General features: G+C 36.7%; 3 protein-coding genes, 1 long non-coding RNA gene and 1 pseudogene across 8 annotated transcripts; 3 read left to right on the top strand and 2 right to left on the bottom strand.

Annotated features, from left to right (window-relative positions):
• Positions 1 to 22,564: 22,564 nt before the first annotated feature.
• On the top strand, positions 22,565 to 22,987 carry LOC132169594 (uncharacterized). Its single transcript, XM_059580607.2, has one exon. It carries the CDS (start codon positions 22,565 to 22,567, stop codon positions 22,985 to 22,987), a length of 423 nt encoding a protein of 140 aa, XP_059436590.2.
• Positions 22,988 to 25,191: 2,204 nt separating this feature from the next.
• On the top strand, positions 25,192 to 46,460 carry LOC132171866 (uncharacterized). 2 transcript variants are annotated; one of them, XR_009439083.2, is made up of 4 exons: positions 25,192 to 25,426; positions 25,504 to 25,592; positions 44,246 to 44,339; positions 44,857 to 46,460. It is a non-coding gene; the product is annotated as an uncharacterized LOC132171866 (long non-coding RNA). The 2 variants fall into 2 exon arrangements; XR_009439084.2 differs by having other exon boundaries at positions 44,250 to 44,339.
• On the bottom strand, positions 35,311 to 37,292 carry LOC132171732 (berberine bridge enzyme-like 8 pseudogene; annotated as a pseudogene).
• Positions 46,461 to 57,906: 11,446 nt separating the features above from the next.
• On the bottom strand, positions 57,907 to 60,663 carry LOC132167790 (uncharacterized). Its single transcript, XM_088514616.1, has 6 exons — positions 60,394 to 60,663; positions 59,310 to 60,277; positions 59,163 to 59,196; positions 58,981 to 59,043; positions 58,797 to 58,871; positions 57,907 to 58,662 (listed from the first exon to the last, which is right to left on the bottom strand). Exons 2-6 carry the CDS (start codon positions 60,269 to 60,271, stop codon positions 57,907 to 57,909), a joined length of 1,890 nt encoding a protein of 629 aa, XP_088370742.1. The 5' UTR covers positions 60,272 to 60,277; positions 60,394 to 60,663.
• Positions 60,664 to 65,059: 4,396 nt separating this feature from the next.
• Positions 65,060 to 70,079, top strand: LOC132171309 (inositol-tetrakisphosphate 1-kinase 6). Of its 4 annotated transcripts, none has more exons than XM_088513084.1 (6): positions 65,060 to 65,347; positions 67,079 to 67,122; positions 67,248 to 67,400; positions 68,557 to 68,625; positions 69,057 to 69,259; positions 69,803 to 70,079. In XM_088513084.1, the coding sequence occupies exons 4-6, from the start codon at positions 68,593 to 68,595 to the stop codon at positions 69,969 to 69,971; spliced, it is 405 nt and encodes a 134-aa protein (XP_088369210.1). In that variant the 5' UTR covers positions 65,060 to 65,347; positions 67,079 to 67,122; positions 67,248 to 67,400; positions 68,557 to 68,592; the 3' UTR covers positions 69,972 to 70,079. The 4 variants fall into 4 exon arrangements, with proteins under 4 accessions (XP_088369210.1, XP_088369215.1, XP_059438578.2 ...); XM_088513089.1 differs by having other exon boundaries at positions 65,060 to 65,343; positions 68,554 to 68,625; XM_059582595.2 differs by having other exon boundaries at positions 65,060 to 65,343.
• The last annotated feature ends 853 nt before the right edge of the window (positions 70,080 to 70,932 follow it).

The following is a 70,932-nucleotide window of genomic DNA, read 5'->3' on the forward strand; positions in this document are numbered from 1 at the left end:
CAATTATACATATATATATTACGCATATACCAATTAAATTTTTTTACCTAATATAGTTACCAATTAAATTTTGTTATCTAATTTTTTTTAAAACAAATAATTAATATTATTAATTAATTAATTTTTTACGTGTGAAATAATGACACGTTAATAATTATTGACGTGCCAAAATGCCACGTCAATAATTATTGACGTGTCAAAATGTGACACGTCAAGAAATTATTGACGGGTTACATTTGACATGTCAAGAAAATATATTGAAAATAATAAAAGAAAAAAATTATATGATCACTTATTTTTTAAAAAATACAATATACTTAAGACTAAGATAACACATATGGATTAATATTCCTACAATATTGAAAACGTGATATGTATTAATACTATATCACTTTAATTAATAACCATATATATTTTGTTACCCTTTTTTTTTGACAAATTATCTCTTTATTAATATAACAATCAAATGGGGCAAAATGCTTCCTACAATGCCAAAGATATAATTTGAAATTTTCACAACTCAAATATTATCTGTGACATATACAATAGCCTATCGGGCTATTATAAAACAATATGTATAAAAAGTCACCATCTTAATCAGTTTCAGATCTACAACAAATTTCGATCCGCTGCTAGGTCCTTGATTCTTAACTTTATCTCCGCTACTAGTGCTTTATCAATCGCAATCGCATTCCCTACCTTTACCATAGTGACAATTCTTATTTATGCTCGATATCTCCTCCGTCATCGATCTATGGTTTGCTTCCAGAAAATGAACCATAAAAAAACAAAAGACCGACCAGAAACCAATTCTGTCATTCTTAAGGGTTCGTGAAAACAAAACCTAAGAAAACAAATAAAACTTCATCCTACAGATCGCTATTAAAAGTAGATCTAGAGATAACACATTCTTATTTAAAAATGACGAAAATACAATAACAAAACCCAAATACACCCTCACGTGTTCCACGCTCCCCCTAAGGACCATTGACACACGCGCCCTAATCGATCTACGGTGGATGCGAAAAAAGGGAGGGGAGAAGAGAAAGGGGGCGGGAAGGAGGGAGTTGTAACTCCGTCATATATTTTGTTACCTACTATTAATTAATAGCCATAAATTAAAGAATATAAAGCACATATATATATAATAACCATATATAGTGAAAGCATTGCATAATTTTTATTATTAATTAATAACCATATATATTTTGTTACTACTATTAATTAATAACCATAAATTAAAGAATATAAAGCACATATATATAATAACCATATATAGTAAAAGCATTGCATAATTTTTATTATTAATTAATAGCCATATATATTTTGTTACCTAATATTAATTAATAACCACATACCAATTATACATATATATTATACATATACCAATTAAATTTCTTTACCTAATATAGGTACCAATTAAATTTTGTTATCTAATATTTTTTAAAACAAATAATTAATATTATTAATTAATTAAATTTTAACGTGTGAAATTATGACATGTCAAGAAAATATATTGAAAATAATAAGAGAAAAAAAATTATATGATCACTTATTTTTTAAAAAAATACTATATACTTAAGACTAAGATAACACATATATGTATTAATATTCCTACAATATTGAAAACGTGTACCCACACGCACTACAAGAAATTAGGTCTTTAGGAGCGACTTTAAGTCGCCCCTAAAGATCCTAAAGTGGACGCTGTTGGCAACAGCGTCCACTTTTCGACCCTAAAAGTGTCGACCCTAATAGTCCGACCCTAATGATCACATGTCTGATTATCAGGGTCCACTTAAAAGTCGACCCTAATGATCACTTTTAGCGTCCACTTTATCGCCCCTAAAAGTCGCAATGTTTGGACCCTAAAGATGATGTAAACGGAAGCGAAAGTCGACCCTAATAGTCAAGCAATAGCGTCCACTGTTAGTTAACCATTAGCGTCGACTTTATGGACCCTAATAGCCCTTTTAAAAAATAATAATAATAACTATTAGCGTCCAAATAAAAGTGGACGCTGATAGTTAAACCATTAGCGTCCACTTTTGTGGACGCTAATGGTCCTAAAAAATTAAAAAAAAAAACTAACTATCAGCGTCCACTTAGAGTCGACCCTAATGATGACTTTTAGCGTCCACTTTATCGACCCTAAAAGATACATGTGTTTGACTCTAAAGATAATGTACACAAAAGAATTAGTCGACGCTAATAGTTGACCATTAGCGTCCACAGTTGTGGACGCTAATGGTCCAAAAATATTTAAAAAAAAATTGACTATCAGCGTCCACTTTGAACTGGACGCTGATAAGTTGACAATTAGGGTCGACAATTGTCGACCCTAATGGTCCTTAAAAAAAAAAAAAAAAAAAAAACTGCGATCGATCGCACACTTGTGTGCGATCGATCGCATCATCAGTAGGTTTTCAAAATTTGGAGATCGATCGCACTTGGAGTGAGATCGATCGCAAATTTCCGAAAACCTACTGATGTTGCGATCGATCGCACTTGGAGTACGATCGATCGCAGCATCAGTAGGTTTTCGGAAAATTGCGATCGATCGCACTCCAAGTGCGATCGATCGTAGCATCAGTAGGTTTTCGAAATTTTGGGATCGATCGCACTCCCAAGTGCGATTGATCGCAGCATCAGTATGTTTTCTAATGATGTCCAGTTCAAGTGATTCTCAATTCACACAAATAACATCAAAAAAGCAACTGACTAGTCTTAGCAAAAAGAGTCACTAATAGAGTAAGATCTTGATGGCTTAAAAATATATCATATTTGTAACTCTGACAAATGACAACTAAAACGCCAAAGTGCAGTCCATTCTTATCCATGCAACACATATCAATGATGTTAAAAATTAGACTTTTAGTCAGCTCATTATTTATCAACCCACTTAACTTGTCTCAAGAGTCATGGAGAGATGAAGACCACATGAAATTAGTCAAAATACAACCACCAACCTCTTGTTGAATGTGGACACCGAAATCTCCAAATACAATGTTCCCAGACGCATCTTTAGCATTAGTTTTCTGAATAAAATTCTGCATCAAAAAACAATAACATACTGAATTTTACTCTTCATCTTGGGGAAAAATATAATGAAGAAGTTATAAGATCTATGCAATGCAATGAAATGAACACAGGCAGTTTTTCACAGTATTTCATGAAGCCAAAAAAGAACTGCACAATTTAAATCTCCTGATCAATTAATAGTATTCAACCCAAAAGCGAAAATATGAATTCCTTACGTAACTCACCTGCCGTGCTCCCTCTGCGACACAAATAACAGCCGAACCCTTTGTCTCAATCAGGTATTTCAGATGACTCAAAACACCATGAGGCCCGTGCAAATTAAAAGATACCTTAGATGTGCATATCAGTAGAATCAGTAACAGCTCACAAAGATAACTATCCAATTAATTGCTAGTAATAAGTACCTCATGAATCAAACATATGTCAATTTGTCCACTAGCTAGGGATGCATGCATAGCTATATATCTACTGCTACGGCCCATCAATTTCACAATGCCAACACCATGATAAGCATTGTGCGCCTAACAAGATTGAGGCCAAAAAAAAAAGTTCACTATGAAGAAACCAACACTAAAAGAATTCAGCAGGAAAACTTATCCGGAGAAATATAACTCCATGCATGGGCAAATAAAATGCACGTAGAGTACCTCTATAAGAAACATTGCATTTATGTTTAAGTACACAACAACATTCTTTGATGAATCAATTAATATATGAAATAATCAAACTAATCTAAATGCCCACAAGAAACATAACTCAAAATGACTAACCTCATCAAAATCATAAAAAATATGTGAGAACTGCCCCATTAACCAAACCTGCCAAGGGAGAAAACTCTTAAATATATGTTTTACAATTCATGGGCAGCAAAATTCCAAAACCCAAAATAAAGTACTTATCTGCATTCTCTTCCTTGCCAATTCATCCTCATAAGCAATTTGAGTAATCTACCACAATGAACCAATATATAATATCAAAGACAATGAAAATGAAACCCAAAATGATAGAGAAAGAGATACTAAAAATGTGTTTCTTCATGAAATATATTAAAGCGAGAACCTGCTTGGGCGGTTTAACTTTCTTGTACTCTTGTCATCCTGCATACACTTAAAAATAAAATTTAGAAAGATATTATTACTCCCTTGCATTGTTTACTCAAAGTTCTTTAACCTTGATAACCATGTCAAGGGAGATTTACTAACTCAAAAGTTGTTGAACCAAAAATTTTGCGAATATCTTAATATAATATAAACCAAATAAAAAGTACCAACAGATATACATTACCAAATAGATCACGATCAACAAATAGTCAAATACACATTAGCAAATAGAAAGTACCAACAACTATCCAAATACATAGTATCAAAAAATATATCACAAATAGATGCTATCAAAGAGTACATCCTAAATAAAGTTATTCCAAAGCTCCCTCAATTGTTGGCTTCACTTGATGCACCTCCAAGCAAGCTCCCTCCAGACCTAATAGAATAAAATTTCATATAATGATCAATAAGCTTTTTAACGATTACTTAGTATGTGTGTTTTTGTAAAATTAATGCATAGGTAGAGTTTCACTAACCCTCCAATACGTGACATTAAGAACTCAACAGTGGCTTTTAATTTGTTCGTTTCCTCAACGTTGGCTTGCAAATTCTCTCTGTACTGATGAAGTTCAATTCTAGTCTGTTGAAGCTCGCTTTGAGTATCTTCTTGTCTTTTCCTACACTCATTGTGGTTGTCGAAGTGGGTGAACGCTTGAGATGAATTTCTTAAAGGGGTAGGAATAAGACCGCATCCCATTCCTCTAACGTGCCCAGTTCGTCGGCCCCCTAGTACTTGTGTGACTATTTCTTGCATTCGGTCATCCACACTTGTTCCCTCCACATTGCCTTCCTCTAAGGCCTCACTGGTTGTTAATTCTTGCATTTGAAGCTGCACAAGTCATAGTTGGCTTTAGTTTAACATATACTTCATGCAAGTTTACTATTCATGTTCTTCACTAATCAACTTAATGATCGGAGCGTAAACAGTTACTTACATATAGACTTTTGCATTTGTCGTTCACAAACTCTTTATCCTTTTTTCTTCTATGGGTAACCTCATATAGTTCAACAGGATTAGGCTTCACTTTTGTTTCTTGTTCCTACACATAATACATATAATCAAAGTTTACACTAAATAACGTTACTTTCATTAAATTATGGTACGAGATACTTACCTTTTTGTAAATGACGTTGACAAATGAACAAGTCCCAGCTGTGTGATTTGTTTCCAATTTGCTTCTGTTTAGGGTATTTCGTTCAGACTTTTTCTATGAAATTTGGAAAGAAAAAAAAAACACAATTATTCATAAAATGTCTTCAAGTGCATGCAAATTATATCAATTTGAATATTCTAATCAGTATAATAATATATATTTACCTTCCATTTACCGTCATCAAATGAGTCACATATTAGGTTCCACTGTTGAGGACCATACCCTGCTGGCACGTTTTCCCTCCCAATAGCCTTAGCCTTGGCAATCCCCTCATCATCGTCTTTATCAATGCCGTCAAAATATTTCTTGTAATGATCCCTATACAAGTTCGAACGAAGCCTAGCATATGCACGACCCAATTTATTTTCAACAGCTTTGATGTGCTCGTATCGTTCCATATTCAGTGCGAAGTTTGACTGATACATAATAGATAAGAAAACAATGGTAAAAAATGTGTCACATTAATTTTCCATACGAAACATATTATTAAACATTACATTGATATTCATACCTGAACATGAAACAACAACTTGCTCTTTTCTTCAACTGGGACCTTTTTCCATTCACTGTGATGGAGTTCGCACATGTTACGAATAATCTCCCCAATCTTGCTTGCAAACCATGATGCATTCTCGCCTACAGGTGCCCGGTGTCTATTTGGGATGTTTAGCACTAAAGGACCATGCTTAAGTACGTGGTCACTCAACTTCTTACACTTGGCCTTACCCCTTACACTTCTGACAGACGTGGTAGCTGTTACGCAAAACATGGTAACCTAGTAAGTTATTTTTGGAAAAGTATATTGTCAAATGTTTATAACAAACCAAAATAATACAAAAATAACAATTCATAAATATAAAATTTATGAACTTACAAGATGCAGTAGGGGCGGCTCCCTGTGAATCCAATCCTGCCACTGAGTGAATAGGATTATTAGACTCATGCGAAGGATGCCCATCCACTGACTCGAGGAGGAGGGGGGGCGAGATATCTGTATCACCAAACCCAGAATTGAGAGTCGGACTCTCATGCTCGTCAATAAGGCCCCGACCTTGACCTTGGCCTCGGCCTCGGCCTCGTGCTGCTGGAACACGTTTGCGTCCTGTTGTTGTCATTGTTATGATCAATCTGCTAACAAGTCAAAAACCACAAAATTATATTAGTCAATTTATAACCATGTAGCATGTTCAATATTTTTGACAAACATACAATAATCATGCTAGTAAAAAAAAAAAAAAAAAAAACACAACAATATATATATATATATATATATATAGAGAGAGAGAGAGAGAGAGCATCAATTTCATTAAATATGCTAATACACTTTGTACTTACACCAAATTTGAGCTTATGTGTTCAACACATTTCATCATCAGATTTATATTCAGAATCTGTAGCACTGTTACTTGAAGATGATTGTTCGTGTTCAGAGTCCTCTTCGTGTTCAGAGTCTATATCGTTGTCGCTACATAACTCCTCTTCGTCATCAAAGTTTGTATAATGGTCCTCGTCCGGCAAGTTATCGTTGGCAAACATGCTTGCATCAAGTTGAATATATAATTCGTCAATTGCTATTGTCGCATCATCTCTACGTAATTGAGTGGAGGCTTCAACATTCGCTTCATCAACAAAGACCATATTACCCCCAACACATTCACCTTCCTGGTATACGTCATCACTGAGTCTTTGGTCATCTTCTGTATTATCTCCCTTTTGTACTGTTGGAATATCATAGATGTCTCTATTGATCCACTTCTGCACCACTTTCCAATTACCACCCAATTTGGGATCATCCAAGTAAAACACTTGCGAAGCTTGACATGCTAAGATGAACGGGTCGGATTCACACCATTTACGAGAAGTATTCACAATCGTGAAGCCTTGGTTCATTCGTACTCCTGTTGCACTCCCAGTGTCCCACCAATCGCACTCAAACAAGTACACGAGATTTTGGCCAGGGTAACGTAACTCTAGAATATTTTTTAACTCACCATAATACTCCGTTATTGAGGTTTCGTCCTCACCTGAAACAGAAACACCACTGTTCTGAGTAGTACGAGTTTCTGCACATTCTTTTGTGTGATACCTAACCCCATTCACGATGCAACCTCTATACGATCTAACATGACGATCAGGCCCACATGCAAGATCATATAAGTGTTTTGAGTCATTGGCTGCAGTACGCCCACTATTGTATAAACGTTTATGGAACCAACGTTCAAAGTTAGCTTCATGCTTTTTATCAATGTCACGGCCGCCTTCTCTTTTGATCATATTATAATGTTCACTGCATGAAAAATAAACGTATTGGTAAATGATCATCAACCCTACAATTATAACATGTCGTAACAAGTAAAACACAAAGGCCATTACTAAACTTACTCCAAATATGAGGCCGTTTCGTTACAATTGGTAAGCACATACCATCGTGCCCTGGCAAAATAATTAGCATCCAGTGTTACTAATTTAGCTGCTCCTAACGGCCGAACTCGTTGGGAGAACACATCCAAGCGCTGGCTCATTTCTACAACATCAACGTCAACATTTCTCCGTTCACGGTTCCATCTTGTCTCAATCCCCCGAAGGTACCTGGAACAGAAGGTCAAGCTCTCCTCAGCTAAGTAACACTCGACAATAGACCCCTCTGGACGCGCTTTGTTACGCGTCCACTTCTTATATCTTCCAAGTTCTCTTTCGAACGGATACATCCAACGGTTTTGTACGGGACCAGCAAGCTCGGCCTCCCGAGGTAAATGAAGTGCTAGATGGATCATAACATCAAAAAAAGCTGGCGGAAATATTTTTTCCATTTTGCATAAAATTATTACAATGTCGACTTTCATTTGTTTTAGGATATCAACTTTCAACGTCCGTGCACATAACTGCGTAAAAAATGTACTGAACTCGGTCAATGTTGTTCGTATTTCCGACGTAGAGAAATTTCGAATTGCAACAGGAAGCAAGCGCTGTAAGAAGACATGACAATCGTGGCTTTTCATACCCGAAATTTTACCAGGAAGCTTGTTCACACATCGACCAATGTTAGATGCATACCCGTCAGGAAATTTAACACCTTTCAACCACTCACATAAACTCTTCTTCTCATCTCTTGTCAAGGTGTACTTCGCAAGTGGCATCCTATAAGTTTCACCATTTGGCTGCACATGCAATTCTTTACGTATACCCATCAACTGTAAATCTCTTCGTGCCTTGACTGTGTCCTTGGTCTTCCCATCGATATTCATCAACGTACCTAAGATACTTTCACATATGTTCTTCTCAATATGCATTACATCTAAATTATGACGTAGTTTCAAGCTTGACCAGTAAGGCAACTCAAAGAAAATACTTCTCTTCTTCCAATTCAACACAACATCTGTGTTCTTTCTCTTTCTCCCGCTTGTTTTTCCAAATTGCAAACCCTCAGCATCTCTTAGCTGTTTCAACAATTGACTTTCAGACAATTCTTCAGGTTGCAATCTATGCTCCTCTGTACCATCGAACAAATCTCCTCTTTTGCGCCATGGATGCTCTTGAGGAAGCCACCGACGATGACACATGAAGCACACCTTATGCCCATACTTCAAATACCTGAACGATGTATCCTTATTACATACTGGACATGCAAGCTTTCCAATTGTAGACCACCCAGATAATTTTCCATATGCAGGAAAATCATTTATAGTCCATAGTAATGTCGCATGCAATTGAAATGTCTCTTTCTTTGATGCATCGTACACGCGTATGCCTTCATTCCATAAATCTTTCAAGTCATCAACCAATGGCCGCAAATATACATCAATATTCTTTCCAGGATCTGAAGGCCCTGGGATAATAAGGGGCAACATCAAATTTGGACTCTTCATACACATCCACGGAGGGAGATTGTACACCGTTAACATTACTGCCCATATGCTATATGTTGTACTCATATTACCATATGGGTTGAAACCATCACTTGCTAAGCCAAGCCGCACGTTGCGGGAATCACTTGCAAACCACTCATGTCTTTTATCAAACTCTTTCCATACAATAGAATCGGCGGGGTGTCTGAGAGTATTGCCATCATCTTCTCGACCTTCTTTGTGCCACCGCATTTCCTTGGCCATTTCTTTTGTCATAAACAACCTTTGTAACCTCGATTTTATTGGGAAATACCGTAAGACCTTTTGAGGAATATTACTTTTTCTGCCTTTGCCATCAATCCATCTTGAATTGTTGCACTTTGGGCATACCACTTTGTCTGCATGTTCTTTCCAAAAAAGCACACAACCATTCTTGCATGCGTGTATCTTATCGTAACCGAATCCCAAGTGTCGCCTAAACTGTATTGCTTCTCTATACGAGCGTGGCAATGTCTCTCCATCTGGGAGGGTCGTCTTTATCAAGTCAATCATCATATCAAACGCCTTGTTACTCATGTTGCAGAACGCCTTTATATGAAGCATCTTCAGTATAAAAGCAATTTGTGTAAATTTCTTGCAGCCTGGATAAAGTTCTCGTAAACCATCTTCCCAAAATTGGTAGAAGGAGCTTGTTTGTTCGTGATTATCAGTTGTGGGGCCCTGTGAAGTAGAGGATTCTCCGATGTTAGCATCAACAAATGTCCCCATACATACATCGTCTAACAATTCTTCAACTGCATCAACCTCCTCCATCATTTCACTTGTATGTGTGTGCATGTTTGTAAAAGTGTTTTCCCTAAAATGATCTTCTTCCCCGTGAAATATCCATCTAGTGTATGTCGGAGTAAATCCATTCATATACAAGTGACCCTTCACCTCGCTAATATGAGAATAATATCGATTTGCACAATCACGGCATGGACACTTTGTCATATCACGCGAATCAACTGATTTAACTGCCATTCCCATGAATTCTTCCACACCTTTTTGAAATCGCTCTGAACATCGCGTACTTTCCCGCATCCAACTCCTATCCATATTGATGTCCCTATTAAAGGTTATTCGTTACGTACATGTACGTACTCAAGGGAATTAGAAGATCAGATTCTTAAGAATTGAATTAATAGAATTAAATGGGAGGTCTGTTCTCAAATATTAAGGGGGGGAAAGTTTAAAAGGAGCATGGGTAATGAGAGAATTCCAGAAGTGGGTTACTAGTTTAGAACAAATATATACGAAATGATGCTAGCTCAATGCGATGTTACCTAACAAAATATTCTAGAAGTGGGTTACTAGTTTAGAACAAATTTCTATTTGTAATTTATTTACTAGTTTAGCTCAATGACAGTTTTACATTTTTTAGAGAAATGTTAGCGGTCAATAAGTTTTTGATATTTGGCTTATATTCTCTTACACACTCAAGAGATCAACTATTAGACTTATGTAGTCCACCATTGATTTATGTGGAGTCAACATAAGTCCACAAATCTAATATTTGATTTGTAAGATTAAATTGACTAAATATGGGAAGAATGGCAATGCTAGGGCAACGAGGATGGGTTAGGTGTGAAAGAAACCCATCCATGTGGAGCTAGGGACAAGATGAAAAATTGATTTGGAAGTATTTGATTATTGTCGGGAAATGATTATGCGGAGATAGTACACATAACACAACGTGATTTGACCAATTGATTTTTTTGACACGTGACAAATGGCCCACTAACGAAAATACATAGAAAGATTGATTTTAAAGTGTCAAAAAATACAAGGACTAATTTTACCATTTTTAAAAACTCAAAAACACATGGGCCACTTTCGTATTTAACCCTAATTTTAAAGCCTAATATTAGCAATTACATGAGCAAAGTTCCAATAAACTTTACTTTACTTTAATCCATTAATCCATTAAACTTTACTTTAATCCATTAAACTTTACTTTAATCCATTAAACTTAACTAATCGGAATCAGAGCAAACTGCGATCGATCGCAGGATCGATCGCAGTACCAGAAACCCAATGTGAGGAACAAAGCAAACTGCGATCGATCGCAGGATCGATCGCAGGATCAGAAGCTCAAACTGAGAATCAGAGTACTCTGCGATCGATCGCAGGATCGATCGCAGGATCAGAAGCTCAAACTGAGAATCAGAGAACTCTGCGATCGATCGCAGGATCGATCGCAGGATCAGAAGCTCAAACTGAGAATCAGAGTACTCTGCGATCGATCGCAGGCCTGATGCGATCGATCGCAGATAGGCGTTTGCAGAACATCTTCCTGCTTCTGTGGACACAAACAGAGGACCTTATACACCAGACATTTAGAGGACCTTCCTGCTTTTTTTTTTTCAGTTCATATGCTCTTATATACCAGACATTTAGAGGACCTTAAAGTTGCTAGCTTCATTTAAGGGAGCCAATTCTAACATGACATGTAGGACATTTAATTGGAAGACTTCATCTAGAACCTCTATATACATTTAATTGGAAGATAGATAGTGGGGACAATCTTATTTCTCATGAACCAAACAAATTATTTTTGAATTTTAATCGTATTGATTAGGGAAGAAAACAAGAAGAAGAAGAAGTTGTAATGCATATTATGCATTATGTCTAGCTTTCATTTTTCACATTGTACTCTTTTGAAAATCTTCCAATCACCCAATCTAACCTCGAAAAGACAACCAATATTGGAATACGTTAGCACTCAACCTTGGAAAGGTCATCTAACATTGATATAAGTTGGCCGCTTTAAAGTTTCTGCTTCATCTTTGTGAGTTGTAAAAGTTTATTAATATTATTTACTTAAGAGATACTAAAACTACACTCTCATCCCACCAAGTTGATATGACATTTCCATCGATCCTTAATTTTCGTTTCTTTGTTACCAAGGATTTATTGGTTGATGAACACTACCAAGTTAGCCTAAATGAAATGAAAATTGTATAATTTCAATTAAAAAATCAATAATTTTTTACATAAATGAATATCAATAATTTCAAATTTTAAGCACGAAATAACATCCAAGATCTCACAACATTTGTGCAAATTATCACAATCAACTAACCAACCACTATAAGTCCAATAGTCCACTATCTATCTTCCAATTAAATGTATATAGAGGTTCATGAGAAATGAAGCAATATAAGATGGTGTAAAAAAATATAAGATGGTGTAAAAAGCAACAAGTAGACAATCAAACGTACCATCTAGAACCTCTATTAGAGTTTGAATTTACAAGCAATTTCATGAGAAATGAAGCAATATTGTGAAACTAATTCATTATTTACCCATTCTTGAGCTATTAGAGTTTGCATTTACAAGCAATTTCATGATAAATGAAGCAATATTGTGAAACTAATTCATTTGAGAATGGGTAAAGAAATATTGTGAAACTAATTCATTATTAACCCATTCTTGAGCTATTAGAGTTTGAATTTATAAGAATTGTGATAACTTTCTTTACCCATTCTTGCCCCTTTTCTTTACCCATTTCTTCAAATCACAATTCATGGATATTATTGAGTGATTGAGAGGCATTTAAGGTTTGCAAGGGTTTAGGAGAAACTCATACCTGAGAGAGCTACAAGAGAGTTAAGTTCACTGGAGTGAGAGCTGGCAGTGAGAGAGCTGCGCCGGAAACAGCTGCTGGAGAGAGAGAAACTTGCGTGGAGTGAGTGAGAGAGAGAGAGAGCTCGAGAGAGAGGGAGGGAGAGAGTGAGAGTGAGCTCGAGAGAGTGAGAGAGTGAGATTGAGAGACAGCGTGAGAGTGAGAGTGAGAGTGAGAGACAGCGTGAGAGTGGGGAGAGGAATGGCGGGAGGTCTTTAGATTGGTGAAAATAAACAGTTCCAAAATTTTAGAACCCCCGCCACTTTTAGACAGATACCACTTTTAGTGAACATTTAGACAGATACCACTTTTAGTTCTGCAAAATTTAGTTCACAAAAAAGCTATTGGTAAACTTTTTTGTGCAGCTAAATATTTGGGGTATTTTATTTACAAAAAAAAAAAAAGAGAAAAATATAAATAACTACAGTAGCCTGTCAAACTATCAAATTGTATCAAAAAGTCTACTTATTTTGTTATATTTTTATAATACCCCTATTCTTTTAACAAAGTAAAATCAAATGTACGGTTCTTTAGATATTTTAAAAAAATAAACAGTTTATTCCCTGAAGTCAAATTTTGTACCTTTAATTTTACTTTAATACGATATGAAGAAATTTGTAATTTAGGTAAACACCAATGATTAATTATTTATTATTTCTTCCAAAAAACATTTAATAAAAATAACACACGGATATCCTACGTAAATCAATTCTATTGCAATTTACAAGATGATGCAAAAGCAATCCCGAATAAAAAAAAAAAAAAAAAAAAAAAAAAAAAAGATTAAAAAATAATATTTAATAAAATAAAGAATATGGAGTTGGTATTAAAAAATTAGTAGCTAAAATATAGAATTGTGCTTTGACTAGGTAGAATACATCTTACTGCTGAAGATGCTCTTGAAAGTTCATTGTAGCAGTAATAGGAAAATCTTCTATTTTACAGTGTCTATTGGAGCAAGAAAAGTTAACAAAATAGCTAAATTTAACTAAAAAGCTAGTTTAAAAATACTACTGGAGATGCTCTAAATTTTAATATTTTTTTAAATGTGTGTGTGTGTGTTTTATTTTTTTGCTTTGGTTGTAATATAATATAAAATTAAAAGTAGTTTTTAGTATTTTATATATTGAGATATTTTGTTATTGTTTTTAAATTTTTGTTAAAAAAAAAAAAAATGGCCTGATACGTAGACAGTTGAAGATTAGATTAGTGTTGGAGACAGATGCCCTGATTTGTCAATAAAGGGAAATTCAAAAAGAAAAGAAAAAATTGCACTAGAATTATAGAATGAGAGAAGTGAAAAAGAATAAAAAATGAAGTAAATAAATATGACACTAATTTGTATGTTTATTAGGATCGATCGGATCGGATGTTTGATAGATCAAAAATGAAGTAAATAAATTATAACACTAATAGGATATCCGTGCGATCAATCGAACTAATTCATTAGGATCGACCGGATGTTTGATCGATCATTTAATCATATCGCGATCAATCGAACTAATTCATTAGGATCGACCGGATGTTTGATCGATCATTTAATCATATCGCGATCAATCGAACTAATTCATTAGGATCGACCGGATGTTTGATCGATCATTTAATCATATCGCGATCAATCGAACTAATTCATTAGGATCGACCGGATGTTTGATCGATCATTTAATCATATCGCGATCAATCGAACTAATTCATTATGATCGACCGGATGTTTGATCGATCATTTAATCATATCGCGATCAATCGAACTAATTCATTAGGATCGACCGGATGTTTGATCGATCATTTAATCATATCGCGATCAATCGAACTAATTCATTATGATCGATCGGATGTTTGATCGAACGATTGATCCTATCGCGATCAATAGAACTAATATGTAATAGTATCGATCGGAATTGATTTTAGCAAATGTTTGATTGAACCTTCAATCATGTCAAGTTTTATTGATTGTATCCCGATCAATTTAAGTAATGCACTAATATAATAGAAAATGCTTAGAGTTCAATTAAATGTTCGATCGAACATTTAATTTGTTTGAATTTTGTTCGATTATTTGATGTTATCACGATCGATCTTACGAATGAACTAGGTTGGACCAATTGGATGTCTAATCAAACATTCAATTTCAATTGTTTCAAGTTTGATCTCACATTTGATCATATCATAATTGAAGTTGTTGTACATTATGCAATAAAAATTAAAAAAAAATAATAATTGCATAAAATATATATATATATATATATGTATGGTGATTCTGTGATTGCGATCGATCGCACATTGGGTGCGATCGATCGCAATCACAGAATCAACACGCGGATCCTTGGCCGAGTGCGATCGATCGCACTATGTGTGCGATCGATCGCACTCGGACAGCACACCACGTGACCTATTTTAGGTCACTTTCCCCCCACCCCCACAAAAATTTTCTTCTCCCCACTGCGCCGTACACCTCTCCAAGGCTTGGTCCACGCACCTCCGGCACAACTGACTCGTCCACCATTGCCAATCACTTCTACCACACAACCACCACACGGTTGTCTTCTCCAGCAATCATACCAGGTACTTTTCACCACCTCTAGTACTTTACACCCCATTCCCCATTCCCATCAACACCCCAACCACGAGCACCTTCACGAGATTTTTTTTTTCTCATATTTCTGCAATTGTGGGTGTTCATCCACCCACATTGCTTTGTTGTGGTTGGGTTTGGATGTTTTTGCAGGGGGTTTTGAGCGAAGTTGTGTTGTTTTGCAATTTTGCCTATCTCTAGTGCACGCCAGGTGTTCGACAAAAGTCCCCAATCAAGCTCATCATGCCAAGAACTCGAGCTTCGTCCTCCCGAGGGTCTGATACCCGAGCCATTTCTCCCCCGCCCACTTTTGAGGAACGGGAGCTGCTATTTGAGACCACTTTCACCATTCGCGAAGACTTTGAAAATCTTGAGGGGACTCAATGGGCGGTCGCCGAGTTCAAGCGACGGGGGCTAAAGAAGCTTTTCAAGCCGGTCACCCCCACTGCTTACAGAAAATTGGTGATCGAGTTTTATGTCCACCTATATCATGACTGCAGGAACATAGCTGCCCTCTCTTCGAAAGTGCAAGGCAAAGCTATTGACATAACACGGGCCGACATTGCTGCTGCCCTTCAATGCAATGATGAGCAACCTCCAGAAGCCGCACAACTTGCTGACCAACCGGACAGCTTCTACGTGGCGGAAATTATTGACGACATGTGCGAAGGGATGTATGCCGATGCCCACCATAATGCCGCCAGCCGATCAAAGCTACCTCAACGGCTTTGGTTTGTGGACTCCGTATTACACCGTAATGCGTTTCCCTTGGGGCACAAAAGTCAGAGGCGGGATCAATTTCTTCAAGCACTCTACACCTTCCATAAAGGTGCTTGGTACTCCATTCCCGACATAATTTGGAGGCAAATTTACAAATTTTGGAATGGGCTGCACGTTGGAGGAGCGGGGTCCACACATTCATGGGGGTTGCCTTTCCCATACTTAATCTCCTACATCCTCCGGAAGAAAGGCGTCAAGGGTACCGCAGCTGATGAACCAGTCACTACTACTCCCATATTTGGCATTCGCCAATGGAACAAGAGCCTCTCCCACATGCCCCAGGTAGCTCCAGCACCAGCAGCTGCTGCGGAAGAGTATGAGGCCGAGCCAATGGCCGAAGATGAACCAATAGTTGATTCAGAGGCAGCTGAGGAGGAGGCCCCGAGAATTTTTCGTGAAGCACGAAACCGCTCAGTTAGTGAAGAAATAGCGGGCCTTCGGAGAGAGTTGGCTGCCCAAAGAAAGGAGGCTCGGAAAAATAACGAATCAATGGACAAACGCCTAGGCGCCTTAGAAGAATTGATGCAGTCCATTGTCAACCGGTTGCCACCACCATCTGCAGGAGCATCATCTTCTAGACAACAGTAAGCAGGGACTATTGTCTGGCTGAAGACATTAAACTTAGCGCTCATGGGAGGCACCCCATAGTTTACCCTTTTATTTTGTTTAGTATGTTTTAAGTTAATCTTTTTATTTGTCTTTAGTTTTGTTTCTTTTGACTTGCTTTTGTGTTTTCTTATGGGAATGACCCCGTATTTGCACATGTGGTTGGTTTTTGAATTGCAAGGTATCAATATATTTTCACTTAAAACTGAGATGAATTATTTTACGGTTTAGATTTTATTTTGTTATAGTTAACAGTGTAAAATCTTTCCATAAGGTATCAATATATTCATCATATAATATATATACACTATTAGATCTGTAAAATTTAATATGAATTATGAAATGAGAATTAACTCTTCAAATTAGTCCATATGTAACAACTAACCAAATGGCAAATATATACAATTTAAAATATTTCTTTAGGAGGATGGAATCGACGGTGCATATTGTGTCACTTTATTTAAAAATTTTAAATAATGCAGTGATATATATATATATATATATATATATATATATATATATATATATATATATATATATATATATATATATATATATATATATATATATTTGAGCTTTTCTGCATGGGTGCGACCGATTGCAATAACAGAAAGTTGGAATCAAACTTTCTGTTTCTGCGATCGATCGCACCTTGGGTGCGACCGATCGCAATAACAGAAAGTTTGATACCAACATTCTGTTACTGCGATCGATCGCACACAATGTGCGATCGATCGCAGTAACAGAATGTTGAAATCCAACTTTCTGTTATTGCGATCGGTCGCACCATGGTTACGATCGATCGCAGTACTCGAATATTGGATTTCAACATTCTGTTACTGCGATCGATCGCACCTTGTGTGCGATCGATCGCAATAACAGATGGATTATTTTTTTTTTGATTTACTACCGACTCTTTAGGGTCGACAAAAAGTCGACCCTAATACATAAGCATTAGGGTCGACTTTAAAAGTCGACCCTAATGAGATATCTGCAGCGTCCACTTGGAGTGGACGCTATTAGTGATCTATTTTAATTTTATTTTTTATTTTTTATTTACTACCGACTCTTTAGGGTCGACTTTTGTCGACCCTAATACATAAGCATTAGGGTCGACTTTTAAAGTCGACCCTAATGAGATATCTTCAGGGTCCACTTAGAGTGGACGCTATTAGTGATCTATTTTAATTTTTTATTTTTTTTTTATTTTACTACGGAATCTTTAGAGTCGACAAAAGTCGACCCTAATACATAAGCATTAGGGTCGACTCTTATAGTTGACCCTAATGAGGTATCTGCAGCGTCCACTTGGAGTGGACGCTATTAGTGATCTATTTTAATTTTATTTTTTATTTTTTATTTACTACCGACTCTTTAGGGTCGACAAAAGTCGACCCTAATACATAAGCATTAGGGTCGACTTTTAAAGTCGACCCTAATGAGATATCTTCAGCGTCCACTTAGAGTGGACGCTATTAGTGATCTATTTTTATTTTTTATTTATTTTTTTATTTTACTAAGGACTCTTTAGGGTCGACAAAAGTCGACCCTAATACATAAGCATTAGGGTCGACTTTTAAAGTCGACCCTAATGAGATATCTTCAGCGTCCACTTAGAGTGGACGCTATTAGTGATCTATTTTAATTTTTTATTTTTTATTTTATTTTACTAAGGACTCTTTAGGGTCGACAAAAGTCGACCCTAATACATAAGCATTAGGGTCGACTTTTAAAGTCGACCCTAATGAGATATCTTCAGCGTCCACTTAGAGTGGACGCTATTAGTGATCTATTTTAATTTTTAATTTTTTTTTTATTTTACTAAGGACTCTTTAGGGTCGACAAAAGTCGACCCTAATACATAAGCATTAGGGTCGACTTTTAAAGTCGACCCTAATGAGATATCTTCAGCGTCCACTTAGAGTGGACGCTATTAGTGATCTATTTTAATTTTTTTATTTTTTTTTATTTTACTAAGGACTCTTTAGGGTCGACAAAAGTCGACCCTAATGAGATATCTTCAGCGTCCACTTAGAGTGGACGCTATTAGTGATCTATTTTAATTTTTAATTTTTTTTTTATTTTACTAAGGACTCTTTAGGGTCAACAAAAGTCGACCCTAATACATAAGCATTAGCGTCGACTTTTAAAGTCGACCCTAATGAGATATCTTCAGCGTCCACTTAGAGTGGACGCTATTAGTTATCTATTTTAATTTTTTTTTTTTTTTTTCATTTACTACTTACTCTTTAGGGTCGACTTTTGTCGACCCTAATAACTAACTATTAGGGTCGACGATAAAAGTCGACCCTATTGAGCTTTTATGTGATTTTTTTTTTTTTTCCCCAGCTTATAGCGTCCACTTAAGTGGACGCTATTTGTTAATTATTAGGGTCGACTATTATGGACCCTAAAAGTTTTTTTTTCGCCGCTTAAATTTTTCCCGCCCCTTGGATAATTCCCGCGCGTGTATTAGGGTCGACTTATTAGCGTCCACTATAAAGTGGACGCTAATAGTCCAATTTTCGACCCATTATTAGCGTCCGCTATTTGGTGGACGCTAATACTGAACTATTAGGGGCGACTTTGAAAGTCGCCCCTAATAGTTGAGTATTAGGGGCGACTTTTTAGTCGCCCCTAATAAGTCGCCCCTAATGAACAACTTTCTTGTAGTGACGTGTAAATTTACACAAACGGAATATTGTGGATGATCCGCAGTGCCCAATATGTGGGAGAGAAGAGGAGACGGGCTTTCACATTTTATGGTAGTGCCCATCTGCCATGGATGTGTGGTGTATGGGCAGTAGAACACTCCAAGAAAGTAAATTCACTGGGCCTAACTTCATTCAAGTGGTAGAGGGTGTTCTAGCCAAGTGCTCAACTGATGAAGTGAAACTGTTCGTTGGACTAGCCAGGAGGATTTTGTTGAGGAGAAATGAAGTTGTGCATGGGGGTGATCTTATCCACCCATCAGTTTTGCTGCGATTGACCACGAATGCCATCACCGAATATCACCTAGCTACTGCCACGGAGGAACCAGCCCAGGTCAGTATCGTGGAACACCCCTCACGTTGGATGGCTCCATATGCTGGGTGGCTGAAGATGAATTAGGACGCAGCTCTCAATCATTCCCAGGGCTACACGGGATTTGGGTTAGTCCTCCGAGACAGTAGGGGGCATCTAGTAGCTGCACAATGCGTTTCCAAACAGGGCGTTCTTACTCCTTCAGGGGCAGAGTTAACAGGGGCACTCATGGCTGTCTACTTCTGCAAATCCTTGGGGTTAACGAGGGTTCAGTTTGAAGGGGATGCACAGGCAGCTGTGGACGACATTAATTCATCGGTCAGGGATATGAGCAGTCTGGGTCACGTGGTGGACGACATACGTACTGAATTACAGGGAGTTTCTCTTTGGAAATTCACTTTTGTTCGAAGGGACGGGAACAGAGCAGCTCACCTCTTATCCCGGTTTGCGGCTTCGTATGCGGTGGACAAGATATCGTGTGATACACCACCTGTATGGTTGAGGGATATCATTTGTTTGGAGCAAATTGCTCCGGGAGAATAAGTGTATTAATTTATTCTGTGAATCTATCCCGGCTCTAATTTCGCAGAAACTAATGGGGATAATAGGGGGGTGTAGCCTTTGTGGTGGCGCTACCTATTGTCCGTCAAGGCCATTAGGGAGAAATTAGAGTTTGGTGGATGGATGGCTATACCAGTATTGTACTCATTCTTTGATGATTGATTAATATAAGAACCTCGTTTTATTAAAAACAAATATTGAAAACGTGATATGTATTAATACTATATCACTTTAATTAATAACCATATATATTTTGTTACCTACTATTAATTAATAGCCATAAATTAAAGAATATAAAGCACATATATATAATAACCATATATAGTGAAAGCATATATCAATTTGCACCCACTTGGGTCAAATTGATAATGGAGTGTGTAACAACGACGAATTTTGAAGTGTTAGTTAACGGCTTCCCTACAAGAAAAATTGTCCCAACCCGAGGCATACGGCAAGGTGACCCTCTTTCACCGTATTTGTTTTTGCTTTGTGCCAAGGCATTGAGTTCCTTACTTGACAAGGTGGATAGGGAAGGTGTGTTGACCGGGGTTCCCACCTCTAAGAGGGGACCCGCATCAACCATTTATTTTTTGCTGATGATTGTTTACTATTTTGTAGAGTTGACCTGGAACATTGGGAAAAATTGTCTTCCATTCTCAGAATCTATGAAGAAGCTTCAGGACAAAAATTGAATGCATCTAAGACGGCTATCTATTTTAGTCGGAATACCATGTCAGCACGTCGACAACACATCCGTGCAGCCTCTGGTGTCCCTAGTTCACAAAGGTATGAGACATATTTGGGCCTCCCGGCTTTGGTGGGAAAATCTCGGACAAAAGCTTTCAAAGGGATACTTGATAAAATCTGGAAGAACCTCCAAGATTGGAAGTTAAAACTCCTTTCTCAAGCAGGGAGGGAGATTATGCTTAAGGCGGTGATCCAAGCAATACCGACGTATTGCATGAGCGTATTCAAGCTTCCCAAAATTTTATGCGACAAAATTAACTCCCTAATGCAGCAATTTTGGTGGGGAGAATCGAAGATTCCATGGATGTCTTGGAGCAAATTGGGTATGTCAAAAGCTCAAGGAGGTTTGGGCTTTTGGGATTTCCTTTGTTTCAACAAGGCCCTTCTTGCGAAACAATGTTGGCGATTATGGTATATGCCCGATAGTTTGGTGGCCACGGTTTTGAGGGCAAAATACTTTGCAAATGGAACAATTCTTGAGGCCAAATTGGGCTCTAAACCCTCCTTTGCATGGCGGAGCATTTTGGGATCGTGTGACCTTCTCAAGGAGGGTTTGTATCGACGGATTGGCAGGAGAATCTACACGGATTTGGGGAGACAAATGGATTCCCGTTCCGTCCACTTATTCTATTCACACCCCTCCCCGAGTGTTGGATGCCAATACAAAGGTAAGTGCTCTTATTAACAGAGACACTTATGGGTGGAATACAAGCCTGCTGAAGGCTATCTTTAATTCAGGTGAGGTTGAAGCTATTTTGTCAGTCCCTTTGAGTATCGCTAACTGACCTGATAGGGTGATCTGGCGAGGTAGTGTTAATGGTCAGTTCACAGTGAAATCAGCATATCATTTGGCCAAGGAAATGGAGTTTCTCAAGCAGGCAGGGAGCTCAAATGGGGGGAAAACGTGTGATCTCTGGAAGTCAATTTGGAAAGTGCAGTGCCCGAATGTGGAGAAACATTTTTTGTGGAAGGCATGTAAGGAGATTCTCCCCACCAAGGCCAACCTGCTTAGGCGGCATGTTCTTCAAGATGAATTGTGCCCAATTTGTGGTCTACATGCAGAAACTGGATACCATATCCTATGGGATTGCCCCTCGACACGGGATGTATGGGGAACAAGTCTGAAAAAATTTCAAGAGCTGGTACCGGATGGCCCAACCTTTAGACATGTGGTGGAACTGGTGGCAAAGAGGTGTGATGGTGAGGAGCTGGGTCTCTTTGCTGGGATCGCAAGATGCGTCTGGTTACGGCGTAACGAGTTCAATCATGAAGGCAAATTTTCTCACCCAAGTGCACTAGTGCAGCAGGCTATGCAGGCCCACACTAATTATATGGACGTAAATTCCCCAAACCCATCTTCTCCCCGAGAGATAGCTGAGGTTACCAGCTAGACTGCTCCGTCAAAGGGGTTTATCAAAATCAATTGGGACACGGCGATCTGTTCCAAGCAAGGAGTGGTGGGTATGGGTGCTGTGGCTCGCAATGAACGAGGGCAGGTGCTGGCCGTACGAAGCTTGGTCAAACCAGGCAGACTCTCCCCTCTAGCAGCAGAGGCGTGGGCTGGAGGGCAAGCTCTAATATTTGGAAAAGATGTGGGACTGAGGAAGATCATCTTGGAAGGGGACTCGAAGCTCATGGTGGCCACTGTTAATGGCAGAGATGCTAGTGGGAGGGGTATTGGGCATTTGATTGAAGACAGGTATATTCTGCTACAGCCTTTCAATGATTGGAAGGTGATGGCGGTTCGAAGGTCTGCGAATCAAGCGGCCCATGAGGTAGCAAGGATGGCCATTCGGGCGAACACAGCGTGGACATGGCATTTTGCATATCCTGATTGTATTCATGAGATCATTATAGGGGAGACTCCCTCCTCTAATAGTGTTTGAGTAATAAAAGTCCTACTTCTTCAAAAAACCATATATAGTGAAAGCATTGCATAATTTTTATTATTAATTAATAGCCATATATATTTTGTTACGTAATATTAATTAATAACCATAAATTAAAGAATACAAAGCACATATAATAACCATATATAGTGAAAGCATTGCATATAAGAGACAAGAGCATTAACTAGTTTTATAAAATTTAAATGGGTTGGAATATATCTCTTAATATATGACAACATATACCAATTATACATATACAAATTAAATTTTGTTATCTAATATTTTTTTTAAAACAAATAATTAAAATACGGCAACAGAGTTATTTAATAAAGATCTGGAAAGATTTTGAGTCTCATTTTCATTTAAAAATCCTTCATAATAAAAAACAAAAATTAGATGAAATATATATAATATAAATAAACCTGATATATATATATTTCTTGATGTGTCAAAATTTACCACGTCAATAAATATTTAAATATTAAGTTATTTAAATAAAAAAATTTTAAAAATTAAATTGAATTTAAATTTCTTGACGTGTCAAATATTAACACATTAGGAAATCCTGACGTGTTGTTGTATGTAACACGTCAATAAATATTGACGTGTCACATTCAACACATCAAAAAAAAATTTGTTGACGTGCCACTTTTGCCACGTCATGAATTATTGATGTGGCAAAAGTTGGGTTACTGTTTGCCACGTCAAAAACTGTCCCTTTTTTTTGTAGTGTTAGCGTCCAATTTAGTGGACGCTAATGGTCTTGTAGAAAAATAAAAAAATAAAAAACAAATGAAAGTTGAAGATTATAGGTTCAATTGAGCATCTAAAAATGATAAAATGTCCTTTATACCCTCAAAACTTTTATAAAATTATAAATTTTCTCTTAATTTGAAATTAAAATTAATTTTAAAAAGTGAAAAAAATAAATTAATTTCAATTTATTGTAGTCACGCAACAAACTTGACACAAATTGAAGATTCGATTTAACATCCGATCGATCCTAGTGAATTAGTTCGATTGATCATGATAAGATCAAATGATCGATCAAACTTGAAACAAATTGAAGGTTCGATCGAACATCCCATCGATCCTAGTGAATTAGTTTGATTGATCGCGATAGGATCAAGTGACGATCAAAATTGAAACAATTGAAATTAAAGGTTCGTTCAAACATCTGATTGATCCTAGTGCATTTGTTCGATCGATTGTGATAGGATTAAATGATCGATCAAAATTGAAACAATTGAAATTGAAGGTTTTATCGAATATCCGATCAATCATAATGAATTAGTTCGATTGATCGTGATACGAACAAATGATTGAAACAATTGAAATTGAATGTTTGATCATACATCCGATTGGTCCTAGCTAGTGCATTCATTCGATCGATCATAATAAGATCAAATGATCGAACAAACTTTAAACAAATTAAATGTTTGATTGAACATTTAATTGAACTCTAAGCATTTTATATTATATTAGTGCATTAGTTATATTGATCGGGATACAATCAATAGAACTTGAAATGATTGAAGGTTCAATCGAACATCTGATAAGATCAATTCCGATCGATACTAGTACATACTAGTCTCATCAATCGTAATGCGATCAAATGATCTATTAAACTCTTTGGATTTTGTATTATCTTTATATATTTGTTATATCAATAGTGACAAGTTCAAGAATATTTCACCTATCGAACATCGAATTTGATGCAATATCCCCCTCCATTCGGGTTTGGCGTTAAAATGTTAAATTACTACATATCTTAAAAATTTAAGCTAATAATTAATTATAAGATAAATATCACCTTAATGATATTTTATACTAAAAATGTATTAATTTTGAATTTGTAGTTAATATTTTAATAATAAAAACATATTTAATATTTCACTCATCGAACATATAATTTGACGCAATATCTCCCTCCATTAGGATTTGGCATTAAAATGTGAAATATATATTATCTTAAAATGTTCAATTATTAATTAATTATAAGATAAATATCACGTCAATTATCTTTTACCCTAAAAATGATAAAATGTCCTTTATAGCCTTATACCTTTATAAAATTCTAAATTTACCCTTAATTTTAATTAAAATTATTTTAAAAAAATTAAAATAACTTTTTTTTAAAAAAAAAAAAAAATTTCAAGTTGGGTCACCCGTGAAACATTTTGGCGCTGGCACAAAACATTTTGGCGTTGGACTGAAAATTTTTTGGCGCTGGCCTTATTCCCTTTTCCCTAATTTTCTTTTCCCTCTTTCCCCTATTCTACTTTGTCTCTGCAGATTAGGAATTTTCCCTCTTCTTCGTCTCTCACCTTTCCCTCTTCTTCATCTCTCACGTTTCCCTCTGATCTTAACTGCAATCGGCACTCACGTTGGGTCTCAATAGGCACTCACGTTGGGCCAGCATCCTAGAACCTGCAGGTTTGTTATTATTCTTTCCCTCTCTCTCATCCTCCACCGTGTATTTCGTTTAATGGTTCTTCTCTTATGCAATTCAGGCTTGGGACCCTTTCTTGAGGTGGTGGAGTGACCGGGGACCAGATTTGCTGAGCATCCTCAACCAAACCTTCTAGATTTTTCTGATAAGGTATTGCTTTAAATTTAACATATAAAAGTTTGCCAGCATTTGATAGTTTCTAATGGAAATGACTGGTTTGTGAGTGTCAATTGTCTGAAGGGTAGAGGTTCACAATTCGTGGGTTTTTACGTTTTTTAAGATTATAGGAATTTTGTGGGTTTGGATGGTTTTTTGAGTAATCTTGTGGGTATTTTTTTTTTTTTTCTTTTGGTTTGGTTTGATTGTGTTTGATCTAAGGGCGTGAATCTTGAAAAATACTGTGGCTTTTGACAGATTAATTTGCATTGGATTTGCTGTTAATTGGAATTTTAAGCCTGATATATGATTTTGATTGTTGAATAGTGGCACTTGCGAAATATATTCTCTTTCTGCTATTTTTTACTTTTTTTGTCAAATTACTTTATGTGGTTGACTTATAAGAACGAAGGTTTCTTGGTTCCTCACTTCCTCTCTGTGGAATCAATGGTTTAATTGGCGTGATATCAAGTCTTTGATTCTGCAATTGATGTGGTAAAGGTTTGTGGAATTACATTTATTTTGAAGGGTACTTGACCGGTGGTTTGATCCTAACTATCTGTTTCATCTTTGACGGTTTAAAGTATCAGAAAACATGTAACTTTCGGAAATTTGTGGGTTCTTATCGCCCCGTTCGTGGCTTTGGAGTTGATTGCTTTGCGTGTGTATATATATATATATATATATATATATATATATATATATATATATATATATATTGGTTTGGAAACCAATTTCCTGTAACAAAACATAGGAAACTATGTTCGACTACCTTCAAATCTTCTCTTGCAATACTCTTTTTACATCTTTCCTCCAAATTTTTTGAGGGGGGCGCAATATTTTTTGGCAAGGGAGTGTGAAAATGATATTGATTTAAGGTGATACTATATTTTTCTAATGATATCTATTGCATGATTCTTTGTCAAAGTGGCTCTATTGGTGCATGATTTAGCTCGAGCGCCCCCACAACTAAGCTCGAGCGCACATGCGCTCGAGAGCATTCCCGTTGGGCTCGAGCGCACTCAAAGTCCAACACACGGCAAGAACTCCAAATCCACCTGGGACAAGGATTTCTGTCTCCTACTTGGACTAGGAGACTGACCTACGGTTTTCCTAGGGCTTTTAGGGTTTCTTGGGCTTCTTCTACTCCTATAAATAGACCTCTAAGCCTTATAGAGAGGGGAGCTTAGTTTTAGATATAAAAAATCTTCTTGAAGGCTTGGAGAGTTGAAGAGAAGAGGAACATAGCAGGAGGGCATCCCAGCACTAGGAGGGCATCTCAGCACCAGGATGAGCCGCTAATTATGTAATAAGGCATTGATGTAGCCCTTTCTAAGTAACAATGGATTAATTGTATTTTAATTTGGATTTTTCTATATGCATGATGGTTGTATAATTGTGAGAATTGTCTTAATGTTTATATTCAATCATTATGAATTCTTCTTTTGTTTTAGAAAGTCTTTTATATTGATTGAATTTAATCCTTCATATTTTCTGTGATTATATGAATGATTGTTAGACGATGGTTTTAATTGACATATGATTAAGATGGTTAGATAGGTCATGTCTAGGGAAGACGGATTGTACTATACCCTAGTTTAGTGTAATTTAGGTAGACAGTTCATGCCAAACAAAGATGGGTTATATTATTCCCTTGATTGTGTGTATTGTTGTGTCAATTTTAATATACTCGAAAGTGCACGAATCGTTTGTAATATAATGTTTTGCAAGTGCGAGGTTGAACCCACAGGGAATTGTGTTTTTTAATAACAAATTTAAGTCTAAACTAATTAAGTCCTAACCTAGTTCTAAAAGGGTTTTGAATTTGGGTTTTTAAAACTAAAAGACAACATAAACTAAATAAAGTAAAATGAAAGATAAAGGTACTAAGGTTTGGGAATTCATACTCACGAAATCATAACATACTCTATGATCATCAATATTCAATCCGAAATTCTCACAATTAAAATCTTAGATATGTTTTACTATGTTTCAAAGAATTAATCAAAAGCATCTCATATATCCATTCATTGACCAAATTACAAAAGGAATCCAAATTTAATTGAAATGCCAAATGTATCCGAAGAACAAATTACAAGGAATATCCAATTTTTAGGCATATGAAACCAAGCAATCAATTATGTGAAATTATCCTAAATCATCTAGTGTATCCTTGAATCACAAAAGATATCAAAAAATCATTCAACACAAATGAAATAAGTAAAATAATTGAAATATAAAACCAATAAAATCAAAATAATAAAGACTTATAATAAAGCAATGTTATTCTTCATCGGTGTGACTTCATCCGCAACCTTTGTTGGGAATTAACTCCACATAAAAATAAAACCTAAACTAAACTAAGGAGAAAAACTGTGAAATTTTGTTATCTGGGATTTGTTTCTTTTTCTTAAAGGCATAGAGGTCTATTTATAGGGCATAGGAAAGTCCTAGAAGCCCTAGTAATCCTAGGAAATTCAGAGGTCTGTCTCCCAATCAAATTAGGAAGCAATTGGAGTTCAAATCGGAATAGGATTCGTCTAAATTTGCGTTCTTATATTACGGCATGATTTTTGCATAGAAAATGTCCGAATTAGGAAAATCTTATTTCATAATAAATTGTAGTATTTTGAGTTAGCTTTCCAATGCTGCTAGAATCACCTCAATCTGATACTTAAACGAAAAGTTATGGTCAAAATACTGAGATATGTGCAGAATCTGAATTTGAATCTAATGCGATTTTGACTCCAATTAGAGAAATTTCGATTTAATCATTTCCTTGATTTGGTTAAACTTAACCACATCATTTACGCCTTCTCAAAGTGTTCTTTTTTTCAAACTTTGCAATTTTCCCTTTAAAGCTGCAATTTCTCTTCAACAACTTACAAAACACTAAAACACAAAACTAAAATAAAACATTAGATAACAACACAGCTAAATGATTAATTAATATAAATTAAGGGGCCCAAATATGTAATATTTGGCACTCATCATATATCCTATTAAGGAATTAGATAGTCCATACCTAGGGAAGACGGATCGTACCGCATCTTAGTGGTTAAGTGAACGGTTCATGCCAACTAAAGATGGATTATACTTATTTCTTAATGATGGTAATTTCTTGACTACTAGAGTGAGACGGGCCCTATTTCATATTTAATATGAATTTCTCTTATTAATTTATGATTGACCATTGTTATTCGGTTAGTGGTGAAATCAACCCCCTATTCTATCTCTCATCACTATTTATTTTTACTTTTACTCTTATGCATTTAGTTTAAAAACAAAATCAAAACAAACTTATTTTAATTAAGTTATATTTGATCTTAACAAGCTTGATAACAACACATACGCAGTCATTGAGGTTCAATACCCTCTATATAGTCCTATCCTATAAAGATTCGTTCTATTGGGAGTAGTAATTTTATTATTGTATTTTTGCACACAGGGGTGGCAAAATGGGTACCCATACACGACCCGATTATGACCCGCGGGTACCCGTTACACGATTAGCCTATACCCAGACACGACCCGTTTAGCTAAACGGGTAATCGGGTTTGACACGATTACGACACGAAAATAACCGGGTAACCCGACACGACCCGTTTTACCCGTTTAAAATAACCGGGTATAAACGGATAGACACGACCCGACACGACCCGATTACCCTAAACTATAATTTTTTTTAAAAAAAAAAATTAAAATTCAAAATTGTAATAATAATACTAATACATTATACATCAATATAGTCAATGCAAAAAATTGAGTTCTAAGAGATTAAAGGCTTTAATAAAGAATAAGAAAAAAAAAAAAAAATTGGAATTTGGATATTCAGTTGATGTTTCACATCCACAAATCAATTGGCGTTCACATACACATCCCAGCGCGTGTAGCCTGTGTTCCCCCTAAAGGCCCTAATCAACAACCACTTTTCTTTTTTTCAACTTAAATAAAGTTATTTAATTTTTATCTACAATTAACAATTATCATTTGCTTATTTAATTTTGTCATTTTGTAATTCATTGCTTACATTTAATTATCTACCTCTCCTAAGAAAGACTAAAAGGATGTGCAATATAATGCAGAATTTGATACAGCTGTAAAATTAAAGCAATTGTTGTCTGGATTAGACAATATTTATGAGATGATTGCTTAATTTGCTTTAGATTCCCTTCAGTTTTATAGAAAAAAAATTGATTGCTAATGCCTTGTATACCAAAAGTCTTATTCCAACCATGGATACTAAGGGATTATAAGACTGAAAAATCACATGGTCCATTTTTATTCAATTTTTTTTAAAAAAAAAATTTATATAGAATTATTAGGATGCTTAAAAGTCTGAACTCATATTTTAGAAGGATTTTAATTAAGCTATTTAAGTATGTGATTATGGCCATTAAAACTTCTTGAAAAAAAAAAATATAAGTAATAGAGGTGCTAATGCTTTAGCAGGCTCAACCCCACCTCACAAAATGGCCAAATTTCAAAACACTCTCTTTCTCTGCCTCATGGCAGTCTCTTTAGCCTGCTTCACTCCTTCAGAATCCGCAGGATTTAGCCTAAAACTCATACCTAGATTCTCCCCAGAATCTCCTCTGTACCCTCACCCTGGAAACCTTAGCCAATCCGAAAGAATCCAAAAAATGGTCGAGATCTCCCATGCAAGGGCTAACTATCTTTTCTTTCTAATAGAGAGTTCTTCATTAGTAGACATTAGAATTTCATTTTTTTTTTTTTTTTGAATGAAAAATGGCATTTAGTTTTAACCAACAAAAAAGTCAAAGACATAAAATTTAAACAAATTAGTTCAACCCAAAAGCAAGTATTAATGGGTTAAATAACTTAAATTGTGTCCATAAACTAAAATGTGTCAACATTTCCATCATAGCAATAAAGAAAAAGATAATAATAATAAAAAAGCTAACAAAAACAAAATAATAAATACAAAAAGAAACAAAACTCAAAACTACATCAACATTAGATTCATAATTCCTTGCAAAATACAAATTAGGTTCCCATGAGCCAATGTCTATTATGCCACTCCACTTAAGGATCCATGAAGGCATCCATGATCCACCCATATAATCAAAGTCCAAAGATATAAATTATAAAACACTACAAATATGATCAGTTTAAGAAATATTAATAGATTGTGCTCCAGATGAATCTGGAATGTCACAGGAAACTGTCAAAACATCATCTTCTTTGCCATCCAAGTCCAACTTCATTTGTGTGAGTTCTATATCAAAAAATAAGAAGAATTAGTATTATTTTATTATAGTGTAATAAAAAAATAATACACATAAACGAAGAAATTAAATATGGAAATAACTAATATTACCTTCATCTCCATATAACCAATCTTTGGTGCAAACTAATGCCTCAGCAATGTCAGGCTTGAGTGAGCTCCTATATTGATCAATCACACGTCCACCAACGCTAAAAGTGGATTCCGAAGCAACAGTTGAAACAGGAATACTCAAAACATCACGAGCCATAGCAGCTACTTCAGGATAGCGAAATTGATTTCCTTTCCAAAATGAAAGGATGTCAAATGTATCATCCAAATCGACAGACCTAGGCTCCTCCAAATAAATGTCCAATTGATTCTTTTGAAAATTAATATCATCTCCAGCAAATGCTAAATAGTCCTACATGAAAGTATGAAACAAAGAGAATATAAACATAAATAATTGAGTATATATATATACTAAGTTACAAAAAAGATAAGAAATTAATGATATTATTCACCTTTTGCCAAGATAGTTTTGCTCTAGGTACTTGGGGGCGCCGAGCAGTTATGGAGCTTGAACTTGAAGTATTAGAAGAAGCACTATACTCCATAAAAAGGTTCTTAATTTTCTCACGAACATTCTCGAATTGTATAGAATCCATAACTCCATAGATCTTCGTATAGTAATAATTTACAAGATGAAGCTTGTAACGAGGATCTAATATAACTGCTATGGCCAACACTGCACTAAATTCTAACCAATACTTCTCAAATTTAGAGATCATTTGAGTTGCCATTAATCTTTTATGCTCATCTTCACTCACAAGGTCTTCCTTCAAGGATAAATAAATCATGGCAACTACGGAAAAGTATAGGTTGGCAGTAGGATACTTAGTACCAGAAAAAACACATGTAGCTTCATAAAAGCAAGCTAAGAAACTACTGATATCACCCACCTTTTCCCACTCGAGTGCACTAGGACAATGCGGCTTATAGTTTGAATCAGTCATCGCCAAATAACTAAAAGCACTACGATAATGAATAGCACTCTCAAGCATAAGATAAGTAGAATTCCATCTGGTTGGCACATCTTGTTTTAACCCCTTATGACTGTCCAATGACATTTGATTTACCGCATGAAGAAATTTTTGTTTTCGCCCTTGTGATCCCTTAACATACTTTACGCTATCTCGAACCTTTTCGATAGCATCATCAATTTCTTTTAATCCATCTTGCACAATCAAGTTAAGAATATGGGCACAACAACGCATATGAAAGAACTCACCTTCACAAAGAAGGGCTTTCTTAATGTTCAGTGTTTGCTTTAAAAAGTCAACACAACGATCATTAGCAGAAGCATTGTCCAATGTTATAGTAAAAATCTTGTTCTCAATCCCCCACTCTTGTAGCAAATCATATATCTTTTCTTTCAAAGAAACACCATCATGTGGTGGGGGCATAAAAGAAAAGTTTAACACCCTTTTAGTTAATACCCAATCTTTGTTAATAAAATGTGCAGTAAGGCACATATATCCATCGGTTGTCAAATACGTCCACATATCAGATGTTAAACAAATCCTCCCAGGACAAGCATGCAACATAGATTTAATCTTTTCTTTCTCCCTCATATGCATCTTAACCAAATCTGCCTTAGCAGTATTTATAGATATAGAGGGTACATCACCACGCAAGTACTGATGTAATTGTCTTAAACCATCATATTCAACAAATGAAAATGGCAAATCATGCTTAATAATCAAAGCAACCAACAATTCTCTATATATTTTGGGATCAAATTTAGATCCACTTACTGACAGAGATCCTGCTTTCCCAGCTAAGAGCATCTGCCCAACATCACGAGTGTTTGCCCCCCCACAAACTTGAATGTGCTTTCTCAAATTCCCAGTTCCATATGAACTTCGAGCCTTGTACTTATTACCACATGTCTTGCATTTTGCCCACACCTCCGGGTCATTTGGATCAGTATTGGGAACGACATCATAATATTGCCAAACAGTTGAGGTCCTCCTCCGCTTCTTTCCCTTTTTGTTACTCCCAGTCGGGCCAGTCCCCACAGAAACAGAGTCACCTCCTAGTGACGGTAATTCGACCACATCGTCATCAATGTCGAATGCATCTTCAAGAACTTCTTCAATATTCATCTACACACATAAATTACATAATCATTAGTTAAACTATTAAAGTATATGACTAATGACTATATGCTATATAACTATAAATTGAATATTTAAGAATAAATTAAAAGCTATATAGCTAAGTGAAATAAAATAATCCAACCCAAATCTTGCAATAAGCAACTATGGTTAATCTAAATATCTTTTTTATTTTCCTCTCTCTCTCTCTTTATGAAGTTCCATTCTACTTTTAATCCCCCAATTTTATTTTCAGTTTTAAGTTTTTAAAATCTTTATTTTTAATTAAAAAAAATCATTGCTTTGGCCATATTTGCCATAAATTGTTCAACAATGCAAATTCAATCAATGATTTAGCAAAATTATGTACACTAATATATAGTAAAAAAATGTAATTAAGCTATTAAGGTATAAACCCTAAACCGTATAATATCACATAATTGCTTGAAAGACAAATATATATCAAAAATTCAAACAATCCAAGATTCAAAATCAGAGTCTACAATATATATAAAAAATTCAAACAATCAAAATCAGAATCTAGACTTACAAAAAAAAAAAAAAAAAAATCCTAGAGAGAGTAAGAGACATACCACGAGAGACAGAGAGCTGCGTCTGAGTCGGTCTGACGGCGACGGTGACTCGGTGAGGACGGCGAGTCGGCGACGGTGAGGTCCGTTCTTGGCTCTTGCTAACGCCTAAGGCTTAGGCACCTAAGTTCCTAACGGCGAGGAGCGGAGGAGGGAGAGTGGAGCTGTGGACTGTGGAGACCCGAGAGAGAGAGGGAGAATCGGGAGAGTCAAGAGTGGCCGAGTGGGAGACGGTGAGCCGGACTGTCGCCTGTGTCGGTGACGGAGGGAGAGGGAGAGACCGGTGAGAGGGAGTCAGGGAGAGGGTTAGCCGGTTTGGTTACGTTACAGAGACTGAGAGAGTCGAGAGAGAGACTGATTTTTATTTTTTAGAGTCTTAGACTTTTAGTTCAAAAATCAAAAGAGTAAAGTAAACTGAGTCCACTGACGTGAGGACTGAGGAGTCTGAGGTAGTGAGGCACTGAGGTGAGACCCATTTCGTGCGTGCGTGACAGCGTGAGGCGAGAAACCGGGTCGCCGGGTCCAGAAAAAAGGAAAAAAAAAAACCGGGTCTGACGGGTCGACCCGCCAGACCCACCAGACCCGGATACTATGCGGGTCTGGCGGGTCGACCCGCCAGACACGAAATTTTCGGGTCTTAATCGGGTAGACCCGATTACGACCCGAACCCGATTAGCCCAAACCCAATACCTGTTTTTTCGTGTCGTGTTCGTGTCGGATTCGCGGGTCGTGTCAAAATTGCCGGCCCTATTTGCACACAAAAGACCACATCATTCGTCTTAAAAGACTGATCAAAGAAAAAAGTCAATACCGAGCATAGGTCGGTAAAACAAAAAACGATCCATTCTGAAAGCATAAAATTTTCATAGTCAACTCAGACAAGGAAATTAGGGAGTAAGTGTTGGGTAATTGATCAGCCACAATGCCAAAATGGGCCCCCAAACCAACACTATTAGGCAGGCCCATGAACAAGAGGCCCAAATCTTTATCATACTAGCCAATAAAGGGTAAAATGGGAAACCAGCAGTTAATGGAGGAAAGCCACGTTCACAATGAACATGGCAAAGCATATAGCGCCAAGCTGAGCCACGTGTAAACGTGCCCGAACTAAGAGCACCAACCCACATTCTGCACGAACGTGACCAAGACATCGTCAGACTCCACGATCCCATGATCTAAAGCAACCCACGATCCCATTATCCACCACTTCAGCATTGCGCACAGTGAATCTTCAGGAACATGGGGCCTAGAATTCAGTGACACTAATCGCTACTTGATGCTTATAAAAGGGAAGCTCCAACCAGATATTTGGTTAATCACACTCAATCTCTCTTTGCTCACTTTGTCCCTATGTGAAAAACCCTCAACTGACTTAGCTAGGCATTGGAGCTATCCCCCACCGATACACCCCAACAAGCTCTTATCCCGTCTTTTCTTTTTCTTTTTCAAATTACATCTCTCAAATTATTAAGTCACTACCTCTCGGAATCTTCATTAACATATAACATAAAAAATTAAAACTTGATAAAATTCCCCTCACCATCTCCCCACCATCTTCCCTCTTCCAACATTTTGAGATTTAAAAAAAAAAAAAAAAAAAAAAAAAAAAAAAAAGGAGAGAGAGAGAGAAGATGGTGAGGAAAATGAAAAATAGCATTTGCCCTCACTTTAACATGACACCTAAGACATCGTGATTCCCTAATTTGTTTGATGGTCTAGACAGATATGAGGCCTACTGATTCTGAGCATAGTCTGTGCGTGCCGGGTACTTGGGACGACAAACATAAAGAGATACTGATTTTGACAGCAAGAAACATCAAATTATTTCGAATACTACTCATTCAGGACAGCTCATTTATGGGTTTGTCCGTCATTCTAGAAATGAAAAGAACTGCAAGTCCATGCCATAGTCTGACGAAAACTTTAAACACATTTTACTTCGACATATCTTAGTTTTTCCAACGAAGACTTCAATTATTTTGCAATAATCAACTAAGTTTTCAGGAAATGATTTAACTAAACAACAAATTCTAGACACCAATTAAGCTACTTCCGTGAATATGGAAGAGTAGGGATGCTTTGTTCATTCCTAAAGAAGTTTCCAGGATCAACCTTTGTCTTAATCTTCACCAACCTCTTGAAATTACCCTTGAAATACTTGATCCCATAAACTCTTCCTTGCCGGTGGCTTTTCTTGCCGTTATGGTTGATGCCCAAGTCAAGATCTTTGTAGTTGAAATATGCTTCCCTTGGATTCTTGGACACAAATGGAGTCATGTAACGGTAAAGCTTTCTCGTCAAGTTTATGTAGTAATCCGTCACCTCCTTCCCGGCCTCATTCCAATTTACTACGTACTGAATCTTCGCTAGATTCCCCGCCCGATGTGGGAACGGAGTTTCCTCAGCCGGAATCTCACCCATTCTTCCGCCGTAGGGATTGAATATGAGTATCACGGCATTCAGCTCAATCAATCGCTTCCAAATAACCTCCAACCCTTCCTTTGAAATGGGCTCCTTCATATAATCCGATTTCCTCTTCAAGTAAGTTAACGTTTGAGGTATTCGACGGAGCAAAACGTCGTCTGCGGTGCCGAGGGGGAAGTTGGTCCAGAAAAGCACGGATTGGAGCCATGTCGTTTCATTGCAATCCGATTTCTTCAAACCCATTTCGGGGAAGCTCTTGCTCATGACGGAGACAAGTTTTTTGGAGTCTCCGAGGAACAAGGCGAGGAACGTAGCCCTGCCGGTCTTCTTCCCATGGGTTCCAATATTTACCACGTCCAGAAATAGCCTGATGAAAAGGTTGTTATCCAGCTTATCTGCAACAGTCTGCCACCTATGTACGATGTCGGTGGCATTCTCTTCCAATGTCTTCGCTACCCGGAAAACAGTTACCGTTTCCGGTACGCGAACGAGCCTGATTTTATACGAAAGGATGACGCCGAAGCTCGCTGCTCCGCCGCCTCGAATAGCCCAAAACAAATCTTCTCCCATGGATTTTCTGTCAAGAAGTCTGCCATTAACATCAACTAGCTTCGCATCAACAATGTTATCCACCGAGAGGCCGTACTTTCTCATCAAATTGCCGTAACCGCCGCCGCCGAAATGCCCTCCGACACCGACAGTCGGACAAACACCTGCCGGAAAACCATGTTTCTTACTTTTCTCAGCAATTCTGTAGTAAACTTCGCCGAGAGTTGCTCCGGCCTGCACCCAAGCGGTCTCACTCCCCACATCAATGTGAATGGAACGGAGATTGAACATGTCAAGAATAAAGAACGCGACTTGGGAAACGTACGAGACGCCCTCGTAGTCATGGCCGCCGCTTCGAATTTTCATCTGCAGATTATGCTTTTGAGCACAAAGCACGGCTGCTTGGATATGGGATTCATGCAGAGCAGTGAGAATGAGGAAAGGCTTGTGGGTTGTGGAGGTGTTGAATCGAAGGTTTCGGATGTAAGATTGCAAAACAGAGGAGTAGGAGGAATTGTTGGGAGTATATATTGCTCGAGAGATTGGATGACAGGGCTGAGAATGGCTCAAAAGACAGCGAATAAAGGAGCTAGAAGAAGAAGAAGGTGATCCAAATGCTTGCCATGACAAGGAGAGTAGGAATATTGCGAGCAATGAAAGCATTGCCTGCCTGAAAACTCCCATGCTTGGATTGTACTGCTCAGAACGCTTGGGATGGTAATATATATAGAAGCACATGGATATATTTCCATATGTTTTGAACACCAATATCGCTGTCCTGTCATGTCAGGGGGAGCCGCTATGTTGAGTTGTATCACAGTGGCAGTAATTTAGAACATAGTGGGGGACTTTGTTTATTGGTTGGAAAATTCATTTTCAAGACTCCAATGATCATCACTTGCTAGAGATATTAATGGACATTAGCTTTTTATTTGAGCCACTCAAAACCCAAGAGCCTAGTGATGCACGTTTCACTTTTCTTGTACAAGTTCCGAGCTAAATAGAACCAAGGTTAATTAACAAAAACAAATGTTATAGCCCTTAAAATCCTTTTATAACATAAAAAGCAAAAACTCATCAAAATGTACTAAATTTTGAGTGATGAAAAACATCACGCCGTCCGGGTGATTTAATATTTTAAAATATTAAAATATAATAATTAAAAAAAAAAAAAAAATTGCATGGGTGTGCATGACTGTTCATGCACGCCCGGCGTAATTTGTATCATCACTCCTAAATTTTTATTTGCAACATTGGTGCGGGAGAAAATTAATAAAATTATTATTTTAATTATCCATGTATTTTAATTTTCGTTAATGATTGAGTTATCCTAGACTACTGAAGTCAAACCCAGACTACTGAAGTCAAATCTGAGGTAACTGGATTGGATAAGTGAAATTCTGCTTTTCATATTAATGAGACCAATTCTATAACTTCTAGGAAGTTGATCAAATCCAAGTTTGTTCCTACTTGTTATTATTGCGGCATCTTTGGCACACCCGACCACACAGTTTAAAATTAGATCCAAGAAACCTTGGTCTTAAGAAAAATGCCCCGAAGACCAAAAAATTGGCACTACAAAAATTTTGTTGTTTAATGACTCACAAATAATTTTTTTTTTTTTTTGCCTAAAAAACGTCATTATTTGTCTAGTGACGTTCAAATAGTGTCTTTTTTCAAATGACAAAAAGTGCATAGACTAGAAAATTGGCTAGTGTTGTTTGAACAATGCAAAATGACACTATTTGGTGTCATTTTCAGCAAAACGACACCTTTTAAAATGTGTCATTTGAACAGTGCATGACACTTTTTAAAAGGTGCCGTTTTGCACTATTCAAACGTCACTACTCTTTAAAAAATTATAAAAACAATAATTTCAATCAAATATATATATATATATATATATATATATATATATTAGAGGGGTGGTTGCCAGAACATGCAATCACCCCTTGTTAGGCGTGGGGCCACCCCCAGCCTTGAGGGTGGCTCATGGGCCACCCCTTCTCCCAAGTGTGGCTGTCGGTCATGTGTTTTTTTATTTTTTATTTTTTATTTTTTATTTTTTTAAAAAATGTTTTACGTGTGTGTGAGAAAGTATAATTTTTTTGATTTTTTGAGTGTGAGAAAGTAGAAATTGTTTAGGCACCAGTATTTTCAAATTTTGAAACGTCTTACTGTTCATGCATCACTATTCACACATCACTTACTATTCACACGTCACTACTCGCACATGAATACTGATGCGTGAATAGTAGTTACTATTCACACACGAATAGTGATGTGTGAAATAGAAACACAATTCACACATCACTATTATAAAATAGCGATGTTTTTTTAGATATTTTTGCCAAATATGTAATCGGCTAATTTCGGTGATCAAAACCTCGTAATTGCATCCCACATGTAAATTGGCATCTTTAGGAGCACTTGGTAGCAGCTCAAGGAAACCATCGTCCAAACGTCAAGAAGGACCATCCGGATGTGCAGCAGGATGACGACTTCTAGTACTAATTCCCGAGTGCTCCGTTCACTAGGCGTTCGTAGACTGTCCGTACAGTAAAGATGATGCTGATTCAGCTAAGTCCTCAAAATGGACCATTGAAGCTAGGGTTGCCACGTGTCAGCAGCACATGTAACCTAGCCACGTTTGAAGCCTCGTTCGAACGGAAGTATGTGGGAGGATAGCTATTGTGGTCGACAACTTAAATGCTCGCAAACAACACGGGAGTAGGTAGCCATTAAATGCACCACATCCGAGCGGTAAAAGTCGGAGTTCAAACAGCAAATGGTCAATGGTCAGTTGAAAATGGACGACAGATTAAATGCTTCCATTAGACACAGGAGTTAGTAGCATTTATGACTGCTTTGTTCGAATGGCAATCAAGACCGTCCGAACAGTCAGTTGGTTGGTGGTCAGAGCCGCGCATGAAATGCATGTGGGAATCCTGGGAAAGTTGTCCACATGTCGCCACTTCAGCACGTGAAGTCAAGCCGTCCAAAAGGCCAGCTCAGTCGTCCGAACATTTAGGGTTTGTTTGGTAATGGGGATGGGGATGGGCCAAACACTGTTCATCACCATTTCCCAAAAAAATCAACATCAAAACATTCTAACTTTTTTACTTTTAATATCAAATCATTCACTTTTTATTATTATTCAAATAAAAAAATCACTACAAAACAAAACTTTTTCACTTTCCATACCACTTTTTCATTTTTTTTATACCAAACATTCTTACTTTTTTTCACATCAATCTACATCAACTACAGTGTTTAGGCCATCCCATTTGCCAAACACCCCCTTAGTCATAAACTGCATTAATTGAAGCTGAAGGGGCATCTCATTACTGCCTATAAATAGAGCACTAATGCTTCTAATTTTGATCAAGGAAAACAGAGGGCAGAAGCACGAAATTGAGAGAAAAATCCTAAGTGCTTTGAGTGAGTTTTTCCTTGTGTGCTAGGAGAGGTTTTATGTTGTAAGCTTAGTCTCTATACTCTCCTAAAGTTGTGTTGTTCCTTGTGTGCTAGGAGAGGTTTTATGCTGTGAGCTTAGTCTCTATACTTTCCTAAAGTTGTGCTGTAATTTATTTTCAGCAACTTGTGTGTAAACAGTGGAGGTAACTTGTAGCTTGTTAGAGGTTCAAGCAAGGGAAGTTGATAAGAGGGGTACCAAAGGTTCTAGGGGGACTACCGCGGTAGCCGGGCAAGAATGGTCACTTGTCTAGACGAGTTCGTGTCAACTACAAAGGTTTTGTAAGTGTGAGAAACTTGTATTTCCTCCTCCATTTATAGTAAACGATTTCTTGGGTCTGTTGCCTCAAAGTGGTTTTTCCTTGAAGAGGTTATTCAGGTTTCCACTTCATAACCAAAAATATCTTGTGTTAAATGCTTTATTGTTTTACATATTTTTGGTGATTGACTGTTGCATGTGTTAATTTTCAATTCTACATTATTTGTGATATACACCTATTCACCCCCTCTAGGTGTACTTGGGAGTCTAGATAGTAATTCTCAATTGGTATCATAACGGGTTCACTCAGTTAAAAGATTAAATTCCTGAGTGTGATCCTATCTATTGTCTAGACATCTCAAACTCTTGATTGTTTCTAAACTGTTGATAATACTTTTTGTGAAACCATGTCTTCTGATAAATTGTATTATTTTGTTTATGATTCTGAAAATGAGCTTGATCTTCAAGAGACATCATTTGTTGTTTGAGAAATTCTCTGAGTTGCAAGTAATTAATTCTAAGAATCTAAAGAAACTTAGAGAGGTTGAACATGATAAAGATGAGTTAATCGGCGAATTGAGTGGTTCTCTTGACTTGTGTAAAACATGGAAATCTGAAAATCATGGTCTTGCTAATAAAGTTGAGTCATTAGAGAATGAATTATAGGAGTCCAAAACTCTATTGAAAAATTCTCTAATGATAATCTTGACAAAATTTTGAATTCCTAGAAATCTGCTTATGATAAACCTGGGATTGATTTTGACAAGATTGTTGCTCCTTCCTCTAACCTTGCTTTTAATTCTAAGAAAGTTTTTGTTGAAACAATAAACGTGGAAGAGTCCTTGGATTTAGGTAAGTCAGTTCTTGTTCGTTCCTCGAGGAGAAGAGGAAAACAATTTTTGAACAAAAGGAAGAAAACAGTCACTGCGGCCTCAAGAGGTAAGAAAGGTAAGTACTCTCATGCTGAGCATCTCTTACCTGATAAGTGCCAAAATATTCATATTTTATCCCTTAACTTATATTTGTTAATTCCTTACTTTTGTTAGTTTATGCTATTTTATTTCCTTTTTGTATTTTCTTTGTTTTATAGGTTTTTGGAAGAAAAGAAGGCATCTCCGGAAGTATCACGCTTAAAGGATAATAAAATTGGAAAAAAGCTAGAAAATTTGAAGCAAGCAAAAGTATTCTGGAAAGTGCGCACGAGCGCAGCCTTGCGCTCGTGCACACAAGAGGATACTCGATCGCAGACGTGCGATTGAGAACACATGGGCTGCGATCGATAGCACCCGTGCGCTGGAGAATTCCAGAAGCTGCGGCCAGTCTTATATTGCTTTTCATATTAGGGTTTTTCTAGTCCTAGTTGCACTAGGACTAAACCCCACGAGTTTACTAGGGTTTCTAGGATTTCTAGAGTATTCCTAAGTACTATAAATAGACCTCTAAGCCTCACAATTGAGGATCGATCTTGAGACACAACTTTGGAGAGGAGAATTTGGAAACTACTTCTAGGAGCGGTTTTCGGTTCTTTCTTTTCCCTTTATTTTAATTATGTGTAACTAATACTTTAGTAGGGCTAGATTGAAGCCCTAATTATTTTTATTTAATATTTCAATATTGGCGCCTTTGTGATAATCATATTGTGTTACTTAACTTGATTAATTTCTGTTTTATTGAATTCCACATATGTGTGTGATTGGCCATTATATGCATGTGGTATAGACTAGTTAATTAAATTAATTTGGATGATCGAGTCCTAGGTTTAATAGAGTAACAAAAGAATTTCACCCTGAGTTCTTGGGTTCATCAACATGGGAAACCAGGAGTAGACACCCACGCCCTAGGCCTCATGTGTTTGTCGATTTTCATAGATTTATGTTTTTTTAAAGAACAACTTAGTAGACACCCATGCTAAATCCTTTAAGAAAGAAAAAAAAAATTAGAGTAGACACACATGCCCTTAGGTTAGCAAACATTAAGTATTCATAATATAATTGTATCATTGGCATATTGTTATATTATTTGAGCATGATTAGTGATGGATATCAAAGCCCTACCTTTATCTTTATCTTTATTTATTTTCATAATATCAATTTCATGACAAAGTTGATATTTTAATTAATTCTAAGCAAAATCAACAATCCTCGTGGAATTGATCTCGTATTCGCTGCACTATACTATCGTTTGATCTTGTGCACTTGCGAGTAAAATGTAACAATTATTATCTATTAATTTAGGTAGTATTTGGCACAACATTACCTAGAAGCAACTCCAACATTGTTTACCCTACCAGGAAACAACCTTCCCAAAAGTTTATTCCTACTTGTCATCATTGTGGCAAATTCGGTCGCATAAGACCAAATTGTTTTAATTTCATAGTCCTTGAGCATAACAATAAAATTTCTTTTTCTAAGAAAGTTTTTGAGGGGTTTTGTACAATGATGAAGAGAATGTTACATAGGGCAAACAATCTGGACAGGAAACACACTTTTGTCCATGGAGTTAAAAAAGTTTGGGTAAGGAAGGAAGACACCATTCTTTAGTTAAGGGGGAGTGGTAGTCATATTACCTAAACTTAGGTGATCATATGACATGCCTAGGAATGCATATCTTGCTTATCATTCACATCCTAGAGCATGTAGTTTTGTGTTTAGTTTTGCATGTTGTGTATTAGTATATAGCATCTTGTTGTGTTTATAGTTTTTCACTATATACAAGTTTGCTTTGAAAGTTTCACTCTATGGAACAATCAAAAAGGACTTCACCAGATATTTCTGTGTTGTGGTATTGGAAAAGTGTATGGACAAAATGTTGTGTGAGGACCACCAAGTTTCTTGTCTATATGCCGATCCTATGTCCATACTTATGTGGTGACTAGTGGAGGCCTAGAAAATAGTTTTAAACCAAATCATACTCTATAGAGGACCTATATGATATGATGAAAGTTTAAGGGTAAAGCATGTTCTTGTTATGTGCCTTTTGCTTCATACATGTATCCTAGAATGTTTAGGACTTTTATTTTACATGTATTGATCTATTGTTTTACTTCCTATAACTTCTTCTTTTTTATATAAAATAAAAAAAAAATGGGAAAGTTGTTGGTATTGTGTGGCGCCTTGAGTTGTTAAGATGGATACATTCCTTGAATGATCTTCAAATGCTTTTTGAGATATCATCTTAACATATGTCCCTTGGGAATACACTTATCATGCTTGGGTTGATTATCTTTATAATGAACCGTTATTTGACTACTCAAGCATATGTTATTGTGGCACATCTCATTCATGCTAATTCTATTACTTAAGTTTCAAGAAGGAATGTCGATCCATATCAATTTGTTGTGATGGACAAACCATATGCATACAATGGAGATTCTTGTAGATTAAATTGACCAAATGCTGGTTGAACCTAGAGCCTAAAAACTCCAGCTCAAACCCATGTCTTGAGCTTCTTTTGTTATAATGAAAGACACGTTCTCAAAGAGAAAATTCAAAGTGAAATGTGCAAAATGCCATAACATTCCAAAAAGGAAAATTTCATTGTGTCTATTCTTTTGTGCTTGGCTCATCCACAAAAGAAAATTTTCGGATGTAGCTTTAAGCCTTATGCCAAGACTTAGGGGGAGAGTATTGGATGAAGGTGGCTAGGCCCTAGTAAGGTTTGACTTCTAACCTAAACAAGCTATGAATTTCCTTCATACGGTTTATAAGTTTGTGCTTCATTGTCTATCTATTTTTCTGCATTGTTTGGCTCTTAATTGAAGCTTGTCACACACAACACAATGGCATGGATAGTGATGGTACATATTGGCATTGCATGAAGTATAAAAATGACATTGTTCATTCATCTTTTGATATTCTTGTATGCTTCGGATATTTCGGCTCATTCAACAAGAAGTTATTTTTATTAGCATTTCTTGATCATTAATTGAATGTATTTATCTTGATAAATGCTTACCTTGTTGAAAGAAAGAGAGAAATTGGAGTAAGGGGGAGAAAACCCATTGTTTCTGGCTCACCATCCGAACAGTGCAAAGTGACCATCTGAATGGCCCCTGCCTAGGTATGTTTCCTAAGCTTCAATCTTCTCTCATGTCACATTTTCTAGAAGATTTGGAACCTAGGTTTTCAAGGTTGGGTTTCGATTTTGGTTCGAAATTTTCGTACTCCCTTTGTAAGAATAATAGCTACTTCTTGTTGATATGTATTAGCTATTGTTTGGGTTGTACTTTGGCATGTATTTTCATTGTTCATGAAATAGTTTTCACATGTCTACTTTCAATGCATACCACATGTTTGATAAAATGCCAAAATGAAGTCTTTGAACTCATTGTTCCATTTTCTTCTTGAAATGCTTCATTTGTATTGTGGTTATGCTTTAGGATTTGATTAAGGTGTATGTAAGCATGATTGTTCATTAGTCTTATTTGATTTTTCACATGCTTAAATTTCATGTACAGCATGTGTTTGATGAAATGCCTCAATGATGTCTTTGAGACTTCAATATCACTTGTCTTGGCTATTTCATGATTATACTTACTCCATATCATGTGTTGATTGTATACTACCTTGGAGTCAAGTGTGTAGGTACCATGGCTGAGTCTTCCAATGCTCATGGTCCATCATGCCTTACAATGAGTTGTTCAAGCCCTCATTCCTCCTAATGCCATATCTGTACTTCCTAAAAAATTTGCTGCACTATCAGATCAGGTGACAGATATGGGCTCTCAAATGGAATCTTCCATTCAAGGACTACTTTAAGCAACAAGGTTGATGGGATTTCTCCAATATGGAGAATGATTTCTGCAGCCCCTTTAATCATTTGTGATAAAAAGGGGGAGTAGCATTGGTTAATGGAGAGTAGTTATGACTAAGGAGGAGTCATGTCTATTATTGGACTGCTGATTTTATTTCTGCCACTGTTGGGAGTTTATGTTTATTGCAAATATTCTGTCTAGATTTTTGCAATATTTTATTTAGTGCTTTTATCATCGAAATGCCAAAGGGGGAGTTTGTTATATATTTTTGTCAAATATGTAATTGGCCAATTTATATGATCAAAACCTTGTAATTGCATCCAACATGTAAATTGGCACCTCCAGGAGCACCTGGTAGCAGTTCTAGGAAACCATTGTCCGAACGTCAAGAAGGACCATCCAGATGTGCAACAGGATGAAGACTTCTAGTACTAATTCCTGAGAGCTCGGTTCTCTGGGCGTTCTTAGACCATTCGAACGGTAAAGATGATACTGGTTCTGTTAAGTCCTCAAAATGGACCACTAAAGCTAGGGTTGCCACGTGTCAACAGCACATGTAACCTAGTCACGTTCGAAGCCCCGTTCGAACGGAAGTGTGTGGGAGGACAACTATTGTGGCCGACAACTTAAATGCTCATGGAAAACACTGGAGTAGGTGGCCATTAAATGCGCCACGTCCAAACGGTAAAAGTCAGAGTTCAAACGGCAAATGGTCAATGGTCAATTGAAAATGGACGATAGATTAAATGCTTCCAGGAGACATGAGAGTTGGTAACATTTATGACTGCTCCATCCAAATGGCAATCAAGATCGTCCGTACGGTCAGTTTGTTGGTGGTTAGCACCGTGAATTAAATGCATGCGGGAATCCCGAGAAAGCTATCCCATGTCGCCACTTCAACACGTGAACTCAAGCCATCCGAATGGCCAGCTCAGCCGTCCGAACGTTTTGTAAGAAATTGCATTAATTGAAGCTGAAGGGGCATCTCATTACTGACTATAAATAAAGCACTCATGCTCCTCATTTTGATCAAGGAAAACAAAGGGCAAAAGTAGGAAATTGAGAGAAAAATCCTAAGTGCTTTGAGTGAGTTTTTCCTTGTGTGCTAGGAAAGGTTTTATGTTGTGAGCTTAGTCTCTATACTCTCCTAGAGTTGTGCAGTAATTTATTTTCAGCAACTTGTGTGTAAATAGTCGAGGTAACTTGCAGCTTGTTAGAGGTTATGGTAAGGAAAGTCGATAAGAGGGGTACCAGAGGTTCAGGGGGGACTACCGCGGTAGCCGAGCAAGAAGGGTCACTTCTCTAGACAAGTTCGTGTCAACTACAAAGGTTTTGTAAGTGTGAGCAACTTATATTTCCTCCTCCTTTTATAGTAAACGATTTCCTGGGTCTGCAACCCTGGAGTGTTTTTCCTTGAAGAGGTTCTTTAGGTTTCCGCTTTGTAACCAAAATTATCTTGTGTCAAATGCTTTATTGCTTTACATATTTTTTGTGACTGATTGTTGCAGGTGTTAATTTTTAATTCCGCATTATTTGTGATATACACCTATTCACGCCCCCTCTAGCAGTACTTGGGAGTCGAGATAGTAATTCTAACGTTTGAACAATTTAATGATTCATTGTTCACAAGTCACCAAATTAAGGAATTTTTGTAGTGTGGGTATTGAGAACCAATTGAGAATCCTAACTGAACATGCTAGAATTATCAATGAAAAATTAGTTGAACTGTCCAAGTCCCCTCAATAAGTCTAATCTTGCTTCTTGCATTAAAGAGTCTCCCATGGACAAACAAATCTGCATTAAAAGGGAAGATCACCTGTGTTTGGTTGTTCATCCTGCTCTAAATGTTCTTGATACGTGTCTTTGGTATATGGATACTGCTTGTTCTAAACATATGACGGGTAATAAGACTCTGTTCAAATAACTAAAGGAAGGAAGAGGTGGAAACATCACCTGTGGAGATGGAAGCAAGTCCAAAGCCATTGAAAAAGGAATTGTGGAGATTTCTAGTTGATAACCTCCGAATGTTGCACATTCAAGCCAATGGACCTAGTCGAGTTAAATCTTCTACTGTCAACGATAATAAGTTTACAATGTCTTCTCTATAAAAATATCTAGACGTTACAACCACATCAAGAATGTTAAATACATTGGAGAGCAGAAGAAGGAGAGAGAAGAGAGAGAGAGTGGAAGCATAAGGACAACATTGTATTGAGTCTTCTATTCTATGTTATTGATGTGATTACAGAGGCCTCTATTTATAGAGAGGCTATGAGTGATAAACAAGAAACCTAGACTAAGGTAGGGAATAAACCCTAAAGAATAATATAAAATATTCTAACATCCTCCCTCAAACTTAAGGTGTAAGTTTGAGTTAGGGAAAAAGAAAGGGAAATTATAATTTTTTTTTTTTTTGGGTTCCAAATAATTCACCAGAGTGGTGGCCGGAATATGGCGGCCGGAGGCGGAGGACAGCAGTTACTGGCTGCCAGTAGTGGCTGCTGGTGGCAGCTGGGCTGTGAAAGATTTTAGCCATGAACTTGGGCTAGAAAATTATTTGATTGAGCTTGATGGGCTGAATTGGTAGGCCCATATTAAAACCGGGTTGACCAGTTTCTAGTAGACCGAATCAGACTAGATTTGGGTGAACTGAGCCGGTGGGCCTGATCAGCTAAACCAAGAGGACGGCGGCTGCTAGCTGCTAGCAGTGGCTGCTGGTGGCAGTTGCGCTGTGAAAGATTTGTGCCATGAACATGGGTTGGAAAATTATTTGATTGAGCTTGATGGGCGGAATTGGTAGGCCCATATTACAACCAGGTTGACCAATTTCTAGTAAACCGTGTCGGACTGGATCCAGGTGAATTGACCCAGTTGACCTGATTGGCTAAACCGGGAATAGGAACCGGGTCTAACCCGTAGTGTCGGGTTGACGGGCGAGGCCTAATAGGCCTAAGCCATATGGACCGGTTTGAGATTGGGCTGGTTCGGGTTATGAAACCCAGTGAACCAAATCGGATTCATACCCACTAGGTCGAGTTAAAGGACTAGATCGGCGGATCCATGGCAAAGATTGGCGTGGCGCTCTTAGAGGCTGACATGTGGCTGCAGCAAGAGGGGAAGCATCTAGCGCGTGTGGCACACACGCGTTCCAAGAGTGTGTCAAACCTACATGCAGAACTTCTACCGGCACGTCTGGGTCTGTTGGCGGATTTTCTTACGGATCCTAGACGGCCGGTAGAGGATCTTTGGAACAGTGCAGCAAGAAGATTGATCGGCTGAAGGCGGTGGCGCGTGGCGGAATGGCAGCACCTTCGGGAGTCACCTGTGAGCATGAGGATTGCTGAAATTGGATGATATTTCTCAGATCCACCGATCTGGATCCGAAACATTAAAAGAAGTGGTTGTTTGGCCGAAATGAGTCATGGTGACGGCACGTGAGGAGCATGGAGAAATTGTTGGTGGCGCGTGGGGGCGCGTTGGTGTGCCGTTGGCAGCTGAGCTTAACAAATCGATAGATCTATGCCTTGCGAGCTTGATTATGGGATTACTTTTCCAGATCAGGTTATGGTGAAGGCGTTTAAGAGATTTACTGTGGCTTTAGAGGCTTTGCGGCAGCGTTCGAACTGCTGGAACAGAGGTCGTCGAAGGGAGCGTTAGGAAACGTCAATGACGTTTTTGGAGGCTTGTAACGACCTAGGGAAAAGCACTAGTCACATCTGCGCTATTACCCAAAAAGACTAGTCAATTTAGAGCTTCCATAGAATTCATTATAAAGCTCAGTTTCACTTAGTAACTAGGCAATGTGGGACTTAGCACCCATAACTATCTTTATAAACCACCCACTTTATGTGGGCTTCTTCTCATATTCCCAATATGGGACTGAGGTATTACAAGGCCACAAGAAAGTGGCTCTGATACCATGTTAAATATATTGAAAAGCGGGAGAATGAGAGAGAAGAGAAACAGAGAGAGAGCGGAAGCATAAGGACTACATTGTATTGAGTCTTCTATTATATGTTATTGATGTGATTACAGATGCCTCTATTTATAGAGAGGTTATGAGTGATAAATAAGAAACCTAAACTAAGGTAGGGAATAAACCCTAGAGGATAATATAAAATATTCTAACAAAGAATCATGCATTTTTGAATTAAACATAAATTAGAGTAATTGGATTTCAACAAGAACAAGGAAATATATCACTAAGTGGGTATTAGCAATTAAGTAACGGGTGAGAAAATTCAACGATCAATACTAGTCGATATGTAGCTCTCATCATGAAGAGCAACATATTAAAATTTCATCAGGATTAGATCACAAACAGTCTTCCAATATGTGACGAAATTAATAAGGCCAAAACTCTTTTTTCTCTTTTTTTTTTTTTTTTTTTTTTTTTTTTCACTTTATGGTCCGTGTGCCTTTTTAAAAGACACGTGGGTTGGTCCCTCATATTGGAGGTAACGCCCACTGGTGCCTGGTGGTAACAGGGATATATTTCATTCCAACTTGTATTCAACTTGGATATATATAACACTCCCCACCACTATGTGCTGAATGCGAACATTCAAGCTCTACTGATACTTCTTATCGAAGCCTTTGTGAAACTCTCATGTGTGTTTTAGCCATCATCGTGACATCATGTGTAACATCATCACTTTGAGTGTAATATTTGTTTGTTTTATAGTAACCAAAGTCCACCAAAAACTCCATTACATGCTTTATGGTCACATAAACTAAACATAATCCTACACCAACTATTATCTATTTTCTATTTTCTATTATTGAGAAGGTAAGAAGGCAGAGAGAAAGAAACACTGGGAAATATTAGGGGCTATACTACCTAAACTCCTAACCCTAATAAAACACTGAAAGAAAATCAATTTACAAAAATTTGCCGCAGCCAATTCAAACAAGGCCATTTACTTCTTCGATCTTGTAAGAATTTCAACTTGTTCCAAATCCAGTTTGAATTGAAATTTGGGATGCGTGCTATAGCAATTCATTGAATCGCCTTGTTCCAAATCCCATTTTCACAAAGATTTGGAACGCGCGCTACTATCTCCCCTGGATCACTTCGTTCCAAATCTAGTTTGAACCAAGATTTGGAACGCGCCTTTATAGACATCCTGTAGATAGCTAGCCTCGTTCCAAATCCAGTTTGAATTGAGATTTGGAAGGCACGAGTATATCCACCTTTTAATAATTCTCTTTACATCCCATTTTGTTGGAATTGGTAAAATTTCATGAAACATGATTTTGTAGGCCTTTCAATCAGTTTTCCAACACTACCAAGCTTCCTTCCATCCAATGTCAGAGTCATGAGATATTATCATTTTCTTTTTAACACTAGTCTAATGGAAAACTGCCCACAGCATCAATGACACTACTATTTTTCATGTCACTAGGACTGCATTTAGAGTTTCATTCATCACCCACTACAAGATATTTGGTCATTAGAAACCAAATTATTAGTGGCGACCCAAATGTTGCCGCTAATGACCTCTCATTAGCGGCGACTTTATTGTCGCCGCTAATAGCGGACGCTAAATACCAAAATAGTTGATATTTAGCAGCAACACCAATAGCGGCGACCATTATTGCCGCTATTTACTACTCATTAGCGGCGACATCAGAAGGTCGCCGCTGTTAGGCACTCAATAGCGGCGACACACGTTGCCGCAATTTAAACACAATCAGCGGCAACAGACTATTGCCGCTATTATGAGCGCAATAGCAGCAACTTTAAAAAGTTGCCGCTATTAAGGGGTCAATAGACGCAACAATTAAGGTTGCCGCTAATAGTCATAACGAAAAAAACAAATTAAAAAATAGGACTTATTAGCGGCAACATAAAATTGCCGCTATTCAGTGCCTAATAGCGGCAACTTTTTAAAGTTGCTGCTATTAATGGGTCAAGAGCGGCAACTTTAGTAGTTGCCGCTAATGGTCTTGACAAAAAACAAATTAAAAAAAAAAAAAAAAAAATTGGCCTATTAGCGGTGACATAAAGTTGCCGCTATTGAGTTCCTAACAGCAATGACTTTAAAAAGTTGCTGCTATTAAGGGGTTAATAGTGGCAACATTTAAGGTTGCTGCTAATAGTCATAACGAAAAAACAAATAAAAAAATAGGACTTATTAGCGGCAACATAAAGTTGCCGCTATTAAGTGCCTAATAGCGACAACTTTAAAAAGTTGCCGCTATTGATGGGTCAATAGCGGCAACTTTAGCAGTTGCCGCTAACGGTCCTGACAAAAAAACAAATTAAAAAATAGGCCTATTAGCGGCGACATAAAGTTGCCGCTATTGAGTTCCTAGCAGTGGCAACTTTGAACAGTTGTTGCTATTGAGGGGTCAATAGCCGCTAATGGTCCTGACAAAAAAAAAAACACATAAAAAATAGGCCTTATTAGCAGGAAAATAAAGTTGCTGCTATTGCCTTACAGCGGCAACTTTAAAAAGTTGCCGCTATTGAGGGGTCAATGAAAGTTGCCGCTAATTGTCATGACTAAAAAACAGGTCCTTATTAGCAGCGACATAAAGTTGCCGCTATTAAGTTCCTAATAGCGGCGACTTTAAAAAGTTTCCGCTATTGAGGCATCAATAGTGGCAACATTAAAAGTTGCCGCTAATGAGGCATTAATAGCGGCAACTTTTATGGTCGTGACAAAAACAAATAAAAAATAAAAAATAAATAGGCTTTAGTGTATTAGTCTGATCGATCATGATAAGATCAATCGATCAATCATTAGTCCGATTGATCGTGATAATCTCAATTGATCAATCTAAATGCATTAGTGTGATTGATCGTGATACAATCAAATGATCGATCCAATTTGACACAATTGAATGTTCGATCAAACATCTGATTACTCTTAGTATATTAGTCTGATTGATCATGACAAGATTAACCGATCGACCCAAGTGCAATATTAGTGTGGTTGATCGTGATACAATCAAATGATCGATCTAATTTGACAAAATTGATTGTTTGATCGAACATCTTATTACTCTTAGTGTATTCTTCTGATCGATCATGGTAAGATCAACCGATCCATCATTAGTCCAAATTGATCGTGATACAATCAAATGATTGATCGAATTTGACAAAATTGATTGTTCGATCAAACATCTGATCACTCTTAGTGTATTCGTCTGATCGATCATGATAAGATCAACCGATTGATCATTAGTCTGATTGATCATGATAATCTCAATCGATCGATCCAAGTGCAATATTAGTGTGATTGATCGTGATACAATCAAATGATCGATCCAATTTACTATTTAATTATGATACATCATATCATAATTACTTTTTCAATCATGACCATCAAAACATTGCTTCTAATTTATTATATTTTGGTTCTTAATTTCTTTATATATGAAGTGACCTTAATTTATATATGTATATATAAGATGTTTTCAAATGTATATTTATTCCTACGGTTAATTAATTAACAGTTAAATAGATTGTTTTAATTTGTCAATATTCATTTAAAAAAAAAAAATCAATTTTCTTCATTATAGGAAAAAGGGATTCTAATTAATCTCTCACAAATACAAGAGAAGACTAAACTAAACTTTTCAAGTCAAGGTGAATCTAGAAGAAAATTAGGAAGACTCCGCCATAGATTACAATCGTTTCATGATATATATATATATATATATATATATATATATATATATATATATATATATATATAATTTCATATATTTTTGTGTATATAAACATCCATCGATCCTAATGAATTAGTTTGATTGATCGTTATTTTTATTTTAATTATTGGTGAATTTCTTTTATATTAATTATTGGTGTTTTTTTTTTAAAAAAAAAAAAAAATTAAGCTATTAATAAATTATAAAAAAGGGAAAATTACAGTTTACCCACCCAAAGTTGTCAGCGATTTGCAATTCCGCCTCCAAAGTTTCAATTTTTGCAATCCACCCCCCTAAAGTTTCAATTTTTTGCAATTCAGGCACTCCGTCAGTCAAACCCGCTTTGACTGACGGAACAATGACCACGTGCGACACACGTGGTCACTTTATGCGATTTAGTGCCCAAAATACCCCCATCAAGTTGTTACACCTTGACCCACGCCCAAACCCAGCTGACCCACGCCCCGACCCTGCTGACCCAACCCAACCCAGACTTAAACTTAGTTAAAACAGCAAATAAACAAAACTGAAAAGGTCTGGAAAAACCCAGCACGCACGAGGGAGGGGAGGACGTTGCTGAGTCAAGAGCGAAAGGGACCCGAGAGAGGTAGAACCCACCTCCGACAGCCACGCGACAAGCTACCCGACACCCACTCGAGATCAACCCAAAGTTTGGAGCTTTGCGCATTTGTGTACGACGAGGTAAGTTTTTGCCCTTATTTGATTCGTAAATTTACACCGAAATGTGTAGTATCGTTCTAGGGTTTTTCGTAAATTGGGGTTTTCTTGAGGGGATTTTTAATTTGGTTATCTCTAACTCTGTGATGTTGATTTATTGTTAACAAATTTTTGTTTTCTATTGTATATTGATTTATTGCGAAGAGAGAGAGAAATGATGGAGTATACCTCAAGTTCTGGAGCTTCATCTTCACCGCAGAGGCTTTGTTACTGTGAGCGGCCGATAGTTGTAAAAACAGCTCAAACAGAGCACGATTTCGGGAGGAGGTTTGTGGGTTACGAAAATTACAAGGCACGTTTTATGTTTATGATGAGTGTTGCGAAAATTTGGGCAAGTTCTTCAAACACGTGATTTCTTGTTTATGATTGTAATTTTTGTAGGGTGTTCTTTAGGGTTTAGGGTAAGTATTGATAATTTCTTGTTTGAATTTCTTGTTTATGGTTTTAATTTTCGTTGTTGGTTATGTGTGTTTAAGTTGAGTAGTGATGGTTGTGGGTTCTTTGTTGGGTTATTTTAGAGTTTAGTTATTTGTTATAATTTGTTTAGGTGTGATGCTTGTGTAATGATTGAAAACCAAGATTTGTGCAAGTTCTTCAAACTCTTTATCCATTTCTTGTTTATGGTTGTAATTTTTGTAGGGTGTTCTTTAGGGTTTAGGGTAAGTATTGATAATTTCTTGTTTGAGTTTCTTGTTTAGGGTTTTAATTTTCGTTGTTGGTTATGTGTGTTTAAGTTGAGTAGTGATGGTTGTGGGTTCTTTGTTGGGTTATTTTAGGGTTTAGTTATTTGTTATAATTTGTTTAGGGTTTAGGGTTTGAACATGCCATACTTCTCACGCATGGCTTCTATTGTCAATTTATAAGAGCATCTAGGGTTAGGCGTGATGCTTGTGTAATGGTTTAGGGTTTAGGTATCGAATTTTATGTGTAATGGTTTTTCAACTACACTATCATATTCAATAGTGTAGCAGAAAAAAAAAAAAAAAAAAAAAAAAAATTGATTGTGAAAAAAACTTTAACCATTTACCTATTTTAAATATAACTATAAAAAATGGGTATGTGTAATATTGTATGTGTTTAGATTGGTGATTAATATTTGTTTACTATTTTATAGATCAACCGAGATTGTGGTTACTTTGAATGGGTTGATCCTAAGCTGTGTGCGAAATGTAAAAGGGTTGGAACTTGGTTCTGACGAAAGCACCAAAAATTGTTGTTAGAAGCAAAGCGGTGTGAAGACATGGTTCAAGTTGAAGTCAGTAAGGTGAAGGTAGAAATGGAGAGAGAAAATCTGTGTTTGAAGGTAGAAATGGATAAAGAAATTGCCCGGTATCATAAGGAAGTAGAAATTGGGGAGATCAAACTCCATGCAGTTAAGAAGAATTACCAAACAATTCTTGCGTGTTCCTGGGTAATTTGTTTAAGTGTCATTTTCGTTTTGTTGTTTGGATATACTTCAAGTGGTCCGTATGAATGCAAGCTTGGCTGTTTGAAGTTGAACTGAGGTCTATGTAATTTTGAGATGACATTGTGTTTTTTTATGTTTGTGTTATTTTGGGAGCACAGTGTGGTATTTTGTAACATAAGTAATTGTGGGAGCACAATGCCGTACGTTTTAGAGCCGTGTAATTGTAGAAGCTTATTTGAAATGTAATGTACTTTTTAATGAATTTATTAGTTGCTATGACTGTAATTTCCTGTTTTACGATACACGAATTGCGTGTATGGCATGTCACTTGGGTATTTTGAGTTTTATTTTTTACCTTTTAAAAATAACATTTATCATTTCAATTAAAAAGTTATTTTTTTTTTTGTTGTTGTTTTTTAGTAATTTTTTATTCAAACAATATTAAAAAAAAAATTAATGTGATGTAAAAAGTAAAAATATTAAGAATTAAAAAAAAAATTGAGAAATGGTAAGTGGTCAATGCCAAAGGAGCTATTATCATTATCCTATACGGTGTATGTATCAAAAGATTAAATTAAAAATTAAGAGCATTCCTATTAATCTTTTCAAAGAATTTGAACAGTAATTTTTAAAATGAATCAAATATCAAATTCCTTATACATTTCTCTACTTTTGTTAAATGTTATTTTTTAAAAAAATTATTTTTTGTTCTTAGTAGATGAGAGAGAAGAAAAATAAATATATAAGATTAAAAAATTAAAAAAAATTTATTTTCGGTACTTGATATTTGGAATTTGTTAAAGGACTATTTTTAAAGAAAAATCAAATTTAAAGACATCAAGAATTCTCTTAAAAAACAACTTCGATTTAAAATTTTTTTTTAAAAAAAAACCCGACAAGTTTGAGTTAAAAGGACTTTTTCGTCTTGGGCTACATTTTTGTAAACTAGGAACGTAAGCCGGATGATCCGCACGAGTCCAAGACGTCAGCCGAAGGAGCTTTTGTTCTGCTGAAACCTGTCTTTCACGTCACTCAGCTTTTCAAGTCAAGTGCAATGATATGACAGAGTGATTTTTCTCTTTCGTGGTGTTCCATATCAGCCACTCCACTGAGAATCGGAGCTGATTTCTGAGGGGAGCAAAGTAGCTTCGAGGCATTTCTACCGTTAGATGACAATACTTTTTTAACTATGGCACCGAAGAAGTCAAGGACTCGCCGGACTAGAGTGGTGCCCAACCGGAGGAATGGCCACCGGCCGCCAAGTTGTATGGCGGGTAGGAGACACTCGCATCTTCCATTGACGGCAAGAAACTGGTAATGCATGCCTTCTCACTACCACATATGCTTGCTGCTTTGTTTCTTTGTCTTTTCATGTCTTTTCATGTCTTGAAAGGGAGGGATACATTGACTTGAAAATCAAGAATTATATCGAACGATTCCCACTTATCGTACACATTTTTGTGTGCTCACCAAAAGAATAGTAGAATTAGATACCAACAGTCACGATATTAAGTTGAGCGCAAGAAATTCTAATGATTGTTATACACCTAAAGAGAAAAAAATGTAACTATTACACACATCACTAGATATTTCAACTTTTTGAACAGTGGGGCATCAGCTTCATACACCAGCATCCAAAGTCTAATCCTACCAACTCAGTATGCAAAACTGAGCAACTCATCTAAATATTTGACAATAATAGACAATCAAGAGCAACGTCTGAGGAACTTATACAACCCAAGAAGAAACAAAACATTAATGCAATCAACAGCTAGCACCAACATATTTCTACTAGAGCAAAGTTGGTGCCTTTGGAATTACTTGTGCCTGAAAACAATGACAATTGCAGTGCAGTTGTCTTTACAGTGCCGCTCACGAACAGCTTCTTTTACAAGACGGCGGCATACTGCAGTGACCGGTAACCCCTCCTGTCCAACAAATGTAAGCCTTCTAAGTAACCAATTGACATAAATAACATAAAGAGTTGAAGCTTAATAAAAATGGATTATGAACAAGAAACAATGCATGGTAAGCAGTTCCTGGAAACATTTTCTCAAACCCTTCCTATAAATCATGCGGCTCCTAGTTTCACGGATAATTTAGACAGTATTTCTTTATAGCAATAGTGAAATAAAATAACATGGTTAGCCAAATACTCTTTTTTGCTAGAAAGAACATGACAAACAACCCACTTGAAATGTGGTCCACCAAAACAGTGGAAAACTGTGTATATAGGATGGATAGTTCACTGATGAAACAAGCCAAACCAAACCACTTAAAGCAGTCTTGAACAGTGAACGGCTTCCACAGAAAAAGAGAAGCCTATAATCAAATTTTAAATTAAGATAAATTCATAAATACTTCTATCTCCAATGCAGATTGCATTAACCCTTCGAAAAATAGACTTGGAAGAAGATAGAAATAGAATCTAAGTCAGAAATAGAACCTGATATGCCATATATTAAATAAGCATAAAGAAAAACAAGTCCACTCAATGAGATGGAACCAATTACACAATTGACTAATTCAACTTCCACAGCAAGTCAAAATGCCACTTTACTAATGACTTGTCTAAAAGAAAGTGCAAGGATTGATCTTACCTTCAATAATTTGTGAACAAAATCAGCCGAAGTACTTGGTCCAAATACCTAAAACAAAATGAACGTATCATTTGTTGTAATAACAGTAGAATCGAAATAAGAAGATCTGGCTATTGAAGTGAAAATAATAATCTAGAGGTGTCAAGATGAAGAACTATAAATTGAACACATACCCCCTAGAGGCCATTACAAGTGGTGCAAGTAACCAACTAACACATTCACAATTTCCATACAAAAAATGTCCACATTTCCAACCTACTTCCAACCAAGTCGAAACTTATCTGCAACACATTACCAACTTCCTACCATATATGCTGTTATCCATACATATATCCAACAACCAACCGCATATATTGTTATCCATACACATTACAAATGAAAATCACATCTATTGTTATCCATACACATTACCAAAAAATGAAACATATCAAAACCACAAAAAACACATAAGGCTAATTGTCCATGACTTTACGGCTTCCATTGTGGATTGAGCCGTTTCCTCTTGCCTTCCATAATTTCAATACCCTTTTCTACTGTTGTTGCAATGCGTTTTCCTTTCAACTTTGTGATATTATCAGACTTTGCTACAGTACCATCAGCATGAGGAGGTGCAACAGTAGTAGGTGCAACTATACCACCTCTGCCTGCACCACTTCTGCCTGCAACACTTATGCCTACCCCACCTCTGCCTGCAACATCAATGCTTGCCCCACCTCTGCCTGCAACATCAATGCCTACACCACCTCTGCCTCCACCACCTCGAATTGCAAATCCCCTCCCCATTTTAGCCCTTCGAGGTCCACCACCCATAGTTTTCCGTCCAGTTCCACCACCTCTAGTTCTAGGCCCTGTACGTGAAGGTTGAGTTCCAGCGGGGACCTCTTTAGTGAGGTCAATATGTACAGGAGCCCGGGTCGGTGTACTACGGAAAATACCTCTAATCCTATCAGATGTACGAGTCCTTGATGCAGGACCTCCTGTGACCATTACAGGAATTTCAAGGGCATCTTCTGTACCTTCCACCCTGCCCCATGATGCAGGTAAGGTAATTCCTACCCCAGGTTCAAAGGGGGCGAGATCGTCATTTTGGTCTTCAACAGGTGGAGGTGTTGCGCCTCTTTCAGCTCCAAATCCAGGGGGAGGTGTGTGCTCTCTTTCATCAACAAGTCTGGGGATTACAAATCCACGTGGAGCATGTGTAGGCTGACCTTTCCCCTTACCCTTCTGCAAAAACAACAAATGAATATATATAATACAAAATAAATAAGTACTAGATGGTAGCAAAGATGTTATATGTCATATTAGGGTTTATGTGAATAAATGTACAAAGTAAAGACGGCTATCATATAGTTAAGTACCTTGAGTATGGTGGATGCTTGTGGACCAGCGGTTGACCCAGATGCTGTATTGTTCTTCTTCAAGTCCTCTTTATTCTAAACAATACCATAGAAAGTAAGAACAAATTATGAACTAATAAAAATATACCCATTATGCGTTGGGTATGAGAAAACCTACTACTAAAACAACATAATTTCTAAGTACCTTTACTACATTTGATGACTGGCTGGGACCACCACTGCCACTACTTTTCACCGCCTTAGCTTTCTGCTAACATCAAATGTAACAATTGTCAAGTGACTACATTTGCCTACAAACCGTAAAAAAATGGCAGTACAAGCGCCTAAAAATGTCTACCTTGCCCACAACATGTGCCTTGCTTTTACCAGTTGATCGAGTATTGGACCCAACACTTTGTGACTGCATAAAAAATTGGAAACAAATATTAGCATGTCATACAAAGTCTAAAACAAGCCAGTTAAAACCAGGTTATCTATTAAGGACGATTTAATAGGGTTGAATAACACTTACACTTGCTGTAGGGGGTATTAAGTTGACTTCCTGAAGATTGATTAAGTGGACAGCTCCTCTTATTGTGACCCAAACCAGTACACTTCGCACATCTCATCCTTGCTCCAAATTTCCTAATTCGGTTAGGATTTTTGGGGTCCCTACTCTCATTAGAAGCCCTCTTTCTTAACCTCTTTGGTCTCCCGGGAGCTACTCTAATTGTAGGTGGTTCCAAATGATCATGTCTGGTCTTTATCCATTGTTCCTCACTAGGCATTGGGTAAATTATTGGTGCATATGCCTTCTTGTACGTCTCGATTGTGTAGCATTCATCAACATAGTCCTCCAGATTCCCACAATCATAGAGTACAGCAGCAAATGCATGGGGACAGGGGATTCCAGTGATTTCCCATTGCCTGCAACCACATCGTCTTCTACGTAGGTCTACCACATACTGTTTGTTGCTGGGAGCAGAAACCTCAAACATTCCATCACCAGCATAGCTTGCAATGCAGTCCATTGCATCCAACCCAATTGCCTCCAATTTTTGCACAATCCTAGGGCACAACCTCCCTGTCAACTTCGCAATCCCTTCCCTCTTAGCCTGATATCTCCTCAACAACTTTTTTCTTATCATTTCCAACATTGTCAAAATAGGCTTGTCACGAGCCTTGAGGATGTATGAGTTGAAACACTCGCAGATATTGTTCACCAGCAACTCACACCTTGGAGCTTCATTAAACCAAGCCCGAGACCACCCACTGGGGTCAAGCTTGTTCAAGTAATCGTATGCATCCTTACTACGTTTCTTCAATTCTTCCATATGAGTTGTAAACTCATGTTCAGTGTATGCGGTTGTTGCAGCCCATAACTGCTCTTTCAATGCCAATCCTTTATGGCCCTCCAAGTCTCTGAAGTTGGCATACAAATGCCTAACACAAATTCGATGATCCGCCGTTGGAAGCACAGACTCTAAAGCTGGCATGAGACCCTGCACAACAAATTCATAATGCATGAAAAAATGACCAAAATAATACAATTATTTAACAAATTTGTTTAAGTGTGATTTGAAAATTATGAGCAAAAATTAAATGTAACATAACTTACCTTTTATCTATCTGAAATAAATGTAGGTCTGCAGCCCCTTTCATGCACTCCAAGATCGGACACTAGGGTTTCCAAAAACCATGTCCAAGAGTCCTTGGTCTCAGCTTCGACAACAGCAAATGCGATTGGGTACATATTATTATTCCCATCCCTTCCAACTGCAGCTAACAATTGTCCCTTGAATGGCCCTTTCAGGAAGCATCCATCCACCCCTATGACAGGCCTACAACCATCCAGAAACCCCTTCTTCATTGCAGCAAGAGAAAAGTACAATCTTCCAAACTTTGAAAGCACATTTGGGTTTGGCCTGTCAACCTTCATCATCATACAACTTCCCCTATTCGTTTGTCTCAATGTCTCGCAATAATCCCACAGGTGACCATATTGGTCTTCAAGCTTCCCGAATATTTTTTGACATGCCTTGGCCCTAGCCCTGTACATCATACTTGGACTCACATCCACTTTCCACTTTTCCTTCACTTCATGTTGTATGACATTCAAGGGCATATTCGGCTGAATTCGGAACTTCTCAATCAACTTGTTCGATATCCAAGTTGAGTTCACAATGGAGTTCTTGTATTGCCTACCACACACATGTTTAGGCTGCATAGATCTTATCTGAAATGTTTGTTCATCAGAAACCTGCCTTGCATATACTCGGTACCGACACTTGTCATCCCTACACACAACAATAGACTTTCTTCTTTCATTCTTTTTTAACCTAATTTCCTTGCCCCTCAAAAGATTGTACTCTTTAACTGCTTCTCTAAATGTTTGTATGTCTGGGAAAGTCATGTAGAGATGCAGCTCTGGGTTAACTAGGTTCATTCGCTGAAATTCGGGCGTTTTTGTAGATGTCCCTTCAGCTTCCTCATCACTATGGGGTGGTGACTCCAATATGTCACTTCTAGCCAATTCAGAGTTTGTGTCATCATCATCTACTTCTTCAAATTTTTTATTTTTCTTACGCCCACTTTCGGGCCTAATAGAAGCATCAGTTCTGCGGGCCTCACCATGGTTCCCATCTTCTTCATCACCTGTTTCTTCCTCCTCACCCTCATTGTCATAACCACCTTCACCATCACCAACGGTTCCAGCTTCACTAGTTCCTGCTCCGGTTGCTCCAGTTCCAGTATCGCCTTCGTCAACATCTACATCAAATAAATCCTCATCATCACTGAGTTTGCCTTTCCACCAAGGGTCATTGTAATCAACCCTTCCCTCCTCTTCATCGTCATCTTCTCCTTCGTAATCCTGAACATCACCCTGACCCTCCCCAAAACACACGACATACAAATGCACAATATATTGCCCTTTATGGCAACCAACCATGAACAATACGTCGGCATCAGAGCTGATCAAATGCAAACCCCCCATTAACATCTTATCAGGTTCTCTGAAGTATATTAGATCCCCTGGCTTGTACCCGTAGTCTTTACAAATATCTTCAAGCTCAAAAAAAGACAAGTTGTCAGGATCATACCCTTCACCATGAACAGCAACTTCTCCCCCCACGTAATTGCAACCACAACTTCTGTCGAATCTACCGCCATACCTAACCTCGAACACTAGATTCAAAGACATCCTACAAAAATAATGAATAAAATGTATGAGAAGCAACTTTAAATAAGTTTACAAATATAATTATTGCTTAAGAATGAAGTTATGCAAATCTAAGCTTAAACCCTAAAAATACATGCAAATATTTTGGAAGCAAGACAACCAGGTGATAATTCAAATATTTGTTAGGGTTAGGATTTAGGGTTTAGGTTTCTTAATATTTGAGAAGAATGTGTAGCGTGGTGTCTTGTGTGCACATAACGTAAGTTGGAGTGTCACATCAATAATATGAGTTATAATACTACATTGACTGTTAGAGTAAATGATTTTCAACATTGCATGGAATCTGATTTGATTATGTAGCTGATTACTAATTAAAGCCAAATCTGTAAAAATATAGACATGCATAATAGAATAGTCAAGCTAGTCAATTACATTAGAAAGAAAAGGAGAAAAAAGAAAGGAGGAAAGACTGTTAGAGTAAATGATTTTAACCAATACCCCTAAATCGCACTTATTGAAACCTCTAGCTCAAAAGACCTAAATGGTATAGATTTTACCTTATTATTTATCACTATTTATTAATGAAATACTAAATATTGTTCAATCCAAAATGTCTATCATTTAATTTTAAAATAATGATTGAGATTTTAATATCTGCAATTTTTGTATCTATTTGTGTAGTTTATACCGAATGCTGCAGAGGATGCAAATTGATGCATCTTGCATGGCATGATTCGATTAGGTAGAAATATGAACATGAAGACTAGATCTAAACGTAAGAAAAGATGTGCATCCCTTTTTTTAAAAAAAATAATAATAATCACATATATGATAGTGCATTAAATAATATAAGAAGGAGGGAAAATTCTAAACAGGATCAAACAATATAGGAAGGAGGGAGAATTCTTTTACTGGGAAACAGATGAACAGATGAACAAAATTACCCAACTATCTCCATTGCAAACAATTATCTCACTTGCAAACATGCATTGGTGGGATTAAATATATGACAACATTACCCAATTTTAATATATATATTTTTTTAAAATAAAGAAGAAGGTCAAATTAGAAGGAAAAGATTATTGAGATATCGACCTATAGCTTAAGTGAAGTTTGTCTTTAAAATTTGGCCAGGAACAAAAAAGAATAAAGAAAAAAGAAGAAGAAGTACATAGAGAATTCAAGTAGTCAGCATGATACATGTAGGCAACATTAACAAAATGTCTTATTCAATAGACTATAAGCTACAAAAATAAAACAGTCACTAGAAACCGATTTATGCTAAGTTGATGCTAATCGTCCCCCAATTTGATCAACCAACACACTAAGCTCCAACTAAACCTGAACAAACCAAACCATTTTTTAAGTTTTTTTCAAACATGTTATTATTTCCTTTTAAATGGTTCTTCTAATAGAGGGTCTCAAAACTCTTAATTACCTCAAACTACATAATTTCCAAGTAGTATTTCTACAGACATACATATACATATATAATGACTACTAGGCCCTGTCATGTCGGCATAGTAAGATAAAGGTATAATATTAATTACTCATATTCTACAGCATAAGTTAAATATATACCATACCATACTTGAAATTAGGACGAACATAAGAAACGAATTTAAGAACTAAGAAGGCCTCTATAATTTTTTAAGTCAGACGTATGTTAATACCACTTGTAGAGAAAATAAGAGAAATAAAAAGCCCTAAGAGTGAAGTGCGAAGAAAGAGAAATTGATGAGGGATTATTTGCATAGGGTCATTGTAATCAAACCAAACCATTTTTTAGCCATTTTTTTTTTCAAACATGTTATTATTTCCTTTTACTTTCAAATCCAAATATCTCACTTGATTAATAAAAAGAAAAAGGAAAGAGACAACCTTCATCCATAACCACCAAACCCCATGCCAAACTCTAATGGTTTATTGCGAAAAAGATGAACAAAACTAAAAAATTATTACGAAATTAATAACTCATTTATCATTTTACAAAAACCCCAATTTACCGAAAACCCTACTTTCATGGTAAGTCAGTTAAAATTCTATATCCAACAACATTATACACTTTGGGGACCACTTTTGTTCACAGGACAAGATTATGCACTTTGGGGACCACTTTTGTTCACACGACAACATTATACACTTTGGGGACCACTTTTGTTCAAACACAAACAACCAAGTTTACTCTCTCTTCACAATAAATCAATATACAATAAAAAAAAAAAATTGTTAACAATAAATCAATATCACAGAGTTAGGGATTACCAAATTAAAACCCCCTCAAGAAAACCCCAATTTACGAAAAACCCTAGAAAGCTACTACATAGTTCGGTGCAAATTTACGAATCAAAAAGGGCAAAATCTCACCTCGTCGTACACAAATGCGCAAAAGATGGAACTTTGGGTTGATCTCGAGTGGGTGTCGGATAGATTGTCGAGTGGCTGTCGAGGAGGTGGGTTCCCTCTGTCGCGTCCCTTTTCGCTCGTGAGTCAGCAAGGTATTCACCTCGTGCGTGACGGAATGCCTAAGACTTTTCACGTTTGTTTATTTGTTGTAAGTCTGGGTTGGGTTGGGTTGGGGGTTGGGACAGCAGGGTCGGGGCGTGGGTCAGATGGGTTTGAGCGTGGGTCAAGGTGTAACCACTTGATGGGGGTATTTTGGGCACTAAATCGCATAAAGTGACCACGTGCGTCGCACGTGGTCACTGTTTCGTCAGTCAAAGCAGGTTTGACTGACGGAGTGCCTGAATTGCAAAAAATTGAAACTTTAGGGGGGTGGATTGCAAAAATTGAAACTTTGGAGGCGGAATTGCAAATCGCTGACAACTTTAGGGGGATAAACTGTAATTTTCCCTATAAAAAAATATCTTGTGAATTACATTTTCCTTGAAAATGACTTTTATACCCTTATAAATGTTATAGAATTTTAAATTTACCTTACATTTTAAATTAAAATTATTTTTAAAAAATTAAAGTAATTAGCAGCGACAAAAGTCGCCACTGATGTGAGTGCAAAAAATAAAGCGCCAACCAGTAGCGCGGTTTCTGAAATTTTCGAACAAAAATTTCATACACTCGCGTCTTTTTTTCCCCCAACCCTCAAAACACCAAAATCCCTAACACCCCCTCTCACTCACCGCCCTCATCACTCTCACTCTCAATCTCACTCTCAATCTCTCCCTCAAAAAACCCCCCTCTCACTCGATCTCTCTCCTGCTACTCACCTCTCTCTCACTCCGGCGCCCAGTGACCCGCACGGTTGGCCAACCCACCGGCCATCCCCCTCTCCATCTCCCCGATCAATCGACGTATCCTCTCTCTACGGCGCCCAGATAGTGCTCTCTCTCTCCGGCCGGCGATTATTCCGCCGTTACTGTTCCTGTACTAGTGAGTCTCTCTCTGTCTCTGTCTCTGTTTTTCTTCTCTGCTGTCTCTGTCTCTGTTTTTCTTTGTCTCTCTGTCTTTGTCTCTTTAAGTTCTCGGTACTAATTTTTTTTTTTTTAAAAAAAAAAATCCTGAGTCTGTTTGATTACTACTGGAATTTGTTGTTTCCTGTTGATCCTCCTCAGGTTTTAATATTAAATGAAAGTTGTATCTGGTTTTCCTATATAAGTATGTTTTTAGTCTGTTTGGCTGCTGAGAAAACACTGGAAAATGGGAGAAGGCTTATGCTATAATTTTTCAAACTGAAAAAAGTGAAACTTTCAGTTTTGAAATTCTTGTTGATGTTATTTTCCCTACAATTTTCTTCACAACCAAACTTAGTCTTTGACTGATTAATGATAGTGCTTATGTTGCTTGGTAGTATCCGTATTTCACCCTCTTGTTGACGAGAAAACTGGGGGAACGAAAAGGAACTGGTCCTTAATCATTGCTTTTTCGCTGTTTTGGTTTCTGAGAAATTAAGTATTCACTTCAATTAAGTCAAATAGTTGTGTAAGACATATTTGAAATCTTGAATTCCAATGAAAACAGATGCTTTAAAATGGATATCACTAAGATCGAAAAGTTTCTGTTCTTCTGATTATCTACTGTTTCTTGGTGACGAAACAAGGCATTTAAACTTGTTAGTCCAATAAGAATTATCTGTATTTTTTCAAACTCTACATTTTGTTTGCCACTTAGAAATGTAGAAAAAGAAACTAACATATATTCTAGACTGTTGCATTCTTACTCTTTTAGTCCAATAAGAATTATCTGTATTTTTTCAAACTCTACATTTTGTTTGCCACTTAGAAATGTAGAAAAAGAAACTAACATATATTCTAGACTGTTGCATTCTTACTCTTTTTCTTTGTTATCCCTTTCAGAAATAAGAATACTTGATGAACAGTTGTTGGTTGAGTGAAGTTTGTTGTTGTTATTACTGCTAGGCTTTGGCTACTGTTATTGGCAGCTCTATGACATACATTTTTTTAAAAAAATTTTATTCAAACATAAATTAAAATTAATTATTATTGTTGTTATTATTTTCTGAGTAGTGTCAGTAATAAAAATTACTGAGCAATCTGAATGTAAATTGTATGTAATGTGGATTCTAATATTAGTAATGCTTATTACTCGATGTAAATTTTTCTTGGAATTTCATTTTCTTTTGATAAATTTTGTTTTACAGTTCATCATCGAGTAGCTTAAAAATAATAATAACAGAAAAACTAAAGAGCTTGAGCTTCGCTATCAAAGGTGTTGTAGGGTTTTGTTTATTAATAAGAAATTGTGAGTTATCTTAACCTTCCTCCTTTTAGTTGATGTTGAGGAAAAGAAAAAAAATAACTATTTGCTTACTTTTGTTGTTGTTTAATTAGAATTGAAGCCTCTACTCAATTGCTTGAAATTGTAGTTAGTAACATTGAGCCCTCCCCAATTTATGGATTATGTATTTTAAGTTAAGCTAGTAAAGTCGAGCTTTATTATTTAGAGAAATTATAAGTTCTTACAAATTTTAGAAAAACTTAGAATTTCAATGGAACTGGAGAATACTTACATCAAGTATGTTTGAAGTTAATAATTGTAGTGTCATAACATCATTTTCATTGACTGATTGCTTCATATCTGCTTTCATAAAGATCTTGCATTTCCTTTTGCCTTTGGAGCTACTAAATTAATTGGTTTGGGTGGGCAGGGAGCAGGCACCTCTGGGAGTGCGCTCAATTTCAACCCAAATTGGTAAGAAATTATTGTCATCGCGTTGTAGCTGTCTTCTCTTCTGCCATAGACTTGCATTCTGCTGCCTTATGGTCACATTTATTCAGATAGAAACTGTTGATAATGTTGGTGCTTTTTATGTACAGTCAGAAACTGGATGAAGAGTGTGAAGAATATCCAGAAAATTACGAAAGCAATGAAAATGGTTGCAGCCTCAAAGCTGAGAGCGATTCAAGTTAGAGCTGAAAACTCGCGTGGCCTGTGGCAGCCATTTACTGCTCTTCTTGGAGACACTCCCAGTATGTTTATCAAAATAACTTTTTTTTTGATCTGTACTGCTCAAGTACCAGTTATTTTCTTTCTCATTGAATGCTAATTACTTGAGTTTGTAATAGCATAAAGTCTTTCCTTATACACTTCTACAAGCTTGACTTCTACCATCTGCTTGTTCTGGCTTATCTGCACTGCATACACACCCACACTATTTATTAAAATCTAATAGGGTAACAAACACATATGCACGCATAAACAAAAGCCTCAAATAAACGAAAATCAGAACCTAGATAGTCAACAGTTGGTTCATAGTAAGAAACAGTTGGAGCTTGGATAAAAGGATGCTGACCGGGTGTCTTGCTATTATATACCTTACAAACAATATCCCTTTTGATTATATAAATAGCTTATCCACATACATTCAAACTAGGACAGATTTGTGACTCTGTTAGCAAGTTCTGAAATTTTTTAATTATTCTGAGATTGGGTTTGTTATAATGCTAGATTTTGAAAAAGTCGAATAAAGTTTATATTTTTAAAGCGTTGGTTTAATTTGCAATATGATTGCTGATTGATTTGTATCTTAATATTTTTTAATAAGTAATATGTTGAAGATCATTTTAGAATAAGATTTACACTTTATGTGTGTTTCTTTTCCTTGGTTCTATTGGTTAACAAACAGATTCTTAGGTGCAATGTTGTCACTTACGGTGGCCCATTCAAACTTTTGGACCATGATGTTTAGCCATTGGGTGGCTGTGTTTATTAACAGTTTGTTTAACTTTGTCAGCCATATTGGTGGAGTGTGTGTGTGTGTATCCCCCCGGCTGGAAGAAAAAATGGAGTCAATTTGACTTTTATTAATTGATCGGGGGCATTGGCTCTTTCATATTCTTTGGTAGCATATAATGAACTTTTCCGCTGTTCCTGAAGGTTTAGGTTTGTATTATTATAAATGTCTTGTGGCTACCATAGCTTGCCACAGTCCTTTTTAACCATATAGAATATAAATTGAGAAGTTGAAGAGCATGAGTTGCATTATGATGTAGGTTATACGAATGTATCTGATAATTCATGTATTGTGGGTTAGATAAGGCTATCTCTTTTCTGAGTATATTCTTTTTTATGTTACACATGTTCATGACATTTTAATTTTCTTTTAATGTTTTGCATTGCAAGCAGGCACTTCGTAGCAGTGCTGCAACTGTTGGATATGTTATGAAACCTTCTCGTGAAGAAGATTTTGCTAAGGTGAGCCCTCTATGAAGAAATGAAGGAAATCGTAGTTAGAAAAAAGTAAAAAGATAATAAAAGAAGTACAACCGGTGAAGTTGGCACAAAAGCAAGTTACTCCCAGATTTATTTGTCATATTAAGGTGACATTGGAACTAACTGAATTTGGTGTTTAGAATTTTATACTTCAAAGCGGCTTTGACTTCAGGACATTGCTTTTTTCTTGAAATAAAAGTAGTAGACTCGATGGTTATATGAAATGTGATGGATCCAAATACTGTAATTATCTGAATGAGTGGTTTTTGGCCCAAGAGATCTTGTTTGATTTGATTTTGCTAGCACTCTGTATGTTCATGTCTGCAGTTATGCTCATGATAAATTCTAGTCTTTTATGTGTACTATTTGGATTCATGCAATTTGAAGCTTATGAGTTCTCCTGATCTTTGCAGAGGGGTGCATTCCCTTTGTATCCTACTCAAAATGGATTGATGTTCTTGCCCCTCACCTTTGAGCTTCCTTTAGCACCTCAGTTGCAAGAAGTTGACATAGTTCTCCACAAAGCAACTGATGAAATTGTATCCATTGAATTGAGCAGTTCTACAAACTTCTCTGAAAGAATATCTTACACCAGGGGCATGCAGGAATTGCAAAGGTGGCTTTTCAGGTCCATAGAACTGCCATTGCACCATCTAACATGAACAGGGTAATTTTGGGGGGAGGGGTGGAACCAACATGCCAATGCCAGCTATTGATGATTTATCACATGAAGCTCCGTTAAATTATTTGCTTGTAGGAGCTCCATTAAATTATTTGCTTGTAGGAGTTTATTTTTGTGATTATGTCACCATTAATCTTGTTATGTTTTCTTCTTGGCCAAAGTTAAACGTTTGCCTTGTTAGAGAGTGAGAAAAAAGGGTTCTGCCTTGTTTGAGTTGTCTGATACTAAAATGCCTGAAATGGAGTTGACAACTTGTGCAACGAAATAGCGTAATTAGCTGAGTATTAGCCAAGCAGCAATCATATTGAATTTTCTTGTGAGCTTGTAAGCAGAGGGTTCCCAAAAGAATATATCTATAGGGAACTTTGAGGTACCTTTGCAGACTGTTGCATATCTGTTTATTTTAGTATCAAAGGGAAGGGGCATTATGTGATACAGTTTCTAAGGTTTTTTCTTTAAACATTTGTTCTCACACAGATATATGGAGCATCAACCGGATTGCTGTGTGATTGACCCATTTAATAACATTTACCCTGTAGTGGATCGGCTGAAAATTCAAGAGATTCTCCTTGGGCTGGAGGCTCTTAATGCTGAAGGCCACTGTACCATCAAGGGGCCCCCATTTTCTCAAGGTCTTATGTCTTGATGGTATTTTTGTTATGCTTGTAACAACTGCTACTGCAAATTAATAACAAACAGCCTGGATGATTTACTTGTTTATATATACTATGCAAACTTTTTTGTAATTGGCAACTTTTAGGTGTAGATGTCTTCCATAATTTTATGTTACTACTTAAGTGTTTCTTTTATTTATTTTAATGACAAGATAGCTCCTAAATCCACTAGTATGGTATCCATGATAAGTTGCATCGTATACCTGCATTTTAGAATGGATATGGCTACAATGCTATTAGTTGTTATATGCTCTGTAATATGAGTAGAGATTTACGGCTGCCTCAAGCGTCAGACATTTTACTCATTTTCTCCTCTTATTTTTATTTATTTTTTTAATTTTTAATTTTTATTTTTTTAAAAATTGAAGATAAATATTAAAGGAAAGTCTAAATTTGAGGTATTAGTACCAAATTTGAGGCATTAGCACCAAATTTAGGATAATCAAATTTCTTTTGAGTGATACAATCCCTAAAGGGTCAATTTTCTACCCCTAGATTTTAGTTTTAAATTCAAAAATAAATTTTGAGGTATTAGAAACTAAATATTAACTCATAAAAATTTAACCAAAAAAAAAAAAAAAAAATTCTAGCAAGACTAGGAAGAGAGATTTTTCTATAATTTTTTTTTTTTTTTTTTTTTTTAATAAAGCTACATCAAACTTTAGCAAACACTTGTCTGACTTTTAGCAGCTAGATAGCAGGACTCTTGTAATATAATGGATCTTGCATTGCTCATAAGTAAAATTGTTAGTTCTAGTTTGCTATTTCTAAGATACACAAAGAAACACAATATTACTATTTTGTGGTTACAATATGTGTTTGCCCTTTATAGTAGTTTTTTTTGGTACATCATATCTACTCACTTTAATAATGTTATTCATGTGTAAGAATTTAAATGTGCACTTGTTTAAGGACTAAATATTAAATTTATCT

The sequence above is a fragment of the Corylus avellana genome, chromosome 1, assembly GCF_965113065.1.
Source record: "Corylus avellana chromosome 1, dhCorAvel1.hap1.2, whole genome shotgun sequence".
NCBI lineage: Eukaryota > Viridiplantae > Streptophyta > Magnoliopsida > Fagales > Betulaceae > Corylus > Corylus avellana.

Coding starts and splice junctions, on each gene's coding strand:
- LOC132169594 (XM_059580607.2), top strand. CDS start 22,565: ATGGGTGCTGTGGCTCGCAATGAACGAGGGCAGGTGCTGGCCGTACGA.
- LOC132171309 (XM_088513084.1), top strand. CDS start 68,593: ATGAAACCTTCTCGTGAAGAAGATTTTGCTAAG. Junction 68,626..69,056: donor GTGAAGAAGATTTTGCTAAG/GTGAGCCCTCTA, acceptor TGATCTTTGCAG/AGGGGTGCATTCCCTTTGTA. Junction 69,260..69,802: donor GGCATGCAGGAATTGCAAAG/GTGGCTTTTCAG, acceptor GTTCTCACACAG/ATATATGGAGCATCAACCGG.
- LOC132167790 (XM_088514616.1), bottom strand. CDS start 60,271: ATGCCAGCTTTAGAGTCTGTGCTTCCAACGGCGGATCATCGAATTTGT. Junction 59,044..59,162: donor GTCCAATACTCGATCAACTG/GTAAAAGCAAGG, acceptor TGATGTTAGCAG/AAAGCTAAGGCGGTGAAAAG. Junction 58,663..58,796: donor AAGCATCCACCATACTCAAG/GTACTTAACTAT, acceptor TTGTTTTTGCAG/AAGGGTAAGGGGAAAGGTCA.